Genomic DNA, 72,089 nt, shown 5'->3' with positions numbered 1-72,089 from the left:
TGCTTTCAACCTTCATTCATCGGTTCAACCAACATTACTCGCTCTTATTACCAACTTGTATTGATTTAACTAAGCGTTTAATACTTCCTATCAGGTCTCAAATCGAGATTTGGCAAAATACAATTTCAGCAAATCCAATTTTGCCAGGGAACAAAAATAGATTAAATAAACTAAATAAGTCCTCTTCCCATTAAATAAATCAGAAAAGTCTGTCTTGTAACCAGTCCTCTTCAAACAAGTAAAGTCTGCCCATTTTGTGCCGTAGATTTTGTGTCTATGCCTAGTATTTAAACAAAACCATAATTTAAACGACTTCTTTCCTTCATTCACTTTGGAAATTTGGAATTGCAGCAAATCGAATTTTGGCAGGGAACAAAAATAGATCAATTAAACTAAATAAGTCTTCTTCCCATTAAATAAATTAAAAAAGTCTGTCTTGTAACCAGTCCTTTTCAAACAAGTAAAGTCTGCCCATTTTGTGCCGTCGATTTTGTGTTAATGCCTAGTATTTATACAAAATCATAATTTAAAGGACTTCATTCCTTCATTCACTTTGGAAATTTGGAATTGCAGCACATCAAATTTTGCCTGGGAAGAAAAGTAGATTAAATAAATTTAATAAGTCTTACTACTTCCCATTAAATAAATTAAATACGTCTTACTTGTTCCCACTCCTTTACAAAAAAGTAGTTTAAAACGAGGTCCCTTCACTCAACCTTTAACCCTATTTATTCACCTTCTAGGCTAAGTGTTAAAGGCTAAGTGTTAAAGGCTAAGTGTTAAAGGCTAAGTGTTAGAGGCTAAGTGCCAGAGGCTAGGCGCCAGAGGCGAGTTTTTGTGGGCTGAAGTTTTAGTGGGGTTAGTGTGAATACAATCCAAAAGAATACAACAGAATACAATACAATAGAATATAATACATTAAATAAATTAAATACGTCTTACTTGTTCCCAATCCTTTTCAAAAAAGTAGTTTAAAACGAGGGCCCTTCACTCAACCTTTAACCTCAACCCCGCACGTCACATTGTGTTGTATCTGTGAATGTTGGTTGTGGCCAAATGATAGTTTTCTTTCATTCGTTTAGGTTCCACGGTGTTTGTTGGCTATGTTTTCCACTGTCAGAAGGATGAAAATACAAAGTACAACGCTTGGACGTGGGCGAAGACGTCACCGGTGAGTCCTTCCTTCCTATTTATTTACCTTCTAGATGCTAGAGGCTAAGTGTTAGAGGCTAAGTGTTAGAGGCTAAGTGTTAAACACAATACGAACAACACAACGATACTGCACTGAACAACACGATACCGCACTGAGAAACACGATACCGCACTGAACAACACGATACCGCACTGAACAACACCATGCCGCACTGAACACCATGCCGCACTGAACAACACCATCCCGCACTGAACAACACCATGCCGCACTAAACAACACCATGCCGCACTGAACAACACCATGCCTCACTGAACGACACCATGCCGCACTGAAAGACACCATGCCGCACTGAACGACACCATGCCGCACTGAAAGACACCATCCCGCACTGAACACCATGCCGCACTGAACAACACCATCCTGCACTGAACAACACCATCCCGCACTGAACAACACCATGCCGCACTGAACAACATTATGCCGCACTGAACATTATGCCGCACTGAACAACACCATGCCGCACTGAACAACACCATGCCGCACTGAACAACATTATGCCGCACTGAACAACACCATGCCGCACTGAACAACACCATGCCGCACTGAACAACACCATGCCGCACTGAACAACATTATGCCGCACTGAACAACACCATGCCGCACTGAACAACACCATCCTGCACTGAACAACACCATTCCGCATTGAACACCATGCCGCACTGAACAACACCATCCCGCACTGAACAACACCATCCCGCACTGAACAACACCATGCCGCACTGAACAACATTATGCCGCACTGAACAACATTACGCCGCACTGAACAACACCATGCCGCACTGAACAACACCATGCCGCACTGAACAACACCATGCCGCACTGAACAACATTATAACGCACTGAACAACACCATCCCGCACTGAACAACACCATGCCGCACTAAACAACATTATGCCGCACTGAACAACATTATGCCGAAATGAACAACACCATGCCGCACTGAACAACACCATGCCGCACTGAACAACACCATCCTGCACTGAACAACACCATCCCGCACTGAACAACACCATGCCGCACTGAACAACACCATGCCGCACTGAACAACACCATGCCGCAATGAACAACACCATCCCGCACTGAACAACATTATGCCGCACTGAACAACATTATGCCGCACTGAACAACATTATGCCGCACTGAACAACATTATGCCGCACTGAACAACATTATGCCGCACTGAACAACACCATGCCGCACTGAACAACACCATGCCGCACTGAACAACACCATGCCGCACTGAACAACACCATGCCGCACTGAACAACACGATCCCGCATTGAACAACACCATGCCGCACTGAACAACACCATCCTGCACTGAACAACACCATCCCGCAATGAACAACACCATGCCGCACTGAACAACACCATCCCGCAATGAACAACATTATGCCGCACTGAACAACACCATGCCGCACTGAACAACACCATGCCGCACTGAACAACACCATGCCGCAATGAACAACACCATCCCGCACTGAACAACACCATGCCGCACTGAGCAACACCATGCCGCACTGAACAACACCATCCCGCACTGAACAACACCATGCCGCACTGAACAACACCATTCCGCACTGAACAACACCATGCCGCACTGAACAACATTACGCTGCACTGAACAACACCATGCCGCACTGAACAACATTATAACGCACTGAACAACACCATCCCGCACTGAACAACACCATGCCGCACTAAACAACATTATGCCGCACTGAACAACACCATGCCGCACTGAACAACACCATCCTGCACTGAACAACACCATTCCGCATTGAACACCATGCCGCACTGAACAACACCATCCCGCACTGAACAACACCATCCCGCACTGAACAACACCATGCCGCACTGAACAACATTATGCCGCACTGAACAACACCATGCCGCACTGAACAACACCATGCCGCACTGAACAACACCATGCCGCACTGAACAACATTATAACGCACTGAACAACACCATCCCGCACTGAACAACACCATGCCGCACTAAACAACATTATGCCGCACTGAACAACATTATGCCGAAATGAACAACACCATGCCGCACTGAACAACACCATGCCGCACTGAACAACACCATCCTGCACTGAACAACACCATCCCGCACTGAACAACACCATGCCGCACTGAACAACACCATGCCGCACTGAACAACACCATGCCGCAATGAACAACACCATCCCGCACTGAACAACATTATGCCGCACTGAACAACATTATGCCGCACTGAACAACATTATGCCGCACTGAACAACATTATGCCGCACTGAACAACATTATGCCGCACTGAACAACACCATGCCGCACTGAACAACACCATGCCGCACTGAACAACACCATGCCGCACTGAACAACACCATGCCGCACTGAACAACACGATCCCGCATTGAACAACACCATGCCGCACTGAACAACACCATCCTGCACTGAACAACACCATCCCGCACTGAACAACACCATGCCGCACTGAACAACATTATGGCGCACTGAACAACATTATGCCGCACTGAACAACACCATGCCGCACTGAACAACACCATGCCGCACTGAACAACACCATGCCGCAATGAACAACACCATCCCGCACTGAACAACACCATGCCGCACTGAGCAACACCATGCCGCACTGAACAACACCATGCCGCACTGAACAACACCATGCCGCACTGAACAACACCATGCCGCACTGAACAACATTACGCTGCACTGAACAACACCATGCCGCACTGAACAACACCATGCCGCACTGAACAACACCATGCCGCATTGAACAACACCATGCCGCATTGAACAACACCATGCCGCACTGAACAACACCATCCTGCACTGAACAACACCATGCCGCATTGAACAACACCATGCCGCACTGAACAACACCATCCTGCACTGAACAACACCATCCCGCACTGAACAACACCATCCCGCATTGAACAACACCATCCTGCACTGAACAACACCATGCCGCACTGAACAACACCATGCCGCACTGAACAACACCATTCCGCACTGAACAACACCATGCCGCACTGAACAACACCATCCTGCACTGAACAACACCATCCCGCACTGAACAACACCATGCCGCATTGAACAACACCATCCTGCACTGAACAACACCATCCTGCACTGAACAACACCATGCCGCACTGAACAACACCATGCCGCACTGAACAACACCATGCCGCACTGAACAACACCATGCCGCACTGAACAACATTATGCCGCACTGAACAACATTATGTCGCACTGAACAACACCATGCCGCACTGAACAACACCATGCCGCACTGAACAACATTATGCCGCACTGAAAAACACCATGCCGCACTGAACAACACCATCCCGCACTGAACAACACCAAGCCGCATTGAACAACACCATGCCGCACTGAACAACACCATGCTGCACTGAACAACATTATGCTGCACTGAACAACACGATCCTGCATTGAACAACACCATGCCGCACTGAACAACACCATCCTGCACTGAACAACACCATCCTGCACTGAACAACACCACCCCGCACTGAACAACACGATCCCGCATTGAACAACACCATCCCGCACTGAACAACACCATGCCGCACTGAACAACACCATGCCGCACTGAACAACACCATGCCGCACTGAACAACACCATGCCGCACTGAACAACACCATGCCGCACTGAACAACACCATGCCGCACTGAACAACATTATGCTGCACTGAACAACACCATGCCGCACTGAACAACACCATCCCGCACTGAACAACACCATGCCGCATTGAACAACACCATGCCGCACTGAACAACACCATCCTGCACTGAACAACACCATCCCGCACTAAACAACACCATGCCGCACTGAACAACATTATGGCGCACTGGACAACATTATGCCGCACTGAACAACACCATGCCGCACTGAACAACACCATGCCGCACTGAACAACACCATGCCGCACTGAACAACACCATGCCGCACTGAACAACATTATGCCGCACTGAACAACACCATGCCGCACTGAACAACACCATGCCGCACTGAACAACACGATCCCGCATTGAACAACACCATCCTGCACTGAACAACACCATGCCGCACTGAACAACACCATGCCGCACTGAACAACACCATTCCGCACTGAACAACACCATGCCGCACTGAACAACACCATCCTGCACTGAACAACACCATCCCGCACTGAACAACACCATGCCGCATTAAACAACACCATGCCGCACTGAACAACACCATCCTGCACTGAACAACACCATGCCGCACTGAACAACACCATGCCGCACTGAACAACACCATGCCGCACTGAACAACATTATGCCGCACTGAACAACATTATGCCGCACTAAACAACATTATGTCGCACTGAACAACACCATGCCGCACTGAACAACACCATGCTGCACTGAACAACATTATGCCGCACTGAACAACACGATCCCGCATTGAACAACACCATCCCGCAGTGAACAACACCATGCCGCATTGAACAACACCATGCCGCACTGAACAACACCATGCTGCACTGAACAACATTATGCTGCACTGAACAACACGATCCTGCATTGAACAACACCATGCCGCACTGAACAACACCATCCTGCACTGAACAACACCATGCCGCACTGAACAACACCATGCCGCACTGAACAACATTATGCCGCACTGAACAACACCATGCCGCACTGAACAACACCATGCCGCACTGAACAACACCATGCCGCACTGAACAACACCATGCCGCAATGAACAACACCATCCCGCACTGAACAACACCATGCCGCATTGAACAACACCATGCCGCACTGAACAACACCATCCCGCACTGAACAACACCACCCCGCACTGAACAACACGATCCCGCATTGAACAACACCATCCCGGACTGAACAACACCATGCCGCACTGAACAACACCATTCCGCACTGAACAACACCATGCCGCACTGAACAACACCATGCCGCACTGAACAACACCATGCCGCACTGAACAACACCATGCCGCACTGAACAACACCATCCCGCACTGAACAACACCATGCCGCATTGAACAACACCATGCCGCACTGAACAACACCATCCTGCACTGAACAACACCATCCCGCACTGAACAACACCATGCCGCACTGAACAACATTATGGCGCACTGAACAACATTATGCCGCACTGAACAACACCATGCCGCACTGAACAACACCATGCCGCACTGAACAACACCATGCCGCACTGAACAACATTATGCCGCACTGAACAACATTATGCCGCACTGAACAACACCATGCCGCGCTGAACAACACCATGCCGCACTGAACAACACCATGCCGCACTGAACAACACGACGTCGCACTGAACAACACGACGCCGCACAGAACAACACGACGCCGCACAGAATAACACAATACCGCACAGAACAACACAATACCGCACAAACAGTTTTAGATAATATTACGTCGCAGTCATGTGACGCGGACATGACGTCAATAGGTGGAACTCACGGCAAAATTATAATCCGTGGGCGTGGCTTGCAACAGGAAGTAGGAAAGCGGCAGTTCTGGCAAACAAGACACAGCGGTTAGTAACACGATGACTAACAAGGCAAATATTTTTGTTTTCAGCTTGCAACTTGACCGTCTAGAGCGTACAAGGTAATTACAACTGTTTTTTTTTAGCCCTGAAAAGCGAGGGAGTGTGGCGTTTGGGAGGAATGTCGAACTCGGCGTCTGCTTCCAGCCACAGACGCCAAATTTCGACGATTATTTCGACTGGTCAACGGTTGTAAATTATTGCGTTGACTAAAAACTTTATTTAACTCTACTCTTAACTTTGCCGTTTCAGATATGCGGGTATTACACCGCGGAAATGACGTCAATAGGCTGAACTCTCGCCAAAATTCAAATCTGTGGGCGCAATGGCCTTGAGCGAGACACCGGATACAAACACGACGATTATCAACAGAAATATCTTTATTTTCTGCTTGCAAGTGGACCGTCTAGAGCGTACACGGTAAGTACAACTCATTGTGTTTAAAAAGATTTACGTTTGTGTAGTTTGCGTTGCGTTGTATCTGTGAATGTTGGTTGAGGCTAAATGTTAATGTTTAATTTCATTCCTTTAGGTTCCACGGTGTTTGTTGGCTGTATGTTTTCCACTGCAAGAAGAGGCTCGTATCATTGACCAGCAGGAGCTACAATGGTGAGTACCCCTTTCGTCTTCCATTTATGTTAAACACTTCCTATTTCATGTCTAACAGTACTCGATTTAACAAATAACCATAAATAAATACAGTGTGGGCAGTCACGTTAACATATGTGATTATCCTGCCTAATATGTTTATCACAAATATGTCACTAATCACTAATATGTTTATTTGTTTATCACAACACCTTTGGACCTTCAGCAATCGATTATTTCCCTTCATCTACATAGAGACAGAACGATGGTGTCTTAAACATCTCATTCATTTCACCAAATAACTTCACGCAGGTGGATAACGGCCGTCTCGGTCACGCTATGTTGCGTGATGCAGTTTTGAAGAACCAAATGCATTTATTCAATGAATAAGTCAAGCTAGTTCTATGTTTATGATGTTGTAAGTTACGGTACCGATTGAAGTTGAGTTCGAAGCCAGTGGAAAACAGCGCTGCGTTTGTGCTCTCCAGGTACAAATGTTGTGATCTCTGACTGACGACCGGGCGAGACTCGAGTAAGAGATGTCCAAACGAGCTCCGGCAGGGCGGGCCAAGGCGGAGCGAACGGACGCCCTTCAGGCCGCCAATGACGAGCTGAGAACCAAACTGATGGACGTCCAGTTAGAACTTCAGCAGGAGAAGAACAAGGTGAAAACCTCAACAGACAGACACTGCCTGCCTCCCTGCCTGCCTCCCTGCCTGCCTCCCTGCCTGCCTCCCTCCCTCCCAGTTTTCCCGATGTAGATTAGACATGCGTGTGCCATGACTGTGTCAGCCTACATCAACAAATGCACCGAGGACGTCAGCACCACTAAGAATATCATCACCCGGGGCAACCAACGACCCTGGATGACTGAGGAGGTACGTCAAACGCTACGAGCGCGGAACTCTGCCTTCAAGTCTGGCGACAAGGAGACACTGAGGACAGCGAGAGCCAACTTGAACCGTGCCATCAGGATAGCGAAGCGAGACCGCAGTCGAAAATTTCAGGATCGTTTCCACGACGTCAAAAACATCAGGAGTATGTGGCAAGGCATACGGGCGATTACAGACTACAACTCACCCTCCCCCCCCCCCGGTGGGTGTAGTTGATGCTGACTTTCTAAATGGTCTAAATAACTTCTTTGGGAGGTTCGAGGCACTAAACGGCACTCCAGCAGTTAAAACTGTCCCCCATCAGGAAGAGGAGGTACTCTGCCTTGACTCCGCCGATGTGTTGAAGACCCTGAGGAGAGTCAACCCCTGTAAGGCCCCTGGCCCCGACAACATTCCTGGGCGTGTGTTCAGGGAATGTGCAAGTCATCTGGCTGGGGTCATCACAGACATTTTTAACACCTCGCTGGGCCAAGCCACAGTGCCGGCGTGCTTTAAGACTGCCTCCATCATTCCGGTGCCGAAGAAACCTCAAATCACCTCATTTAATGATTACCGGCCTGTTGCACTGACTCCGGTTATGATGAAGTGCTTCGAAAGGCTGCTTAAAGGTCACATCGTTTCCAGACTCCCCCTATTATTTGACCCGTTCCAGTTTGCCGACCGGCAAAACCGCTCCACTCAGGACGCCATCTCCTCCGTTCTTCACCTGAGCCTGGCTCACCTGGAGGAGAAGAACACCCATGTGCGGAGGCTGTTCCTGGACTTCAGCTCAGCGTTTAACACCATCATCCCACAGCATCTGGTAGGAAAATTGGAACACCTGGGCTTCAACACCCCCCTTCGCAACTGGCTGCTAGACTTCCTCACCAACAGACCTCAGTCAGTCCGGGTCGGACAGAACACCTCTGATGTCATCACCCTCAGCACAGGCTCCCTTCAGGGCTGCGTCCTGAGCCCCCTGCTGTGCACCCTGATGACACACGACTGCGTCCTCAGGTTCACCACCAATCACATCGTGAAGTCAGCAGACGACACAACGGTGGTGGGGCTCATCAGAGACAACAACGACCTGGACTACAGAGAGGAGGTGGAGCAGCTGGTGGGCTGGTGCAGAGAAAACAGCCTGATCCTGAATGAGGAGAAGATGAAGGAAATCATCGTCGACTTCAGGAAAAAACAGCCTCACCACGCTCCACTGATCATCAACAGCTCAGCTGTGGAGGTGGTCAGCACCACCAAATTCCTGGGGGTCCACATCACAGAAGACCTCACCTGGACTATGAACACTACGGCACTGGTCAAGAGGGCACAGAAGCGCTTGTACTTCCTGCGGAGGATGAGGAGAGCCCACCTGCCCCCACCCATCATGAGGACGTTCTACAGGAGCACCATAGAGAGCATTCTGACAAGCTGTCTCTCTGTGTGGTGTGGAGGCTGCACCGCCTCCGATTGGAAGAACGTGAGGAGAGTGGTGAGGACAGCAGAGAGGATCATAGGGGCTCCTCTTCCCTCCATTCAGGACATTTCATCTCAGCGCTGCATGTCCCGTGCCCGTAACATCATCAATGACCCATCACACCCCCACCATGGACTGTTCTCCCTGCTGCCCTCTGGGAAGAGGTTTGCAGCATCCGCTGCAGGTCCACCAGGTTCTGCAACAGCTTTTTCCCTGCTGTCATCAGACTGTTGAACACTAGAACTGTTGAGCTCTAAACTGAACTCTGCATCACACATTCACAGAACTGTACTTTATGACACTACGGACCTCTATCTTGCACTATCTCGCACTACCAACTTTACTGAACTTGTATAAACCCTTTAAATAGAAGTTTAATACATGGTTTAGCATTCCTCTGCACACTCTTGAATACTGTTTTGCCTACTTGCACTATTGCATAATTATCACTGCTGCACTTTATACTTATTTTTAATATATATATATATATATATATATAGTATATATGTATATATATATATTTTCATAGGGTATGTTACTTCTATTCAACTGCAATATCACTACTTTGTTGTAAGACGTATGCAACGGAATTTCGTTTTGTATGCACCATGTGCAGACAAGATGACAATAAAGTTTGTCTAAGTCTAAGTCATGTCAGGTCAGCTGTCTGGAGAGAGAGAGAAGTCAGGACCTGCGGGCGGAGCACCACCGTGCCACCGCCGCCATGACGGAACTCAAAAGCAAACTCCATGAGGAGAAGCAGAAAGAGTTAGCCATTACCAGGGAGACATTACTGCGGCAGCATGAAATGGAGCTGATGAGAGTGATCAAAATCAAAGATGGAGAGATCCAGCGACTGAATGCCTTGGTCCTCAGCCTGAGGGACGGCTCCATGGACAAGGTGATCCGCTCTATCCGTGTCTGACTATCCGCACGCCACGTCGGGCTTCGATGCGGCCGCTACCGTATTGTGTAGCTTGTCCCCAGTAAGCGTCGCGGCGCTCCGTTGCGGTCTCAACGGCCCGGTGTGGCGCAATGTCTGCTCAGGTGAGGAGGGGGGGCGCTTTGCTGGCGGAGGTGGAGGAGACGCAGCGGTGTCGGGAGACCGAGCGGTGTCGCCTCCACCAGGAGCGCGGAAGAAGCCCTGGCAGCGGCCCAGCAGGCCTGGCAGTCCCGAGCGGCCGAGCTCCGATCGGCTCATCACCAGCATCGGGAGGAGCTGAGCCGAACCAAGAGAGACTGCGAGAGGGAGATCCGCCGACTGGTAGGACTGATCAGATGCGCGGTGCGTGGCTATGTTCCCAATTTCGTTGTATACCTGCAGTGCAATGACACCTAAGTCATTCTATTCTATTCTATTTCACAAGAAGAAAATGTCCGGTTGCTCGCTTCGCTTTTGTCACAGCAAAGGTGTTCTAGTCGATTCAAGAAAAAAATTGGCCGGTTGCTCTCTTTGTTTTTGTCACAATTCTGGCAAATGAGTTTGCCCGCCTGCCTGAGCGCTCCCCGTTTGTACATCCAGACGGATGAGATCAAGCTGAAAGACAGAGCGGTTAGTGTTTTGGATGAAGCCCTGGGGCCGGCCACGTCCACCGCCTTCAGCTGCAGACTCAGGCTGCCGAGCAGCAGATCGCTGCCCTGAGGGATTCCCAAAGGGCGGGCCTAAACTACCCTGGAAGTGGGGTCAACGCCGCTACTAGCAATCCTCTTCATTGCGTAAGCCACCTCATCACACACTTGCAGTACGCATGACTTAGTTCGTTGCTGGAGGAAGGTAGCACAAAAACAGTTTTGAACTTTGAACGAGTGCTTGTGTGTGTGTGTTGCGGGGCGTTTTCAGTCTCAGGAGGATCGGGACACGCGACGGTTTCATCTGAAAATCGCTGAGCTCAGCGCAGTCATCAGGAAACTGGAGGATCGAAACGCCCTGCTTTCTGAAGAGCGCAATGAACTGGTAATTTATTGACGGCACGCTTGAAGGTTTGCGCTACGTTTGATGCGCGCCATCCAGCGAGGCACCCATTGCGCTTGCTTATTAGTTGAGCGGCGCGGCGAGTCGGTTGCCTGGTAGATGTCTTTTATTGGGAGCCAAAGCCACGATTCCGTTCAAACCGATGCAAAAGGAATGGATACGTTCTGGCCCGCGTGTTGTGCGTCTTTCACATCCCGCACTTCATGCTTGCAGCTAAAGCGACTGAGAGAAACAGAAAGCCAGTTTCTGCCACTCCTGTACAAAAACAAACGCCTGAGCAGGAAGAATGAAGAACTCTCGCTGGTGCTGTGTCGCCTTGAAAACAAAGTGCGCTTTGTCACCCAGGAGAACGAGGAGATGGCAAGCTTGGTAAGTCGACGCGGACAACGGCGGCGTGCCAACAGAGTCCACTGCATTTGTGTTCCACAGAGAAGGCCTAGTTCGCTCAATGACCTGGACCGCGGTTGCGGCCAGCAGGACGGTGAAATGGAGTTCCTTCAAGTTGTGGAGCAGCGGCACATCATCGACGACTTGTCCAAGGTCTTCAGGCAGGCGACTCGGTGCACGTACGGCAGCGCCGCGCTCGCTCGCTGTCGCCAGGAAACCTTTTCCGTCCAAAGCTTGGCCGGCGGCCGCCATCCAAAAAATTGGCCCCTTAAATTCCGACCTTTCAAGCAGGAGCATTGTGCGCACGCGTTTGAACACGCTTTAGACTTGTTTTGCCGTTTTCAGCAGCTCAAAGCTCCCGTTTTGTCAGCGCCTTTGCCACTCGCTGTGCGCTGAAAACGACGGACTTGCCCGGCTGCTCAGCCCGTCAACCATGAGCCGCGAGCGCGACGTCATTGTCCGTAGGCAGCTAGTGGCAAAATGCACCCTGTTAGAGTTGCGCTCGCTCCAACTTATTTTGCAAGAACCACACGGGAGACAAGTAAGTTCTTTTGGACACCTGCAGGTGGAGAGTCCATCCGTTGTACGAATGAAGTCTGACTCTCGGCTCCTGCACGAGCATTTTAATTAAGAGAAACAGGGTGGGTGTAAGAGTGGATTGAATAGAGGAAGCCCTTGACCTCTAGTCAAAACATAGCAAGGGGTGTTTTACGACTTTGTGTAGGAAGGGATAAGCGATAGGGATAAATAAGGGATAAATAATATTATTTATTACAGGTCGCAGTCAAAGTCAAAGCAACACAATGATACGATAAAGATAATCTGGAAAACCCTGACACACCCTGTAGTTGTCACTTTTGGAAAAGACGAGCGTCCCTCCAATCATCGCCGGTGACGTGTTTTTCAGGCTCTGGAGACAGGAGCTCATGTCAGAAATGTCATTGTGAGTCGCGTTTGTTTCTGCGCCGGAGCCGTTCGTTCCCTTTGCATCCAAAGAATCTCAAAGGCGGATTATTTGTGTCGACAGGAGAGAGATTTGCTGCTACGATACCGACGTCGAGAATCTCTGAGGAGGAACAAAGCGTGAGGTCCTGCAAGGTGAGTCTGTTTGTTTGCGGCTGCTTGGTGTTGCGCAAGATGAAATGGCCTTTTTCTCGCTATCGTTCCTCTCGTCGATTCATCGTGAGGTGTCGCTTCAGTTTGTTCAGAGAGATGTTTGCTTCCGCGCCCGCAGGTCATCGAAACATTTTACGGCTACGACGAAGACGTGTTGGTGGACTCGGACGGATCGTCCTTGTCTTTTCACACCGACAGAACCCCCGACACGGAACCCGAAGAGGTAGCCCGCCATTTCTGCCAGCGTATTGGCACCAAACATTCCTCTTCAGCCTGGAATCGGACTCGTCTTTGCGTCGCGGGTGCTTTGTCGCCGGTCTGACTGATTCTGGTACTAGTGCTGTGTTGCATTGGTGTGTGCATGAAGAGGCGGAGCTTCGCTACCGCCAGCTGACGCAAGAATATCAAGCGCTGCAACGAGCCTACGCTCTGCTAGCCCAGACCAGCGAAGGGGACTACGACGCCGAGAAGGAGATCAAGGTGGCGCCCCTTCCCGCAACCCCCGGCCGGGTCGCAGCCTCCCCGTTCTCACCCAGCCTCGGGTGTTCTCTGGTCTGAAAGGAGGAGGAGGAGCCTCCCTCCTCCTCCTTTCAGACCAGAGAAAAGCTGATGGTAGAAATGGGTCACTATCAAAGCAGAGTAGCAGATCTGGAGTCAGCGCTGAAGCAACAAGGACAGGTAAGCTCATCAATGAGCACACCTTTTTCTCAGACAAAATAGCTACATTCTTCAGTCACTCATCCGTCTGGCATTACTGGACCAACCCCCCCCCCCCCCCCCCCCCCCGAACGTGGCTGGGAAAATGCGGAGAAAAGCAAATGTCATTTTCCAGTCAACCAAAGAATTTGTGGATGAAAATGACACAACATTCCAAAGCTGTCCACGCGTTTGTCTCTTCTAGAATGTCAAGTGGGTGGAGGAGAAGCAGCTGCTGCGTCAGAGCAATCAGCAGTTGGCCGAAAAGGTGACGGAAAGAAAGGCGCTGGGCGGAGTCGCTTGGCGTCACACCTGTCGGGAAGCCCCGCAGATGAGGTCTGACTGTCTTTTCAGGTCAGGCGGATGGAGGCGGAAGAAGCGCGTCTGAAAGAGCACATCCAGGATATCCGAGACCAAAACGAACTGCTTGAGTTCCGCATCCTGGAGCTGGAGGTGGGAAGACTCGCACAAGCGTGTTGAGGCCAGAGATGTGACGGACGGACGGACGGACGGACGGACGGATGCATGCCTCTGCCTTTCAGGAGAGGGAGTGGCGCTCCCCCGTCTTGAAGTTTCTGCAAGTCCGTTTCCCAGACGGCCTCAGCCCTTTGCAGATCTACTGCGAGGCCGAGGGCGTGAGCGTACGTAAGGCGTCCCTCGCAACCCTAACCTTAACCCGAGGTCCCAGAACACCTTACATTGCTCCTTGCGCCTTTCCCCCGGACATCGTCATCAGTGATCTGATGAAGAAGCTGGACATCCTGGGCTATAACGCCGTAAGTGTATGTCGAACTCCTTATGTTCGCACTCCACGAGACTCGGCGGCTCAAATGTGACTTTTGGAAGGCTTTGCGCTGAAAGAAGCTTGTTGACGCTGTGCCTTTGGGCTCTTGCAGAATCTCACCAACGAGGAGCAGGTGGTCGTGATTCACGCCAGGACCCTTCTCACCCTAGCCGAGAAGGTAACGCGCACGTCCACGCACGCTCTCGCATTCTGCTTATGTGACAGCAGCCTTTCCTCAGTGGTTAGAATACATCAAAGTGACCAAGTCAGCACTTCAACAGAAGATGTTGGACATTGAAAGTGAGAAGGTAGACAGACACGCGACATCAGCCAAGGGGAACTCCGGCAATGTGCCCCAACAATTCTGACCTTGAGCTGTGCTAGGATATGTTCTGCAAGCAGAAGGGCTACCTGGATGAAGAGTTGGACTTCAGGAAGTGTTCCATGGACCAGGCTCATAAGGTAAGCCGCCCTCAAATCTCCCGCCGGACCACTGATGGACGAGGATTGCGGCCCAGAGGATCCTGGAGCTGGAGGCCATGTTGTACGAGGCGCTACCGCAGCGGGACTGCCCCGCCACGGACGGCGAAAAAGCCAGCCACGCTGGCGTGAATGACGTGCTGACGGCGGATCAGAGAGAAGAGCTTAGGAGCGCCGTGGACCAATGGAAGCGAGCCCTGATGTGCGAGTTGAGGGAGCGCGACGCTTGCATCCTCCAAGAGAGAATGGATCTGCTGCACAGCGCGCAACAGGTAAGGGCCCAAAGCCAGCCCGGCACTTACTTGCACGCTTACTGGCTTTTGAATGCCACTTTCCATTTGTCCGTCCTAGAGGAACAAAGAGCTGAAAGAATTCATCGAAGCTCAGAAGAGACAAATCAAACAATTGGAGGAGAAGTTTCTGTTTCTCTTTCTATTCTTCTCCTTGGCCTTCATTCTGTGGCCCTAACACCAGCTGGTGAGTGAGCTCCAGCGGCACCGCACTCGACACCTCCGATACACTGCCAGCCGGTCTCAGACGTTGGCAGACGCTCCGATGCCAACGTATACCCCCCGCCACGGTGACAGAGGCACCGCGTCACACCGGCGCTCATCCAATCAGAAGGCAGGAAAAGCAAATTCACATGCAGGGCACTTTTGAACCAGAAGAGAGCGCCACAAAAAACGGTTGTTGCCCCAAACGCGCACTAAAAAGGGTCAGAATAACAAGAGTCCCACTGGCCAGCCGGGGCCACCCGTCCAGCTGTTTCTTCAGGGGGGAAAAAAATTGGAGTCACCGGTGAGTACATTTTGCATTTAGCTCTGCTTTTCTGCTTCTGTCTTCAAGTGTGTGGCATCCTGCGATCAAAGATTCAGCCAACCCCAAAGCGGTTGACCTCAACGTCCCACCACCATGCCTACCAGAGCAGGTGACGTGATGCTTTGGACATCCTTCCGTCTCAGATGCCCAAAAGTACTCTTTGCCACATCTGCGGCAATACGGTGTCTTTTCAAAGGTGCAAATAAATCCAGCGTGGGCGGAACACGCACGTCTTCGGTTTTTCCCGCTTTGTTTGTGTGACAGCTGTTGTGAAAATTTTATACAAATAAAGTTGTATAGTACAGGTTTGGCCAAGCCGCAACTCCCGAACCGCATGCGGCTCTTTTATGTTCATATCAACATTTGTGTGTGTGTGTGTGTGTGTGTGTGTGGGGGGGGGGGTTGTGCGTGTTGGCTTCACTTGAGTTCAATTTGGTATTTTGGTCAAAAGCGCATGTGGTGAAATTCCACAAAGTAGGATGGGCAAACACATTTCTTTAAACTATGAGTGTCAATTGGGCTCTCGAAATGGCAGGGAAAAGATGCACAGCAAAACGAAAATACGTAGATGAACACAGGACGTTTTAATCAGAGTGGGAAAGTTTCTATTTTTTGTTGAACGTGATGGCAAACCATTCTGCCTGATATGTCAGACCTCAGCGCATTTCAAAGATTCAAATCTTCAGCGCCATGCACTTCAGCTCACTCCATGCTAACATTGATCAGGCGTCGAACCCGCATCATCATGCTTAAGAGGTGGCCATGCTAACCAGTGCGCCATTATGTCAACGCATAATAACTAAGTCTACTGGTCAAAACAGCGGTTACTATATGACGTCGCTACGTCGTGGTCACGTGACGCAGACAAGACGTCAATGGACGTGGGCAGAGTTAACTTGTTTAAAAGGGAGTAGGCAGAAGAAATATTTAATTTATTTAAATCTATTTTGAGTGCACACCATTATGCCAATGCATAACAACTGTAAATCTACTAAACAAAACAGCGGTTGCTATATGACATCTGCCACGTCGTGGTCACGTGACATACGTGACGTCGATGGGCGTAACTTTCGCCGGAATTCAAATCCGCGGGGAGAGTTAACTTGTTTAAAAGAGAGTGGGCAGAAGAATTATTTAATTTATTTAAATCTATTTGGTGTGTGCGCCATTATGTCAATGCATAACAACTGTAAGTCTACTAAACAAAACAGCGGTTGCTATATGAGTCTGCCACGTCGTGGTCACGTGACGCGGACGTGACGTCGACGCCTACTTTACATCCCACCGATCACAGGACCCCCTCGGCTGCATAACCGTGCCCCCTTCCCAACCAATCGGATTTGCTATACGCGAAAACGACGCCAATGGAAAGAGCTTCCGCCCAAATTTAAATCCGTGGGCGTGGCTCGCAGCAGGAAGTAGGAAAATGGCGGCGATGTTGACAAAGACACAGCGGATGGTAACATACGACTAACAAGAGAAATAGTTTTATTTTCTGCTTGCAACTGGACCGTCCAGAGCGTACACGGTAAGTACAACTCATCGTTTTTAAAAAGAAGTACTTTTGTTGCCCTGAAAAGCGAGTGAGCGTGGCGTTTGTGGGGGACGTCGAATTTCGACGATTCTTTCTGGTCAACGGTTGTAAATGATTGTGTTGATTAAAAAAGAAAACTTGATGTAACTCTACTTTTAACTGCCGTTTCAGATAGATTTGGAATTGCATCACATCCAATTTTGCCTAGAGCGTACACGGTAAGTAACACTCGTTGTGTTTAAGGAGATTTACGTTTGTAATAGCAGAAGTGTAGCCGCGTTGCGTTGTACGTGTGAATGTTGGTCCGGGCGAAATGTTAATGTTTAATTTCATTCCTTTAGGTTCCACGGTGTTTGTTGGCTGCAAGTTTTCCACTGCAAGAAGAGGCTCATATCATTGACCAGGAGCGAGCTACAATGGTGAGTAGCCATAACATTTATGTTAAACACTTCCTATTTCATGTCTAACAGTACTTGATTTAACAAATAACCATAAATAAATACAGTGTGGGCACTGAAGTTAACATATGTGATTATACTGCCTAATCTGTCACCGAGTAGATTGTTGCAAAGTAATATAAGATCCAAAGTTGTAATTCAGAATAGTTTTCAAAAGAAGGCCATTAGAATTATATACAAGTCTGATTACCCTGAACAAGCTATTAATTAAATCACAAATTCTTCAATTCAAAGATTTGGTAGATTATCAGACAAATAATGTCTAACAGTAATTGATTTAACACATCACGATAAGTAGATTGAGTGTGGGCACTCTCAAGTTAACATATGTGATTATACTGCCTAATCTGTTACAGAGTATGTTGTTGCCAAGTAATGTAGAATAGATCCAAAGTAGTAATCCAGAATAGTTTTGAAGAGGCCATTAGAATGATAAACAAATCTGATTACCTTGAACATAATAACAAGCTAAGTGTTTAATATGTCCTATGAAGTCAAAATTGGGCACCATCATGTGGTGAAATTTGGAATTGCATCACATCCAATTTTGCCTGGGAACAAACAGATTACATAAATCTTAGTTTTGAATAAGCCACTCCTTCTCAAACAAGTAAACTCTGCCCATTTTGCGCAGTAGATGTTCTGTTAATATCTAGTATTTATACAAAGTCATAATTTAAATTGCTTTCAACCTTCATTCATCGGTTCAACCAACATTACTCGCTCTTATTACCAACTTGTATTGATTTAACTAAGCGTTTAATACTTCCTATCAGGTCTCAAATCGAGATTTGGCAAAATACAATTTCAGCAAATCCAATTTTGCCAGGGAACAAAAATAGATTAAATAAACTAAATAAGTCCTCTTCCCATTAAATAAATCAGAAAAGTCTGTCTTGTAACCAGTCCTCTTCAAACAAGTAAAGTCTGCCCATTTTGTGCCGTAGATTTTGTGTCTATGCCTAGTATTTAAACAAAATCATAATTTAAACGACTTCTTTCCTTCATTCACTTTGGAAATTTGGAATTGCAGCAAATCGAATTTTGGCAGGGAACAAAAATAGATCAATTAAACTAAATAAGTCTTCTTCCCATTAAATAAATTAAAAAAGTCTGTCTTGTAACCAGTCCTTTTCAAACAAGTAAAGTCTGCCCATTTTGTGCCGTCGATTTTGTGTTAATGCCTAGTATTTATACAAAATCATAATTTAAAGGACTTCATTCCTTCATTCACTTTGGAAATTTGGAATTGCAGCACATCAAATTTTGCCTGGGAAGAAAAGTAGATTAAATAAATTTAATAAGTCTTACTACTTCCCATTAAATAAATTAAATACGTCTTACTTGTTCCCACTCCTTTTCAAAACAGTAGTTTAAAACGAGGGCCCTTCACTCAATCTTTAACCTCAACCCCGCACGTTGTGTTGTATCTGTGAATGTTGGTTGTGGCCAAATGATAGTTTTCTTTCATTCGTTTAGGTTCCAAGAAAACTTGATGTAACTCTACTTTTAACTGCCGTTTCAGATAAGCGGGTATTACGTCGCAGTCAAATGCCGCGGATATGACGTAATTGCCCGAACCTCCGCCAAAATTCAAATCTGTTGGCGCGATGGCCGTGAGCCACTGAGCAGCGACGATTATCAACAGAAATATCTTTATTTTCTGCTTGCAACTGGACCGTCTAGAGCGTACACGGTAAGTAACACTCATTGTGTTTAAGGAGATTTACGTTTGTAATAGCAGAAGTGTAGCCGCGTTGCGTTGTACGTGTGAAAATTGGTCGAGGCGAAATGTTAATGTTTAATTTCATTCCTTTAGGTTCCACGGTGTTTGTTGGCTGCAAGTTTTCCACTGCAAGAAGAGGCTCGTATCATTGATCAGGAGCGAGCTACAATGGTGAGTAGCCATAACATTTATGTTAAACACTTCCTATTTCATGTCTAACAGTACTTGATTTAACAAATAACCATAAATAAATACAGTGTGGGCACTGAAGTTAACATATGTGATTATACTGCCTAATCTGTCACGGAGTAGATTGTTGCAAAGTAATATAAGATCCAAAGTTGTAATTCAGAATAGTTTTCAAAAGAAGGCCATTAGAATTATATACAAGTCTGATTACCCTGAACAAGCTATTAATTAAATCACAAATTCTTCAATTCAAAGATTTGGTAGATTATCAGACAAATAATGTCTAACAGTAATTGATTTAACACATCACGATAAGTAGATTGAGTGTGGGCACTCTCAAGTTAACATATGTGATTATACTGCCTAATCTGTTACAGAGTATGTTGTTGCCAAGTAATGTAGAATAGATCCAAAGTAGTAATCCAGAATAGTTTTGAAGAGGCCATTAGAATGATAAACAAATCTGATTACCTTGAACATAATAACAAGCTAAGTGTTTAATATGTCCTATGAAGTCAAAATTGGGCACCATCATGTGGTGAAATTTGGAATTGCATCACATCCAATTTTGCCTGGGAACAAACAGATTACATAAATCTTAGTTTTGAATAAGCCACTCCTTCTCAAACAAGTAAACTCTGCCCATTTTGCGCACTAGATGTTCTGTTAATATCTAGTATTTATACAAAGTCATAATTTAAATTGCTTTCAACCTTCATTCATCGGTTCAACCAACATTACTCGCTCTTATTACCAACTTGTATTGATTTAACTAAGCGTTTAATACTTCCTATCAGGTCTCAAATCGAGATTTGGCAAAATACAATTTCAGCAAATCCAATTTTGCCAGGGAACAAAAATAGATTAAATAAACTAAATAAGTCCTCTTCCCATTAAATAAATCAGAAAAGTCTGTCTTGTAACCAGTCCTCTTCAAACAAGTAAAGTCTGCCCATTTTGTGCCGTAGATTTTGTGTCTATGCCTAGTATTTAAACAAAACCATAATTTAAACGACTTCTTTCCTTCATTCACTTTGGAAATTTGGAATTGCAGCAAATCGAATTTTGGCAGGGAACAAAAATAGATCAATTAAACTAAATAAGTCTTCTTCCCATTAAATAAATTAAAAAAGTCTGTCTTGTAACCAGTCCTTTTCAAACAAGTAAAGTCTGCCCATTTTGTGCCGTCGATTTTGTGTTAATGCCTAGTATTTATACAAAATCATAATTTAAAGGACTTCATTCCTTCATTCACTGTGGAAATTTGGAATTGCAGCACATCAAATTTTGCCTGGGAAGAAAAGTAGATTAAATAAATTTAATAAGTCTTACTACTTCCCATTAAATAAATTAAATACGTCTTACTTGTTCCCACTCCTTTTCAAAACAGTAGTTTAAAACGAGGGCCCTTCACTCAATCTTTAACCCCAACCCCGCACGTTGTGTTGTATCTGTGAATGTTGGTTGTGGCCAAATGATAGTTTTCTTTCATTCGTTTAGGTTCCAAGAAAACTTGATGTAACTCTACTTTTAACTGCCGTTTCAGATAAGCGGGTATTACGTCGCAGTCATGTGCCGTGGATATGACGTAATTGCCCGAACCTCCGCCAAAATTCAAATCTGTTGGCGCGATGGCCGTGAGCCACTGAGCAGCGACAATTATCAACAGAAATATCTTTATTTTCTGCTTGCAACTGGACCGTCTAGAGCGTACACGGTAAGTAACACTCATTGTGTTTAAGGAGATTTACGTTTGTAATAGCAGAAGTGTAGCCGCGTTGCGTTGTACGTGTGAAAATTGGTCGAGGCGAAATGTTAATGTTTAATTTCATTCCTTTAGGTTCCACGGTGTTTGTTGGCTGCAAGTTTTCCACTGCAAGAAGAGGCTCGTATCATTGACCAGGAGCGAGCTACAATGGTGAGTAGCCATAACATTTATGTTAAACACTTCCTATTTCATGTCTAACAGTACTTGATTTAACAAATAACCATAAATAAATACAGTGTGGGCACTGAAGTTAACATATGTGATTATACTGCCTAATCTGTCACGGAGTAGATTGTTGCAAAGTAATATAAGATCCAAAGTTGTAATTCAGAATAGTTTTCAAAAGAAGGCCATTAGAATTATATACAAGTCTGATTACCCTTAACATAACAACAAGCTATTAATTAAATCACAAATTCTTCAATTCAAAGATTTGGTAGATTATCAGACAAATAATGTCTAACAGTAATTGATTTAACACATCACGATAAGTAGATTGAGTGTGGGCACTCTCAAGTTAACAGATATGATTATACTGCCTAATCTGTTACAGAGTATGTTGTTGCCAAGTAATGTAGAATAGATCCAAAGTAGTAATCCAGAATAGTTTTGAAGAGGCCATTAGAATAATAAACAAATCTGATTACCTTGAACATAATAACAAGCTAAGTGTTTAATATGTCCTATGAAGTCAAAATTGGGCACCATCATGTGGTGAAATTTGGAATTGCATCACATCCAATTTTGCCTGGGAACAAACAGATTAAATAAATCTTAGTTTTGAACAAGCCACTCCTTCTCAAACAAGTAAACTCTGCCCATTTCGCGCAGTAGATGTTCTGTTAATATCTAGTATTTATACAAAGTCATAATTTAAATTGCTTTCAACCTTCATTCATCGGTTCAACCAACATTACTCGCTCTTATTACCAACTTGTATTGATTTAACTAAGCGTTTAATACTTCCTATCAGGTCTCAAGGCAAGATTTGGCAAAATACAATTTCAGCAAATCCAATTTTGCCAGGGAACAAAAATAGATTAAATAAACTAAATAAGTCTTCTTCCCATTAAATAAATCAGAAAAGTCTGTCTTGTAACCAGTCCTCTTCAAACAAGTAAAGTCTGCCCATTTTGTGCCGTAGATTTTGTGTCTATGCCTAGTATTTAAACAAAATCATAATTTAAACGACTTCTTTCCTTCATTCACTTTGGAAATTTGGAATTGCAGCAAATCGAATTTTGCCAGGGAACAAAAATAGATCAATTAAACTAAATAAGTCTTCTTCCCATTAAATAAATTAAAAAAGTCTGTCTTGTAACCAGTCCTTTTCAAACAAGTAAAGTCTGCCCATTTTGTGCCGTCGATTTTGTGTTAATGCCTAGTATTTATACAAAATCATAATTTAAAGGACTTCATTCCTTCATTCACTTTGGAAATTTGGAATTGCAGCACATCAAATTTTGCCTGGGAAGAAAAGTAGATTAAATAAATTTAATAAGTCTTACTACTTCCCATTAAATAAATTAAATACGTCTTACTTGTTCCCACTCCTTTACAAAAAAGTAGTTTAAAACGAGGTCCCTTCACTCAACCTTTAACCCTATTTATTCACCTTCTAGGCTAAGTGTTAAAGGCTAAGTGTTAAAGGCTAAGTGTTAAAGGCTAAGTGTTAGAGGCTAAGTGCCAGAGGCTAGGCGCCAGAGGCGAGTTTTTGTGGGCTGAAGTTTTAGTGGGGTTAGTGTGAATACAATCCAAAAGAATACAACAGAATACAATACAATAGAATATAATACATAGATTAAATTCAATAGCTCTTACTACTTCCCATTAAATAAATTAAATACGTCTTACTTGTTCCCAATCCTTTTCAAAAAAGTAGTTTAAAACGAGGGCCCTTCACTCAACCTTTAACCTCAACCCCGCACGTCACATTGTGTTGTATCTGTGAATGTTGGTTGTGGCCAAATGATAGTTTTCTTTCATTCGTTTAGGTTCCACGGTGTTTGTTGGCTATGTTTTCCACTGTCAGAAGGATGAAAATACAAAGTACAACGCTTGGACGTGGGCGAAGACGTCACCGGTGAGTCCTTCCTTCCTATTTATTTACCTTCTAGATGCTAGAGGCTAAGTGTTAGAGGCTAAGTGTTAGAGGCTAAGTGTTAAACACAATACGAACAACACAACGATACTGCACTGAACAACACGATACCGCACTGAGAAACACGATACCGCACTGAACAACACGATACCGCACTGAACAACACCATGCCGCACTGAACACCATGCCGCACTGAACAACACCATCCCGCACTGAACAACACCATGCCGCACTAAACAACACCATGCCGCACTGAACAACACCATGCCTCACTGAACGACACCATGCCGCACTGAAAGACACCATGCCGCACTGAACGACACCATGCCGCACTGAAAGACACCATCCCGCACTGAACACCATGCCGCACTGAACAACACCATCCTGCACTGAACAACACCATCCCGCACTGAACAACACCATGCCGCACTGAACAACATTATGCCGCACTGAACATTATGCCGCACTGAACAACACCATGCCGCACTGAACAACACCATGCCGCACTGAACAACATTATGCCGCACTGAACAACACCATGCCGCACTGAACAACACCATGCCGCACTGAACAACACCATGCCGCACTGAACAACATTATGCCGCACTGAACAACACCATGCCGCACTGAACAACACCATCCTGCACTGAACAACACCATTCCGCATTGAACACCATGCCGCACTGAACAACACCATCCCGCACTGAACAACACCATCCCGCACTGAACAACACCATGCCGCACTGAACAACATTATGCCGCACTGAACAACATTACGCCGCACTGAACAACACCATGCCGCACTGAACAACACCATGCCGCACTGAACAACACCATGCCGCACTGAACAACATTATAACGCACTGAACAACACCATCCCGCACTGAACAACACCATGCCGCACTAAACAACATTATGCCGCACTGAACAACATTATGCCGAAATGAACAACACCATGCCGCACTGAACAACACCATGCCGCACTGAACAACACCATCCTGCACTGAACAACACCATCCCGCACTGAACAACACCATGCCGCACTGAACAACACCATGCCGCACTGAACAACACCATGCCGCAATGAACAACACCATCCCGCACTGAACAACATTATGCCGCACTGAACAACATTATGCCGCACTGAACAACATTATGCCGCACTGAACAACATTATGCCGCACTGAACAACATTATGCCGCACTGAACAACACCATGCCGCACTGAACAACACCATGCCGCACTGAACAACACCATGCCGCACTGAACAACACCATGCCGCACTGAACAACACGATCCCGCATTGAACAACACCATGCCGCACTGAACAACACCATCCTGCACTGAACAACACCATCCCGCAATGAACAACACCATGCCGCACTGAACAACACCATCCCGCAATGAACAACATTATGCCGCACTGAACAACACCATGCCGCACTGAACAACACCATGCCGCACTGAACAACACCATGCCGCAATGAACAACACCATCCCGCACTGAACAACACCATGCCGCACTGAGCAACACCATGCCGCACTGAACAACACCATCCCGCACTGAACAACACCATGCCGCACTGAACAACACCATTCCGCACTGAACAACACCATGCCGCACTGAACAACATTACGCTGCACTGAACAACACCATGCCGCACTGAACAACATTATAACGCACTGAACAACACCATCCCGCACTGAACAACACCATGCCGCACTAAACAACATTATGCCGCACTGAACAACACCATGCCGCACTGAACAACACCATCCTGCACTGAACAACACCATTCCGCATTGAACACCATGCCGCACTGAACAACACCATCCCGCACTGAACAACACCATCCCGCACTGAACAACACCATGCCGCACTGAACAACATTATGCCGCACTGAACAACACCATGCCGCACTGAACAACACCATGCCGCACTGAACAACACCATGCCGCACTGAACAACATTATAACGCACTGAACAACACCATCCCGCACTGAACAACACCATGCCGCACTAAACAACATTATGCCGCACTGAACAACATTATGCCGAAATGAACAACACCATGCCGCACTGAACAACACCATGCCGCACTGAACAACACCATCCTGCACTGAACAACACCATCCCGCACTGAACAACACCATGCCGCACTGAACAACACCATGCCGCACTGAACAACACCATGCCGCAATGAACAACACCATCCCGCACTGAACAACATTATGCCGCACTGAACAACATTATGCCGCACTGAACAACATTATGCCGCACTGAACAACATTATGCCGCACTGAACAACATTATGCCGCACTGAACAACACCATGCCGCACTGAACAACACCATGCCGCACTGAACAACACCATGCCGCACTGAACAACACCATGCCGCACTGAACAACACGATCCCGCATTGAACAACACCATGCCGCACTGAACAACACCATCCTGCACTGAACAACACCATCCCGCACTGAACAACACCATGCCGCACTGAACAACATTATGGCGCACTGAACAACATTATGCCGCACTGAACAACACCATGCCGCACTGAACAACACCATGCCGCACTGAACAACACCATGCCGCAATGAACAACACCATCCCGCACTGAACAACACCATGCCGCACTGAGCAACACCATGCCGCACTGAACAACACCATGCCGCACTGAACAACACCATGCCGCACTGAACAACACCATGCCGCACTGAACAACATTACGCTGCACTGAACAACACCATGCCGCACTGAACAACACCATGCCGCACTGAACAACACCATGCCGCATTGAACAACACCATGCCGCATTGAACAACACCATGCCGCACTGAACAACACCATCCTGCACTGAACAACACCATGCCGCATTGAACAACACCATGCCGCACTGAACAACACCATCCTGCACTGAACAACACCATCCCGCACTGAACAACACCATCCCGCATTGAACAACACCATCCTGCACTGAACAACACCATGCCGCACTGAACAACACCATGCCGCACTGAACAACACCATTCCGCACTGAACAACACCATGCCGCACTGAACAACACCATCCTGCACTGAACAACACCATCCCGCACTGAACAACACCATGCCGCATTGAACAACACCATCCTGCACTGAACAACACCATCCTGCACTGAACAACACCATGCCGCACTGAACAACACCATGCCGCACTGAACAACACCATGCCGCACTGAACAACACCATGCCGCACTGAACAACATTATGCCGCACTGAACAACATTATGTCGCACTGAACAACACCATGCCGCACTGAACAACACCATGCCGCACTGAACAACATTATGCCGCACTGAAAAACACCATGCCGCACTGAACAACACCATCCCGCACTGAACAACACCAAGCCGCATTGAACAACACCATGCCGCACTGAACAACACCATGCTGCACTGAACAACATTATGCTGCACTGAACAACACGATCCTGCATTGAACAACACCATGCCGCACTGAACAACACCATCCTGCACTGAACAACACCATCCTGCACTGAACAACACCACCCCGCACTGAACAACACGATCCCGCATTGAACAACACCATCCCGCACTGAACAACACCATGCCGCACTGAACAACACCATGCCGCACTGAACAACACCATGCCGCACTGAACAACACCATGCCGCACTGAACAACACCATGCCGCACTGAACAACACCATGCCGCACTGAACAACATTATGCTGCACTGAACAACACCATGCCGCACTGAACAACACCATCCCGCACTGAACAACACCATGCCGCATTGAACAACACCATGCCGCACTGAACAACACCATCCTGCACTGAACAACACCATCCCGCACTAAACAACACCATGCCGCACTGAACAACATTATGGCGCACTGGACAACATTATGCCGCACTGAACAACACCATGCCGCACTGAACAACACCATGCCGCACTGAACAACACCATGCCGCACTGAACAACACCATGCCGCACTGAACAACATTATGCCGCACTGAACAACACCATGCCGCACTGAACAACACCATGCCGCACTGAACAACACGATCCCGCATTGAACAACACCATCCTGCACTGAACAACACCATGCCGCACTGAACAACACCATGCCGCACTGAACAACACCATTCCGCACTGAACAACACCATGCCGCACTGAACAACACCATCCTGCACTGAACAACACCATCCCGCACTGAACAACACCATGCCGCATTAAACAACACCATGCCGCACTGAACAACACCATCCTGCACTGAACAACACCATGCCGCACTGAACAACACCATGCCGCACTGAACAACACCATGCCGCACTGAACAACATTATGCCGCACTGAACAACATTATGCCGCACTAAACAACATTATGTCGCACTGAACAACACCATGCCGCACTGAACAACACCATGCTGCACTGAACAACATTATGCCGCACTGAACAACACGATCCCGCATTGAACAACACCATCCCGCAGTGAACAACACCATGCCGCATTGAACAACACCATGCCGCACTGAACAACACCATGCTGCACTGAACAACATTATGCTGCACTGAACAACACGATCCTGCATTGAACAACACCATGCCGCACTGAACAACACCATCCTGCACTGAACAACACCATGCCGCACTGAACAACACCATGCCGCACTGAACAACATTATGCCGCACTGAACAACACCATGCCGCACTGAACAACACCATGCCGCACTGAACAACACCATGCCGCACTGAACAACACCATGCCGCAATGAACAACACCATCCCGCACTGAACAACACCATGCCGCATTGAACAACACCATGCCGCACTGAACAACACCATCCCGCACTGAACAACACCACCCCGCACTGAACAACACGATCCCGCATTGAACAACACCATCCCGGACTGAACAACACCATGCCGCACTGAACAACACCATTCCGCACTGAACAACACCATGCCGCACTGAACAACACCATGCCGCACTGAACAACACCATGCCGCACTGAACAACACCATGCCGCACTGAACAACACCATCCCGCACTGAACAACACCATGCCGCATTGAACAACACCATGCCGCACTGAACAACACCATCCTGCACTGAACAACACCATCCCGCACTGAACAACACCATGCCGCACTGAACAACATTATGGCGCACTGAACAACATTATGCCGCACTGAACAACACCATGCCGCACTGAACAACACCATGCCGCACTGAACAACACCATGCCGCACTGAACAACATTATGCCGCACTGAACAACATTATGCCGCACTGAACAACACCATGCCGCGCTGAACAACACCATGCCGCACTGAACAACACCATGCCGCACTGAACAACACGACGTCGCACTGAACAACACGACGCCGCACAGAACAACACGACGCCGCACAGAATAACACAATACCGCACAGAACAACACAATACCGCACAAACAGTTTTAGATAATATTACGTCGCAGTCATGTGACGCGGACATGACGTCAATAGGTGGAACTCACGGCAAAATTATAATCCGTGGGCGTGGCTTGCAACAGGAAGTAGGAAAGCGGCAGTTCTGGCAAACAAGACACAGCGGTTAGTAACACGATGACTAACAAGGCAAATATTTTTGTTTTCAGCTTGCAACTTGACCGTCTAGAGCGTACAAGGTAATTACAACTGTTTTTTTTTAGCCCTGAAAAGCGAGGGAGTGTGGCGTTTGGGAGGAATGTCGAACTCGGCGTCTGCTTCCAGCCACAGACGCCAAATTTCGACGATTATTTCGACTGGTCAACGGTTGTAAATTATTGCGTTGACTAAAAACTTTATTTAACTCTACTCTTAACTTTGCCGTTTCAGATATGCGGGTATTACACCGCGGAAATGACGTCAATAGGCTGAACTCTCGCCAAAATTCAAATCTGTGGGCGCAATGGCCTTGAGCGAGACACCGGATACAAACACGACGATTATCAACAGAAATATCTTTATTTTCTGCTTGCAAGTGGACCGTCTAGAGCGTACACGGTAAGTACAACTCATTGTGTTTAAAAAGATTTACGTTTGTGTAGTTTGCGTTGCGTTGTATCTGTGAATGTTGGTTGAGGCTAAATGTTAATGTTTAATTTCATTCCTTTAGGTTCCACGGTGTTTGTTGGCTGTATGTTTTCCACTGCAAGAAGAGGCTCGTATCATTGACCAGCAGGAGCTACAATGGTGAGTACCCCTTTCGTCTTCCATTTATGTTAAACACTTCCTATTTCATGTCTAACAGTACTCGATTTAACAAATAACCATAAATAAATACAGTGTGGGCAGTCACGTTAACATATGTGATTATCCTGCCTAATATGTTTATCACAAATATGTCACTAATCACTAATATGTTTATTTGTTTATCACAACACCTTTGGACCTTCAGCAATCGATTATTTCCCTTCATCTACATAGAGACAGAACGATGGTGTCTTAAACATCTCATTCATTTCACCAAATAACTTCACGCAGGTGGATAACGGCCGTCTCGGTCACGCTATGTTGCGTGATGCAGTTTTGAAGAACCAAATGCATTTATTCAATGAATAAGTCAAGCTAGTTCTATGTTTATGATGTTGTAAGTTACGGTACCGATTGAAGTTGAGTTCGAAGCCAGTGGAAAACAGCGCTGCGTTTGTGCTCTCCAGGTACAAATGTTGTGATCTCTGACTGACGACCGGGCGAGACTCGAGTAAGAGATGTCCAAACGAGCTCCGGCAGGGCGGGCCAAGGCGGAGCGAACGGACGCCCTTCAGGCCGCCAATGACGAGCTGAGAACCAAACTGATGGACGTCCAGTTAGAACTTCAGCAGGAGAAGAACAAGGTGAAAACCTCAACAGACAGACACTGCCTGCCTCCCTGCCTGCCTCCCTGCCTGCCTCCCTGCCTGCCTCCCTCCCTCCCAGTTTTCCCGATGTAGATTAGACATGCGTGTGCCATGACTGTGTCAGCCTACATCAACAAATGCACCGAGGACGTCAGCACCACTAAGAATATCATCACCCGGGGCAACCAACGACCCTGGATGACTGAGGAGGTACGTCAAACGCTACGAGCGCGGAACTCTGCCTTCAAGTCTGGCGACAAGGAGACACTGAGGACAGCGAGAGCCAACTTGAACCGTGCCATCAGGATAGCGAAGCGAGACCGCAGTCGAAAATTTCAGGATCGTTTCCACGACGTCAAAAACATCAGGAGTATGTGGCAAGGCATACGGGCGATTACAGACTACAACTCACCCTCCCCCCCCCCCGGTGGGTGTAGTTGATGCTGACTTTCTAAATGGTCTAAATAACTTCTTTGGGAGGTTCGAGGCACTAAACGGCACTCCAGCAGTTAAAACTGTCCCCCATCAGGAAGAGGAGGTACTCTGCCTTGACTCCGCCGATGTGTTGAAGACCCTGAGGAGAGTCAACCCCTGTAAGGCCCCTGGCCCCGACAACATTCCTGGGCGTGTGTTCAGGGAATGTGCAAGTCATCTGGCTGGGGTCATCACAGACATTTTTAACACCTCGCTGGGCCAAGCCACAGTGCCGGCGTGCTTTAAGACTGCCTCCATCATTCCGGTGCCGAAGAAACCTCAAATCACCTCATTTAATGATTACCGGCCTGTTGCACTGACTCCGGTTATGATGAAGTGCTTCGAAAGGCTGCTTAAAGGTCACATCGTTTCCAGACTCCCCCTATTATTTGACCCGTTCCAGTTTGCCGACCGGCAAAACCGCTCCACTCAGGACGCCATCTCCTCCGTTCTTCACCTGAGCCTGGCTCACCTGGAGGAGAAGAACACCCATGTGCGGAGGCTGTTCCTGGACTTCAGCTCAGCGTTTAACACCATCATCCCACAGCATCTGGTAGGAAAATTGGAACACCTGGGCTTCAACACCCCCCTTCGCAACTGGCTGCTAGACTTCCTCACCAACAGACCTCAGTCAGTCCGGGTCGGACAGAACACCTCTGATGTCATCACCCTCAGCACAGGCTCCCTTCAGGGCTGCGTCCTGAGCCCCCTGCTGTGCACCCTGATGACACACGACTGCGTCCTCAGGTTCACCACCAATCACATCGTGAAGTCAGCAGACGACACAACGGTGGTGGGGCTCATCAGAGACAACAACGACCTGGACTACAGAGAGGAGGTGGAGCAGCTGGTGGGCTGGTGCAGAGAAAACAGCCTGATCCTGAATGAGGAGAAGATGAAGGAAATCATCGTCGACTTCAGGAAAAAACAGCCTCACCACGCTCCACTGATCATCAACAGCTCAGCTGTGGAGGTGGTCAGCACCACCAAATTCCTGGGGGTCCACATCACAGAAGACCTCACCTGGACTATGAACACTACGGCACTGGTCAAGAGGGCACAGAAGCGCTTGTACTTCCTGCGGAGGATGAGGAGAGCCCACCTGCCCCCACCCATCATGAGGACGTTCTACAGGAGCACCATAGAGAGCATTCTGACAAGCTGTCTCTCTGTGTGGTGTGGAGGCTGCACCGCCTCCGATTGGAAGAACGTGAGGAGAGTGGTGAGGACAGCAGAGAGGATCATAGGGGCTCCTCTTCCCTCCATTCAGGACATTTCATCTCAGCGCTGCATGTCCCGTGCCCGTAACATCATCAATGACCCATCACACCCCCACCATGGACTGTTCTCCCTGCTGCCCTCTGGGAAGAGGTTTGCAGCATCCGCTGCAGGTCCACCAGGTTCTGCAACAGCTTTTTCCCTGCTGTCATCAGACTGTTGAACACTAGAACTGTTGAGCTCTAAACTGAACTCTGCATCACACATTCACAGAACTGTACTTTATGACACTACGGACCTCTATCTTGCACTATCTCGCACTACCAACTTTACTGAACTTGTATAAACCCTTTAAATAGAAGTTTAATACATGGTTTAGCATTCCTCTGCACACTCTTGAATACTGTTTTGCCTACTTGCACTATTGCATAATTATCACTGCTGCACTTTATACTTATTTTTAATATATATATATATATATATATATAGTATATATGTATATATATATATTTTCATAGGGTATGTTACTTCTATTCAACTGCAATATCACTACTTTGTTGTAAGACGTATGCAACGGAATTTCGTTTTGTATGCACCATGTGCAGACAAGATGACAATAAAGTTTGTCTAAGTCTAAGTCATGTCAGGTCAGCTGTCTGGAGAGAGAGAGAAGTCAGGACCTGCGGGCGGAGCACCACCGTGCCACCGCCGCCATGACGGAACTCAAAAGCAAACTCCATGAGGAGAAGCAGAAAGAGTTAGCCATTACCAGGGAGACATTACTGCGGCAGCATGAAATGGAGCTGATGAGAGTGATCAAAATCAAAGATGGAGAGATCCAGCGACTGAATGCCTTGGTCCTCAGCCTGAGGGACGGCTCCATGGACAAGGTGATCCGCTCTATCCGTGTCTGACTATCCGCACGCCACGTCGGGCTTCGATGCGGCCGCTACCGTATTGTGTAGCTTGTCCCCAGTAAGCGTCGCGGCGCTCCGTTGCGGTCTCAACGGCCCGGTGTGGCGCAATGTCTGCTCAGGTGAGGAGGGGGGGCGCTTTGCTGGCGGAGGTGGAGGAGACGCAGCGGTGTCGGGAGACCGAGCGGTGTCGCCTCCACCAGGAGCGCGGAAGAAGCCCTGGCAGCGGCCCAGCAGGCCTGGCAGTCCCGAGCGGCCGAGCTCCGATCGGCTCATCACCAGCATCGGGAGGAGCTGAGCCGAACCAAGAGAGACTGCGAGAGGGAGATCCGCCGACTGGTAGGACTGATCAGATGCGCGGTGCGTGGCTATGTTCCCAATTTCGTTGTATACCTGCAGTGCAATGACACCTAAGTCATTCTATTCTATTCTATTTCACAAGAAGAAAATGTCCGGTTGCTCGCTTCGCTTTTGTCACAGCAAAGGTGTTCTAGTCGATTCAAGAAAAAAATTGGCCGGTTGCTCTCTTTGTTTTTGTCACAATTCTGGCAAATGAGTTTGCCCGCCTGCCTGAGCGCTCCCCGTTTGTACATCCAGACGGATGAGATCAAGCTGAAAGACAGAGCGGTTAGTGTTTTGGATGAAGCCCTGGGGCCGGCCACGTCCACCGCCTTCAGCTGCAGACTCAGGCTGCCGAGCAGCAGATCGCTGCCCTGAGGGATTCCCAAAGGGCGGGCCTAAACTACCCTGGAAGTGGGGTCAACGCCGCTACTAGCAATCCTCTTCATTGCGTAAGCCACCTCATCACACACTTGCAGTACGCATGACTTAGTTCGTTGCTGGAGGAAGGTAGCACAAAAACAGTTTTGAACTTTGAACGAGTGCTTGTGTGTGTGTGTTGCGGGGCGTTTTCAGTCTCAGGAGGATCGGGACACGCGACGGTTTCATCTGAAAATCGCTGAGCTCAGCGCAGTCATCAGGAAACTGGAGGATCGAAACGCCCTGCTTTCTGAAGAGCGCAATGAACTGGTAATTTATTGACGGCACGCTTGAAGGTTTGCGCTACGTTTGATGCGCGCCATCCAGCGAGGCACCCATTGCGCTTGCTTATTAGTTGAGCGGCGCGGCGAGTCGGTTGCCTGGTAGATGTCTTTTATTGGGAGCCAAAGCCACGATTCCGTTCAAACCGATGCAAAAGGAATGGATACGTTCTGGCCCGCGTGTTGTGCGTCTTTCACATCCCGCACTTCATGCTTGCAGCTAAAGCGACTGAGAGAAACAGAAAGCCAGTTTCTGCCACTCCTGTACAAAAACAAACGCCTGAGCAGGAAGAATGAAGAACTCTCGCTGGTGCTGTGTCGCCTTGAAAACAAAGTGCGCTTTGTCACCCAGGAGAACGAGGAGATGGCAAGCTTGGTAAGTCGACGCGGACAACGGCGGCGTGCCAACAGAGTCCACTGCATTTGTGTTCCACAGAGAAGGCCTAGTTCGCTCAATGACCTGGACCGCGGTTGCGGCCAGCAGGACGGTGAAATGGAGTTCCTTCAAGTTGTGGAGCAGCGGCACATCATCGACGACTTGTCCAAGGTCTTCAGGCAGGCGACTCGGTGCACGTACGGCAGCGCCGCGCTCGCTCGCTGTCGCCAGGAAACCTTTTCCGTCCAAAGCTTGGCCGGCGGCCGCCATCCAAAAAATTGGCCCCTTAAATTCCGACCTTTCAAGCAGGAGCATTGTGCGCACGCGTTTGAACACGCTTTAGACTTGTTTTGCCGTTTTCAGCAGCTCAAAGCTCCCGTTTTGTCAGCGCCTTTGCCACTCGCTGTGCGCTGAAAACGACGGACTTGCCCGGCTGCTCAGCCCGTCAACCATGAGCCGCGAGCGCGACGTCATTGTCCGTAGGCAGCTAGTGGCAAAATGCACCCTGTTAGAGTTGCGCTCGCTCCAACTTATTTTGCAAGAACCACACGGGAGACAAGTAAGTTCTTTTGGACACCTGCAGGTGGAGAGTCCATCCGTTGTACGAATGAAGTCTGACTCTCGGCTCCTGCACGAGCATTTTAATTAAGAGAAACAGGGTGGGTGTAAGAGTGGATTGAATAGAGGAAGCCCTTGACCTCTAGTCAAAACATAGCAAGGGGTGTTTTACGACTTTGTGTAGGAAGGGATAAGCGATAGGGATAAATAAGGGATAAATAATATTATTTATTACAGGTCGCAGTCAAAGTCAAAGCAACACAATGATACGATAAAGATAATCTGGAAAACCCTGACACACCCTGTAGTTGTCACTTTTGGAAAAGACGAGCGTCCCTCCAATCATCGCCGGTGACGTGTTTTTCAGGCTCTGGAGACAGGAGCTCATGTCAGAAATGTCATTGTGAGTCGCGTTTGTTTCTGCGCCGGAGCCGTTCGTTCCCTTTGCATCCAAAGAATCTCAAAGGCGGATTATTTGTGTCGACAGGAGAGAGATTTGCTGCTACGATACCGACGTCGAGAATCTCTGAGGAGGAACAAAGCGTGAGGTCCTGCAAGGTGAGTCTGTTTGTTTGCGGCTGCTTGGTGTTGCGCAAGATGAAATGGCCTTTTTCTCGCTATCGTTCCTCTCGTCGATTCATCGTGAGGTGTCGCTTCAGTTTGTTCAGAGAGATGTTTGCTTCCGCGCCCGCAGGTCATCGAAACATTTTACGGCTACGACGAAGACGTGTTGGTGGACTCGGACGGATCGTCCTTGTCTTTTCACACCGACAGAACCCCCGACACGGAACCCGAAGAGGTAGCCCGCCATTTCTGCCAGCGTATTGGCACCAAACATTCCTCTTCAGCCTGGAATCGGACTCGTCTTTGCGTCGCGGGTGCTTTGTCGCCGGTCTGACTGATTCTGGTACTAGTGCTGTGTTGCATTGGTGTGTGCATGAAGAGGCGGAGCTTCGCTACCGCCAGCTGACGCAAGAATATCAAGCGCTGCAACGAGCCTACGCTCTGCTAGCCCAGACCAGCGAAGGGGACTACGACGCCGAGAAGGAGATCAAGGTGGCGCCCCTTCCCGCAACCCCCGGCCGGGTCGCAGCCTCCCCGTTCTCACCCAGCCTCGGGTGTTCTCTGGTCTGAAAGGAGGAGGAGGAGCCTCCCTCCTCCTCCTTTCAGACCAGAGAAAAGCTGATGGTAGAAATGGGTCACTATCAAAGCAGAGTAGCAGATCTGGAGTCAGCGCTGAAGCAACAAGGACAGGTAAGCTCATCAATGAGCACACCTTTTTCTCAGACAAAATAGCTACATTCTTCAGTCACTCATCCGTCTGGCATTACTGGACCAACCCCCCCCCCCCCCCCCCCCCCCGAACGTGGCTGGGAAAATGCGGAGAAAAGCAAATGTCATTTTCCAGTCAACCAAAGAATTTGTGGATGAAAATGACACAACATTCCAAAGCTGTCCACGCGTTTGTCTCTTCTAGAATGTCAAGTGGGTGGAGGAGAAGCAGCTGCTGCGTCAGAGCAATCAGCAGTTGGCCGAAAAGGTGACGGAAAGAAAGGCGCTGGGCGGAGTCGCTTGGCGTCACACCTGTCGGGAAGCCCCGCAGATGAGGTCTGACTGTCTTTTCAGGTCAGGCGGATGGAGGCGGAAGAAGCGCGTCTGAAAGAGCACATCCAGGATATCCGAGACCAAAACGAACTGCTTGAGTTCCGCATCCTGGAGCTGGAGGTGGGAAGACTCGCACAAGCGTGTTGAGGCCAGAGATGTGACGGACGGACGGACGGACGGACGGACGGATGCATGCCTCTGCCTTTCAGGAGAGGGAGTGGCGCTCCCCCGTCTTGAAGTTTCTGCAAGTCCGTTTCCCAGACGGCCTCAGCCCTTTGCAGATCTACTGCGAGGCCGAGGGCGTGAGCGTACGTAAGGCGTCCCTCGCAACCCTAACCTTAACCCGAGGTCCCAGAACACCTTACATTGCTCCTTGCGCCTTTCCCCCGGACATCGTCATCAGTGATCTGATGAAGAAGCTGGACATCCTGGGCTATAACGCCGTAAGTGTATGTCGAACTCCTTATGTTCGCACTCCACGAGACTCGGCGGCTCAAATGTGACTTTTGGAAGGCTTTGCGCTGAAAGAAGCTTGTTGACGCTGTGCCTTTGGGCTCTTGCAGAATCTCACCAACGAGGAGCAGGTGGTCGTGATTCACGCCAGGACCCTTCTCACCCTAGCCGAGAAGGTAACGCGCACGTCCACGCACGCTCTCGCATTCTGCTTATGTGACAGCAGCCTTTCCTCAGTGGTTAGAATACATCAAAGTGACCAAGTCAGCACTTCAACAGAAGATGTTGGACATTGAAAGTGAGAAGGTAGACAGACACGCGACATCAGCCAAGGGGAACTCCGGCAATGTGCCCCAACAATTCTGACCTTGAGCTGTGCTAGGATATGTTCTGCAAGCAGAAGGGCTACCTGGATGAAGAGTTGGACTTCAGGAAGTGTTCCATGGACCAGGCTCATAAGGTAAGCCGCCCTCAAATCTCCCGCCGGACCACTGATGGACGAGGATTGCGGCCCAGAGGATCCTGGAGCTGGAGGCCATGTTGTACGAGGCGCTACCGCAGCGGGACTGCCCCGCCACGGACGGCGAAAAAGCCAGCCACGCTGGCGTGAATGACGTGCTGACGGCGGATCAGAGAGAAGAGCTTAGGAGCGCCGTGGACCAATGGAAGCGAGCCCTGATGTGCGAGTTGAGGGAGCGCGACGCTTGCATCCTCCAAGAGAGAATGGATCTGCTGCACAGCGCGCAACAGGTAAGGGCCCAAAGCCAGCCCGGCACTTACTTGCACGCTTACTGGCTTTTGAATGCCACTTTCCATTTGTCCGTCCTAGAGGAACAAAGAGCTGAAAGAATTCATCGAAGCTCAGAAGAGACAAATCAAACAATTGGAGGAGAAGTTTCTGTTTCTCTTTCTATTCTTCTCCTTGGCCTTCATTCTGTGGCCCTAACACCAGCTGGTGAGTGAGCTCCAGCGGCACCGCACTCGACACCTCCGATACACTGCCAGCCGGTCTCAGACGTTGGCAGACGCTCCGATGCCAACGTATACCCCCCGCCACGGTGACAGAGGCACCGCGTCACACCGGCGCTCATCCAATCAGAAGGCAGGAAAAGCAAATTCACATGCAGGGCACTTTTGAACCAGAAGAGAGCGCCACAAAAAACGGTTGTTGCCCCAAACGCGCACTAAAAAGGGTCAGAATAACAAGAGTCCCACTGGCCAGCCGGGGCCACCCGTCCAGCTGTTTCTTCAGGGGGGAAAAAAATTGGAGTCACCGGTGAGTACATTTTGCATTTAGCTCTGCTTTTCTGCTTCTGTCTTCAAGTGTGTGGCATCCTGCGATCAAAGATTCAGCCAACCCCAAAGCGGTTGACCTCAACGTCCCACCACCATGCCTACCAGAGCAGGTGACGTGATGCTTTGGACATCCTTCCGTCTCAGATGCCCAAAAGTACTCTTTGCCACATCTGCGGCAATACGGTGTCTTTTCAAAGGTGCAAATAAATCCAGCGTGGGCGGAACACGCACGTCTTCGGTTTTTCCCGCTTTGTTTGTGTGACAGCTGTTGTGAAAATTTTATACAAATAAAGTTGTATAGTACAGGTTTGGCCAAGCCGCAACTCCCGAACCGCATGCGGCTCTTTTATGTTCATATCAACATTTGTGTGTGTGTGTGTGTGTGTGTGTGGGGGGGGGGGGGTTGTGCGTGTTGGCTTCACTTGAGTTCAATTTGGTATTTTGGTCAAAAGCGCATGTGGTGAAATTCCACAAAGTAGGATGGGCAAACACATTTCTTTAAACTATGAGTGTCAATTGGGCTCTCGAAATGGCAGGGAAAAGATGCACAGCAAAACGAAAATACGTAGATGAACACAGGACGTTTTAATCAGAGTGGGAAAGTTTCTATTTTTTGTTGAACGTGATGGCAAACCATTCTGCCTGATATGTCAGACCTCAGCGCATTTCAAAGATTCAAATCTTCAGCGCCATGCACTTCAGCTCACTCCATGCTAACATTGATCAGGCGTCGAACCCGCATCATCATGCTTAAGAGGTGGCCATGCTAACCAGTGCGCCATTATGTCAACGCATAATAACTAAGTCTACTGGTCAAAACAGCGGTTACTATATGACGTCGCTACGTCGTGGTCACGTGACGCAGACAAGACGTCAATGGACGTGGGCAGAGTTAACTTGTTTAAAAGGGAGTAGGCAGAAGAAATATTTAATTTATTTAAATCTATTTTGAGTGCACACCATTATGCCAATGCATAACAACTGTAAATCTACTAAACAAAACAGCGGTTGCTATATGACATCTGCCACGTCGTGGTCACGTGACATACGTGACGTCGATGGGCGTAACTTTCGCCGGAATTCAAATCCGCGGGGAGAGTTAACTTGTTTAAAAGAGAGTGGGCAGAAGAATTATTTAATTTATTTAAATCTATTTGGTGTGTGCGCCATTATGTCAATGCATAACAACTGTAAGTCTACTAAACAAAACAGCGGTTGCTATATGAGTCTGCCACGTCGTGGTCACGTGACGCGGACGTGACGTCGACGCCTACTTTACATCCCACCGATCACAGGACCCCCTCGGCTGCATAACCGTGCCCCCTTCCCAACCAATCGGATTTGCTATACGCGAAAACGACGCCAATGGAAAGAGCTTCCGCCCAAATTTAAATCCGTGGGCGTGGCTCGCAGCAGGAAGTAGGAAAATGGCGGCGATGTTGACAAAGACACAGCGGATGGTAACATACGACTAACAAGAGAAATAGTTTTATTTTCTGCTTGCAACTGGACCGTCCAGAGCGTACACGGTAAGTACAACTCATCGTTTTTAAAAAGAAGTACTTTTGTTGCCCTGAAAAGCGAGTGAGCGTGGCGTTTGTGGGGGACGTCGAATTTCGACGATTCTTTCTGGTCAACGGTTGTAAATGATTGTGTTGATTAAAAAAGAAAACTTGATGTAACTCTACTTTTAACTGCCGTTTCAGATAGATTTGGAATTGCATCACATCCAATTTTGCCTAGAGCGTACACGGTAAGTAACACTCGTTGTGTTTAAGGAGATTTACGTTTGTAATAGCAGAAGTGTAGCCGCGTTGCGTTGTACGTGTGAATGTTGGTCCGGGCGAAATGTTAATGTTTAATTTCATTCCTTTAGGTTCCACGGTGTTTGTTGGCTGCAAGTTTTCCACTGCAAGAAGAGGCTCATATCATTGACCAGGAGCGAGCTACAATGGTGAGTAGCCATAACATTTATGTTAAACACTTCCTATTTCATGTCTAACAGTACTTGATTTAACAAATAACCATAAATAAATACAGTGTGGGCACTGAAGTTAACATATGTGATTATACTGCCTAATCTGTCACCGAGTAGATTGTTGCAAAGTAATATAAGATCCAAAGTTGTAATTCAGAATAGTTTTCAAAAGAAGGCCATTAGAATTATATACAAGTCTGATTACCCTGAACAAGCTATTAATTAAATCACAAATTCTTCAATTCAAAGATTTGGTAGATTATCAGACAAATAATGTCTAACAGTAATTGATTTAACACATCACGATAAGTAGATTGAGTGTGGGCACTCTCAAGTTAACATATGTGATTATACTGCCTAATCTGTTACAGAGTATGTTGTTGCCAAGTAATGTAGAATAGATCCAAAGTAGTAATCCAGAATAGTTTTGAAGAGGCCATTAGAATGATAAACAAATCTGATTACCTTGAACATAATAACAAGCTAAGTGTTTAATATGTCCTATGAAGTCAAAATTGGGCACCATCATGTGGTGAAATTTGGAATTGCATCACATCCAATTTTGCCTGGGAACAAACAGATTACATAAATCTTAGTTTTGAATAAGCCACTCCTTCTCAAACAAGTAAACTCTGCCCATTTTGCGCAGTAGATGTTCTGTTAATATCTAGTATTTATACAAAGTCATAATTTAAATTGCTTTCAACCTTCATTCATCGGTTCAACCAACATTACTCGCTCTTATTACCAACTTGTATTGATTTAACTAAGCGTTTAATACTTCCTATCAGGTCTCAAATCGAGATTTGGCAAAATACAATTTCAGCAAATCCAATTTTGCCAGGGAACAAAAATAGATTAAATAAACTAAATAAGTCCTCTTCCCATTAAATAAATCAGAAAAGTCTGTCTTGTAACCAGTCCTCTTCAAACAAGTAAAGTCTGCCCATTTTGTGCCGTAGATTTTGTGTCTATGCCTAGTATTTAAACAAAATCATAATTTAAACGACTTCTTTCCTTCATTCACTTTGGAAATTTGGAATTGCAGCAAATCGAATTTTGGCAGGGAACAAAAATAGATCAATTAAACTAAATAAGTCTTCTTCCCATTAAATAAATTAAAAAAGTCTGTCTTGTAACCAGTCCTTTTCAAACAAGTAAAGTCTGCCCATTTTGTGCCGTCGATTTTGTGTTAATGCCTAGTATTTATACAAAATCATAATTTAAAGGACTTCATTCCTTCATTCACTTTGGAAATTTGGAATTGCAGCACATCAAATTTTGCCTGGGAAGAAAAGTAGATTAAATAAATTTAATAAGTCTTACTACTTCCCATTAAATAAATTAAATACGTCTTACTTGTTCCCACTCCTTTTCAAAACAGTAGTTTAAAACGAGGGCCCTTCACTCAATCTTTAACCTCAACCCCGCACGTTGTGTTGTATCTGTGAATGTTGGTTGTGGCCAAATGATAGTTTTCTTTCATTCGTTTAGGTTCCAAGAAAACTTGATGTAACTCTACTTTTAACTGCCGTTTCAGATAAGCGGGTATTACGTCGCAGTCAAATGCCGCGGATATGACGTAATTGCCCGAACCTCCGCCAAAATTCAAATCTGTTGGCGCGATGGCCGTGAGCCACTGAGCAGCGACGATTATCAACAGAAATATCTTTATTTTCTGCTTGCAACTGGACCGTCTAGAGCGTACACGGTAAGTAACACTCATTGTGTTTAAGGAGATTTACGTTTGTAATAGCAGAAGTGTAGCCGCGTTGCGTTGTACGTGTGAAAATTGGTCGAGGCGAAATGTTAATGTTTAATTTCATTCCTTTAGGTTCCACGGTGTTTGTTGGCTGCAAGTTTTCCACTGCAAGAAGAGGCTCGTATCATTGATCAGGAGCGAGCTACAATGGTGAGTAGCCATAACATTTATGTTAAACACTTCCTATTTCATGTCTAACAGTACTTGATTTAACAAATAACCATAAATAAATACAGTGTGGGCACTGAAGTTAACATATGTGATTATACTGCCTAATCTGTCACGGAGTAGATTGTTGCAAAGTAATATAAGATCCAAAGTTGTAATTCAGAATAGTTTTCAAAAGAAGGCCATTAGAATTATATACAAGTCTGAGTACCCTGAACAAGCTATTAATTAAATCACAAATTCTTCAATTCAAAGATTTGGTAGATTATCAGACAAATAATGTCTAACAGTAATTGATTTAACACATCACGATAAGTAGATTGAGTGTGGGCACTCTCAAGTTAACATATGTGATTATACTGCCTAATCTGTTACAGAGTATGTTGTTGCCAAGTAATGTAGAATAGATCCAAAGTAGTAATCCAGAATAGTTTTGAAGAGGCCATTAGAATGATAAACAAATCTGATTACCTTGAACATAATAACAAGCTAAGTGTTTAATATGTCCTATGAAGTCAAAATTGGGCACCATCATGTGGTGAAATTTGGAATTGCATCACATCCAATTTTGCCTGGGAACAAACAGATTACATAAATCTTAGTTTTGAATAAGCCACTCCTTCTCAAACAAGTAAACTCTGCCCATTTTGCGCAGTAGATGTTCTGTTAATATCTAGTATTTATACAAAGTCATAATTTAAATTGCTTTCAACCTTCATTCATCGGTTCAACCAACATTACTCGCTCTTATTACCAACTTGTATTGATTTAACTAAGCGTTTAATACTTCCTATCAGGTCTCAAATCGAGATTTGGCAAAATACAATTTCAGCAAATCCAATTTTGCCAGGGAACAAAAATAGATTAAATAAACTAAATAAGTCCTCTTCCCATTAAATAAATCAGAAAAGTCTGTCTTGTAACCAGTCCTCTTCAAACAAGTAAAGTCTGCCCATTTTGTGCCGTAGATTTTGTGTCTATGCCTAGTATTTAAACAAAACCATAATTTAAACGACTTCTTTCCTTCATTCACTTTGGAAATTTGGAATTGCAGCAAATCGAATTTTGGCAGGGAACAAAAATAGATCAATTAAACTAAATAAGTCTTCTTCCCATTAAATAAATTAAAAAAGTCTGTCTTGTAACCAGTCCTTTTCAAACAAGTAAAGTCTGCCCATTTTGTGCCGTCGATTTTGTGTTAATGCCTAGTATTTATACAAAATCATAATTTAAAGGACTTCATTCCTTCATTCACTGTGGAAATTTGGAATTGCAGCACATCAAATTTTGCCTGGGAAGAAAAGTAGATTAAATAAATTTAATAAGTCTTACTACTTCCCATTAAATAAATTAAATACGTCTTACTTGTTCCCACTCCTTTTCAAAACAGTAGTTTAAAACGAGGGCCCTTCACTCAATCTTTAACCCCAACCCCGCACGTTGTGTTGTATCTGTGAATGTTGGTTGTGGCCAAATGATAGTTTTCTTTCATTCGTTTAGGTTCCAAGAAAACTTGATGTAACTCTACTTTTAACTGCCGTTTCAGATAAGCGGGTATTACGTCGCAGTCATGTGCCGTGGATATGACGTAATTGCCCGAACCTCCGCCAAAATTCAAATCTGTTGGCGCGATGGCCGTGAGCCACTGAGCAGCGACAATTATCAACAGAAATATCTTTATTTTCTGCTTGCAACTGGACCGTCTAGAGCGTACACGGTAAGTAACACTCATTGTGTTTAAGGAGATTTACGTTTGTAATAGCAGAAGTGTAGCCGCGTTGCGTTGTACGTGTGAAAATTGGTCGAGGCGAAATGTTAATGTTTAATTTCATTCCTTTAGGTTCCACGGTGTTTGTTGGCTGCAAGTTTTCCACTGCAAGAAGAGGCTCGTATCATTGACCAGGAGCGAGCTACAATGGTGAGTAGCCATAACATTTATGTTAAACACTTCCTATTTCATGTCTAACAGTACTTGATTTAACAAATAACCATAAATAAATACAGTGTGGGCACTGAAGTTAACATATGTGATTATACTGCCTAATCTGTCACGGAGTAGATTGTTGCAAAGTAATATAAGATCCAAAGTTGTAATTCAGAATAGTTTTCAAAAGAAGGCCATTAGAATTATATACAAGTCTGATTACCCTTAACATAACAACAAGCTATTAATTAAATCACAAATTCTTCAATTCAAAGATTTGGTAGATTATCAGACAAATAATGTCTAACAGTAATTGATTTAACACATCACGATAAGTAGATTGAGTGTGGGCACTCTCAAGTTAACAGATATGATTATACTGCCTAATCTGTTACAGAGTATGTTGTTGCCAAGTAATGTAGAATAGATCCAAAGTAGTAATCCAGAATAGTTTTGAAGAGGCCATTAGAATAATAAACAAATCTGATTACCTTGAACATAATAACAAGCTAAGTGTTTAATATGTCCTATGAAGTCAAAATTGGGCACCATCATGTGGTGAAATTTGGAATTGCATCACATCCAATTTTGCCTGGGAACAAACAGATTAAATAAATCTTAGTTTTGAACAAGCCACTCCTTCTCAAACAAGTAAACTCTGCCCATTTCGCGCAGTAGATGTTCTGTTAATATCTAGTATTTATACAAAGTCATAATTTAAATTGCTTTCAACCTTCATTCATCGGTTCAACCAACATTACTCGCTCTTATTACCAACTTGTATTGATTTAACTAAGCGTTTAATACTTCCTATCAGGTCTCAAGGCAAGATTTGGCAAAATACAATTTCAGCAAATCCAATTTTGCCAGGGAACAAAAATAGATTAAATAAACTAAATAAGTCTTCTTCCCATTAAATAAATCAGAAAAGTCTGTCTTGTAACCAGTCCTCTTCAAACAAGTAAAGTCTGCCCATTTTGTGCCGTAGATTTTGTGTCTATGCCTAGTATTTAAACAAAATCATAATTTAAACGACTTCTTTCCTTCATTCACTTTGGAAATTTGGAATTGCAGCAAATCGAATTTTGCCAGGGAACAAAAATAGATCAATTAAACTAAATAAGTCTTCTTCCCATTAAATAAATTAAAAAAGTCTGTCTTGTAACCAGTCCTTTTCAAACAAGTAAAGTCTGCCCATTTTGTGCCGTCGATTTTGTGTTAATGCCTAGTATTTATACAAAATCATAATTTAAAGGACTTCATTCCTTCATTCACTTTGGAAATTTGGAATTGCAGCACATCAAATTTTGCCTGGGAAGAAAAGTAGATTAAATAAATTTAATAAGTCTTACTACTTCCCATTAAATAAATTAAATACGTCTTACTTGTTCCCACTCCTTTACAAAAAAGTAGTTTAAAACGAGGTCCCTTCACTCAACCTTTAACCCTATTTATTCACCTTCTAGGCTAAGTGTTAAAGGCTAAGTGTTAAAGGCTAAGTGTTAAAGGCTAAGTGTTAGAGGCTAAGTGCCAGAGGCTAGGCGCCAGAGGCGAGTTTTTGTGGGCTGAAGTTTTAGTGGGGTTAGTGTGAATACAATCCAAAAGAATACAACAGAATACAATACAATAGAATATAATACATAGATTAAATTCAATAGCTCTTACTACTTCCCATTAAATAAATTAAATACGTCTTACTTGTTCCCAATCCTTTTCAAAAAAGTAGTTTAAAACGAGGGCCCTTCACTCAACCTTTAACCTCAACCCCGCACGTCACATTGTGTTGTATCTGTGAATGTTGGTTGTGGCCAAATGATAGTTTTCTTTCATTCGTTTAGGTTCCACGGTGTTTGTTGGCTATGTTTTCCACTGTCAGAAGGATGAAAATACAAAGTACAACGCTTGGACGTGGGCGAAGACGTCACCGGTGAGTCCTTCCTTCCTATTTATTTACCTTCTAGATGCTAGAGGCTAAGTGTTAGAGGCTAAGTGTTAGAGGCTAAGTGTTAAACACAATACGAACAACACAACGATACTGCACTGAACAACACGATACCGCACTGAGAAACACGATACCGCACTGAACAACACGATACCGCACTGAACAACACCATGCCGCACTGAACACCATGCCGCACTGAACAACACCATGCCGCACTGAACACCATGCCGCACTGAACAACACCATCCCGCACTGAACAACACCATGCCGCACTAAACAACACCATGCCGCACTGAACAACACCATGCCTCACTGAACGACACCATGCCGCACTGAAAGACACCATGCCGCACTGAACGACACCATGCCGCACTGAAAGACACCATCCCGCACTGAACACCATGCCGCACTGAACAACACCATCCTGCACTGAACAACACCATCCCGCACTGAACAACACCATGCCGCACTGAACAACATTATGCCGCACTGAACATTATGCCGCACTGAACAACACCATGCCGCACTGAACAACACCATGCCGCACTGAACAACATTATGCCGCACTGAACAACACCATGCCGCACTGAACAACACCATGCCGCACTGAACAACACCATGCCGCACTGAACAACACGACGTCGCACTGAACAACACGACGCCGCACAGAACAACACGACGCCGCACAGAATAACACAATACCGCACAGAACAACACAATACCGCACAAACAGTTTTAGATAATATTACGTCGCAGTCATGTGACGCGGACATGACGTCAATAGGCGGAACTCACGGCAAAATTATAATCCGTGGGCGTGGCTTGCAACAGGAAGTAGGAAAGCGGCAGTTCTGGCAAACAAGACACAGCGGTTAGTAACACGATGACTAACAAGGCAAATATTTTTGTTTTCAGCTTGCAACTTGACCGTCTAGAGCGTACAAGGTAATTACAACTGTTTTTTTTTAGCCCTGAAAAGCGAGGGAGTGTGGCGTTTGGGAGGAATGTCGAACTCGGCGTCTGCTTCCAGCCACAGACGCCAAATTTCGACGATTATTTCGACTGGTCAACGGTTGTAAATTATTGCGTTGACTAAAAACTTTATTTAACTCTACTCTTAACTTTGCCGTTTCAGATATGCGGGTATTACACCGCGGAAATGACGTCAATAGGCTGAACTCTCGCCAAAATTCAAATCTGTGGGCGCAATGGCCTTGAGCGAGACACCGGATACAAACACGACGATTATCAACAGAAATATCTTTATTTTCTGCTTGCAAGTGGACCGTCTAGAGCGTACACGGTAAGTACAACTCATTGTGTTTAAAAAGATTTACGTTTGTGTAGTTTGCGTTGCGTTGTATCTGTGAATGTTGGTTGAGGCTAAATGTTAATGTTTAATTTCATTCCTTTAGGTTCCACGGTGTTTGTTGGCTGTATGTTTTCCACTGCAAGAAGAGGCTCGTATCATTGACCAGCAGGAGCTACAATGGTGAGTACCCCTTTCGTCTTCCATTTATGTTAAACACTTCCTATTTCATGTCTAACAGTACTCGATTTAACAAATAACCATAAATAAATACAGTGTGGGCAGTCACGTTAACATATGTGATTATCCTGCCTAATATGTTTATCACAAATATGTCACTAATCACTAATATGTTTATTTGTTTATCACAACACCTTTGGACCTTCAGCAATCGATTATTTCCCTTCATCTACATAGAGACAGAACGATGGTGTCTTAAACATCTCATTCATTTCACCAAATAACTTCACGCAGGTGGATAACGGCCGTCTCGGTCACGCTATGTTGCGTGATGCAGTTTTGAAGAACCAAATGCATTTATTCAATGAATAAGTCAAGCTAGTTCTATGTTTATGATGTTGTAAGTTACGGTACCGATTGAAGTTGAGTTCGAAGCCAGTGGAAAACAGCGCTGCGTTTGTGCTCTCCAGGTACAAATGTTGTGATCTCTGACTGACGACCGGGCGAGACTCGAGTAAGAGATGTCCAAACGAGCTCCGGCAGGGCGGGCCAAGGCGGAGCGAACGGACGCCCTTCAGGCCGCCAATGACGAGCTGAGAACCAAACTGATGGACGTCCAGTTAGAACTTCAGCAGGAGAAGAACAAGGTGAAAACCTCAACAGACAGACACTGCCTGCCTCCCTGCCTGCCTCCCTGCCTGCCTCCCTGCCTGCCTCCCTCCCTCCCAGTTTTCCCGATGTAGATTAGACATGCGTGTGCCATGACTGTGTCAGCCTACATCAACAAATGCACCGAGGACGTCAGCACCACTAAGAATATCATCACCCGGGGCAACCAACGACCCTGGATGACTGAGGAGGTACGTCAAACGCTACGAGCGCGGAACTCTGCCTTCAAGTCTGGCGACAAGGAGACACTGAGGACAGCGAGAGCCAACTTGAACCGTGCCATCAGGATAGCGAAGCGAGACCGCAGTCGAAAATTTCAGGATCGTTTCCACGACGTCAAAAACATCAGGAGTATGTGGCAAGGCATACGGGCGATTACAGACTACAACTCACCCTCCCCCCCCCCCGGTGGGTGTAGTTGATGCTGACTTTCTAAATGGTCTAAATAACTTCTTTGGGAGGTTCGAGGCACTAAACGGCACTCCAGCAGTTAAAACTGTCCCCCATCAGGAAGAGGAGGTACTCTGCCTTGACTCCGCCGATGTGTTGAAGACCCTGAGGAGAGTCAACCCCTGTAAGGCCCCTGGCCCCGACAACATTCCTGGGCGTGTGTTCAGGGAATGTGCAAGTCATCTGGCTGGGGTCATCACAGACATTTTTAACACCTCGCTGGGCCAAGCCACAGTGCCGGCGTGCTTTAAGACTGCCTCCATCATTCCGGTGCCGAAGAAACCTCAAATCACCTCATTTAATGATTACCGGCCTGTTGCACTGACTCCGGTTATGATGAAGTGCTTCGAAAGGCTGCTTAAAGGTCACATCGTTTCCAGACTCCCCCTATTATTTGACCCGTTCCAGTTTGCCGACCGGCAAAACCGCTCCACTCAGGACGCCATCTCCTCCGTTCTTCACCTGAGCCTGGCTCACCTGGAGGAGAAGAACACCCATGTGCGGAGGCTGTTCCTGGACTTCAGCTCAGCGTTTAACACCATCATCCCACAGCATCTGGTAGGAAAATTGGAACACCTGGGCTTCAACACCCCCCTTCGCAACTGGCTGCTAGACTTCCTCACCAACAGACCTCAGTCAGTCCGGGTCGGACAGAACACCTCTGATGTCATCACCCTCAGCACAGGCTCCCTTCAGGGCTGCGTCCTGAGCCCCCTGCTGTGCACCCTGATGACACACGACTGCGTCCTCAGGTTCACCACCAATCACATCGTGAAGTCAGCAGACGACACAACGGTGGTGGGGCTCATCAGAGACAACAACGACCTGGACTACAGAGAGGAGGTGGAGCAGCTGGTGGGCTGGTGCAGAGAAAACAGCCTGATCCTGAATGAGGAGAAGATGAAGGAAATCATCGTCGACTTCAGGAAAAAACAGCCTCACCACGCTCCACTGATCATCAACAGCTCAGCTGTGGAGGTGGTCAGCACCACCAAATTCCTGGGGGTCCACATCACAGAAGACCTCACCTGGACTATGAACACTACGGCACTGGTCAAGAGGGCACAGAAGCGCTTGTACTTCCTGCGGAGGATGAGGAGAGCCCACCTGCCCCCACCCATCATGAGGACGTTCTACAGGAGCACCATAGAGAGCATTCTGACAAGCTGTCTCTCTGTGTGGTGTGGAGGCTGCACCGCCTCCGATTGGAAGAACGTGAGGAGAGTGGTGAGGACAGCAGAGAGGATCATAGGGGCTCCTCTTCCCTCCATTCAGGACATTTCATCTCAGCGCTGCATGTCCCGTGCCCGTAACATCATCAATGACCCATCACACCCCCACCATGGACTGTTCTCCCTGCTGCCCTCTGGGAAGAGGTTTGCAGCATCCGCTGCAGGTCCACCAGGTTCTGCAACAGCTTTTTCCCTGCTGTCATCAGACTGTTGAACACTAGAACTGTTGAGCTCTAAACTGAACTCTGCATCACACATTCACAGAACTGTACTTTATGACACTACGGACCTCTATCTTGCACTATCTCGCACTACCAACTTTACTGAACTTGTATAAACCCTTTAAATAGAAGTTTAATACATGGTTTAGCATTCCTCTGCACACTCTTGAATACTGTTTTGCCTACTTGCACTATTGCATAATTATCACTGCTGCACTTTATACTTATTTTTAATATATATATATATATATATATATAGTATATATGTATATATATATATTTTCATAGGGTATGTTACTTCTATTCAACTGCAATATCACTACTTTGTTGTAAGACGTATGCAACGGAATTTCGTTTTGTATGCACCATGTGCAGACAAGATGACAATAAAGTTTGTCTAAGTCTAAGTCATGTCAGGTCAGCTGTCTGGAGAGAGAGAGAAGTCAGGACCTGCGGGCGGAGCACCACCGTGCCACCGCCGCCATGACGGAACTCAAAAGCAAACTCCATGAGGAGAAGCAGAAAGAGTTAGCCATTACCAGGGAGACATTACTGCGGCAGCATGAAATGGAGCTGATGAGAGTGATCAAAATCAAAGATGGAGAGATCCAGCGACTGAATGCCTTGGTCCTCAGCCTGAGGGACGGCTCCATGGACAAGGTGATCCGCTCTATCCGTGTCTGACTATCCGCACGCCACGTCGGGCTTCGATGCGGCCGCTACCGTATTGTGTAGCTTGTCCCCAGTAAGCGTCGCGGCGCTCCGTTGCGGTCTCAACGGCCCGGTGTGGCGCAATGTCTGCTCAGGTGAGGAGGGGGGGCGCTTTGCTGGCGGAGGTGGAGGAGACGCAGCGGTGTCGGGAGACCGAGCGGTGTCGCCTCCACCAGGAGCGCGGAAGAAGCCCTGGCAGCGGCCCAGCAGGCCTGGCAGTCCCGAGCGGCCGAGCTCCGATCGGCTCATCACCAGCATCGGGAGGAGCTGAGCCGAACCAAGAGAGACTGCGAGAGGGAGATCCGCCGACTGGTAGGACTGATCAGATGCGCGGTGCGTGGCTATGTTCCCAATTTCGTTGTATACCTGCAGTGCAATGACACCTAAGGCATTCTATTCTATTCTATTTCACAAGAAGAAAATGTCCGGTTGCTCGCTTCGCTTTTGTCACAGCAAAGGTGTTCTAGTCGATTCAAGAAAAAAATTGGCCGGTTGCTCTCTTTGTTTTTGTCACAATTCTGGCAAATGAGTTTGCCCGCCTGCCTGAGCGCTCCCCGTTTGTACATCCAGACGGATGAGATCAAGCTGAAAGACAGAGCGGTTAGTGTTTTGGATGAAGCCCTGGGGCCGGCCACGTCCACCGCCTTCAGCTGCAGACTCAGGCTGCCGAGCAGCAGATCGCTGCCCTGAGGGATTCCCAAAGGGCGGGCCTAAACTACCCTGGAAGTGGGGTCAACGCCGCTACTAGCAATCCTCTTCATTGCGTAAGCCACCTCATCACACACTTGCAGTACGCATGACTTAGTTCGTTGCTGGAGGAAGGTAGCACAAAAACAGTTTTGAACTTTGAACGAGTGCTTGTGTGTGTGTGTTGCGGGGCGTTTTCAGTCTCAGGAGGATCGGGACACGCAACGGTTTCATCTGAAAATCGCTGAGCTCAGCGCAGTCATCAGGAAACTGGAGGATCGAAACGCCCTGCTTTCTGAAGAGCGCAATGAACTGGTAATTTATTGACGGCACGCTTGAAGGTTTGCGCTACGTTTGATGCGCGCCATCCAGCGAGGCACCCATTGCGCTTGCTTATTAGTTGAGCGGCGCGGCGAGTCGGTTGCCTGGTAGATGTCTTTTATTGGGAGCCAAAGCCACGATTCCGTTCAAACCGATGCAAAAGGAATGGATACGTTCTGGCCCGCGTGTTGTGCGTCTTTCACATCCCGCACTTCATGCTTGCAGCTAAAGCGACTGAGAGAAACAGAAAGCCAGTTTCTGCCACTCCTGTACAAAAACAAACGCCTGAGCAGGAAGAATGAAGAACTCTCGCTGGTGCTGTGTCGCCTTGAAAACAAAGTGCGCTTTGTCACCCAGGAGAACGAGGAGATGGCAAGCTTGGTAAGTCGACGCGGACAACGGCGGCGTGCCAACAGAGTCCACTGCATTTGTGTTCCACAGAGAAGGCCTAGTTCGCTCAATGACCTGGACCGCGGTTGCGGCCAGCAGGACAGTGAAATGGAGTTCCTTCAAGTTGTGGAGCAGCGGCACATCATCGACGACTTGTCCAAGGTCTTCAGGCAGGCGACTCGGTGCACGTACGGCAGCGCCGCGCTCGCTCGCTGTCGCCAGGAAACCTTTTCCGTCCAAAGCTTGGCCGGCGGCCGCCATCCAAAAAATTGGCCCCTTAAATTCCGACCTTTCAAGCAGGAGCATTGTGCGCACGCGTTTGAACACGCTTTAGACTTGTTTTGCCGTTTTCAGCAGCTCAAAGCTCCCGTTTTGTCAGCGCCTTTGCCACTCGCTGTGCGCTGAAAACGACGGACTTGCCCGGCTGCTCAGCCCGTCAACCATGAGCCGCGAGCGCGACGTCATTGTCCGTAGGCAGCTAGTGGCAAAATGCACCCTGTTAGAGTTGCGCTCGCTCCAACTTATTTTGCAAGAACCACACGGGAGACAAGTAAGTTCTTTTGGACACCTGCAGGTGGAGAGTCCATCCGTTGTACGAATGAAGTCTGACTCTCGGCTCCTGCACGAGCATTTTAATTAAGAGAAACAGGGTGGGTGTAAGAGTGGATTGAATAGAGGAAGCCCTTGACCTCTAGTCAAAACATAGCAAGGGGTGTTTTACGACTTTGTGTAGGAAGGGATAAGCGATAGGGATAAATAAGGGATAAATAATATTATTTATTACAGGTCGCAGTCAAAGTCAAAGCAACACAATGATACGATAAAGATAATCTGGAAAACCCTGACACACCCTGTAGTTGTCACTTTTGGAAAAGACGAGCGTCCCTCCAATCATCGCCGGTGACGTGTTTTTCAGGCTCTGGAGACAGGAGCTCATGTCAGAAATGTCATTGTGAGTCGCGTTTGTTTCTGCGCCGGAGCCGTTCGTTCCCTTTGCATCCAAAGAATCTCAAAGGCGGATTATTTGTGTCGACAGGAGAGAGATTTGCTGCTACGATACCGACGTCGAGAATCTCTGAGGAGGAACAAAGCGTGAGGTCCTGCAAGGTGAGTCTGTTTGTTTGCGGCTGCTTGGTGTTGCGCAAGATGAAATGGCCTTTTTCTCGCTATCGTTCCTCTCGTCGATTCATCGTGAGGTGTCGCTTCAGTTTGTTCAGAGAGATGTTTGCTTCCGCGCCCGCAGGTCATCGAAACATTTTACGGCTACGACGAAGACGTGTTGGTGGACTCGGACGGATCGTCCTTGTCTTTTCACACCGACAGAACCCCCGACACGGAACCCGAAGAGGTAGCCCGCCATTTCTGCCAGCGTATTGGCACCAAACATTCCTCTTCAGCCTGGAATCGGACTCGTCTTTGCGTCGCGGGTGCTTTGTCGCCGGTCTGACTGATTCTGGTACTAGTGCTGTGTTGCATTGGTGTGTGCATGAAGAGGCGGAGCTTCGCTACCGCCAGCTGACGCAAGAATATCAAGCGCTGCAACGAGCCTACGCTCTGCTAGCCCAGACCAGCGAAGGGGACTACGACGCCGAGAAGGAGATCAAGGTGGCGCCCCTTCCCGCAACCCCCGGCCGGGTCGCAGCCTCCCCGTTCTCACCCAGCCTCGGGTGTTCTCTGGTCTGAAAGGAGGAGGAGGAGCCTCCCTCCTCCTCCTTTCAGACCAGAGAAAAGCTGATGGTAGAAATGGGTCACTATCAAAGCAGAGTAGCAGATCTGGAGTCAGCGCTGAAGCAACAAGGACAGGTAAGCTCATCAATGAGCACACCTTTTTCTCAGACAAAATAGCTACATTCTTCAGTCACTCATCCGTCTGGCATTACTGGACCAACCCCCCCCCCCCCCCCCCCCCCCCGAACGTGGCTGGGAAAATGCGGAGAAAAGCAAATGTCATTTTCCAGTCAACCAAAGAATTTGTGGATGAAAATGACACAACATTCCAAAGCTGTCCACGCGTTTGTCTCTTCTAGAATGTCAAGTGGGTGGAGGAGAAGCAGCTGCTGCGTCAGAGCAATCAGCAGTTGGCCGAAAAGGTGACGGAAAGAAAGGCGCTGGGCGGAGTCGCTTGGCGTCACACCTGTCGGGAAGCCCCGCAGATGAGGTCTGACTGTCTTTTCAGGTCAGGCGGATGGAGGCGGAAGAAGCGCGTCTGAAAGAGCACATCCAGGATATCCGAGACCAAAACGAACTGCTTGAGTTCCGCATCCTGGAGCTGGAGGTGGGAAGACTCGCACAAGCGTGTTGAGGCCAGAGATGTGACGGACGGACGGACGGACGGACGGACGGATGCATGCCTCTGCCTTTCAGGAGAGGGAGTGGCGCTCCCCCGTCTTGAAGTTTCTGCAAGTCCGTTTCCCAGACGGCCTCAGCCCTTTGCAGATCTACTGCGAGGCCGAGGGCGTGAGCGTACGTAAGGCGTCCCTCGCAACCCTAACCTTAACCCGAGGTCCCAGAACACCTTACATTGCTCCTTGCGCCTTTCCCCCGGACATCGTCATCAGTGATCTGATGAAGAAGCTGGACATCCTGGGCTATAACGCCGTAAGTGTATGTCGAACTCCTTATGTTCGCACTCCACGAGACTCGGCGGCTCAAATGTGACTTTTGGAAGGCTTTGCGCTGAAAGAAGCTTGTTGACGCTGTGCCTTTGGGCTCTTGCAGAATCTCACCAACGAGGAGCAGGTGGTCGTGATTCACGCCAGGACCCTTCTCACCCTAGCCGAGAAGGTAACGCGCACGTCCACGCACGCTCTCGCATTCTGCTTATGTGACAGCAGCCTTTCCTCAGTGGTTAGAATACATCAAAGTGACCAAGTCAGCACTTCAACAGAAGATGTTGGACATTGAAAGTGAGAAGGTAGACAGACACGCGACATCAGCCAAGGGGAACTCCGGCAATGTGCCCCAACAATTCTGACCTTGAGCTGTGCTAGGATATGTTCTGCAAGCAGAAGGGCTACCTGGATGAAGAGTTGGACTTCAGGAAGTGTTCCATGGACCAGGCTCATAAGGTAAGCCGCCCTCAAATCTCCCGCCGGACCACTGATGGACGAGGATTGCGGCCCAGAGGATCCTGGAGCTGGAGGCCATGTTGTACGAGGCGCTACCGCAGCGGGACTGCCCCGCCACGGACGGCGAAAAAGCCAGCCACGCTGGCGTGAATGACGTGCTGACGGCGGATCAGAGAGAAGAGCTTAGGAGCGCCGTGGACCAATGGAAGCGAGCCCTGATGTGCGAGTTGAGGGAGCGCGACGCTTGCATCCTCCAAGAGAGAATGGATCTGCTGCACAGCGCGCAACAGGTAAGGGCCCAAAGCCAGCCCGGCACTTACTTGCACGCTTACTGGCTTTTGAATGCCACTTTCCATTTGTCCGTCCTAGAGGAACAAAGAGCTGAAAGAATTCATCGAAGCTCAGAAGAGACAAATCAAACAATTGGAGGAGAAGTTTCTGTTTCTCTTTCTATTCTTCTCCTTGGCCTTCATTCTGTGGCCCTAACACCAGCTGGTGAGTGAGCTCCAGCGGCACCGCACTCGACACCTCCGATACACTGCCAGCCGGTCTCAGACGTTGGCAGACGCTCCGATGCCAACGTATACCCCCCGCCACGGTGACAGAGGCACCGCGTCACACCGGCGCTCATCCAATCAGAAGGCAGGAAAAGCAAATTCACATGCAGGGCACTTTTGAACCAGAAGAGAGCGCCACAAAAAACGGTTGTTGCCCCAAACGCGCACTAAAAAGGGTCAGAATAACAAGAGTCCCACTGGCCAGCCGGGGCCACCCGTCCAGCTGTTTCTTCAGGGGGGAAAAAAATTGGAGTCACCGGTGAGTACATTTTGCATTTAGCTCTGCTTTTCTGCTTCTGTCTTCAAGTGTGTGGCATCCTGCGATCAAAGATTCAGCCAACCCCAAAGCGGTTGACCTCAACGTCCCACCACCATGCCTACCAGAGCAGGTGACGTGATGCTTTGGACATCCTTCCGTCTCAGATGCCCAAAAGTACTCTTTGCCACATCTGCGGCAATACGGTGTCTTTTCAAAGGTGCAAATAAATCCAGCGTGGGCGGAACACGCACGTCTTCGGTTTTTCCCGCTTTGTTTGTGTGACAGCTGTTGTGAAAATTTTATACAAATAAAGTTGTATAGTACAGGTTTGGCCAAGCCGCAACTCCCGAACCGCATGCGGCTCTTTTATGTTCATATCAACATTTGTGTGTGTGTGTGTGTGTGGGGGGGGGGGGGGGGGAGGGGGGGTTGTGCGTGTTGGCTTCACTTGAGTTCAATTTGGTATTTTGGTCAAAAGCGCATGTGGTGAAATTCCACAAAGTAGGATGGGCAAACACATTTCTTTAAACTATGAGTGTCAATTGGGCTCTCGAAATGGCAGGGAAAAGATGCACAGCAAAACGAAAATACGTAGATGAACACAGGACGTTTTAATCAGAGTGGGAAAGTTTCTATTTTTTGTTGAACGTGATGGCAAACCATTCTGCCTGATATGTCAGACCTCAGCGCATTTCAAAGATTCAAATCTTCAGCGCCATGCACTTCAGCTCACTCCATGCTAACATTGATCAGGCGTCGAACCCGCATCATCATGCTTAAGAGGTGGCCATGCTAACCAGTGCGCCATTATGTCAACGCATAATAACTAAGTCTACTGGTCAAAACAGCGGTTACTATATGACGTCGCTACGTCGTGGTCACGTGACGCAGACAAGACGTCAATGGACGTGGGCAGAGTTAACTTGTTTAAAAGGGAGTAGGCAGAAGAAATATTTAATTTATTTAAATCTATTTTGAGTGCACACCATTATGCCAATGCATAACAACTGTAAATCTACTAAACAAAACAGCGGTTGCTATATGACATCTGCCACGTCGTGGTCACGTGACATACGTGACGTCGATGGGCGTAACTTTCGCCGGAATTCAAATCCGCGGGGAGAGTTAACTTGTTTAAAAGAGAGTGGGCAGAAGAATTATTTAATTTATTTAAATCTATTTGGTGTGTGCGCCATTATGTCAATGCATAACAACTGTAAGTCTACTAAACAAAACAGCGGTTGCTATATGAGTCTGCCACGTCGTGGTCACGTGACGCGGACGTGACGTCGACGCCTACTTTACATCCCACCGATCACAGGACCCCCTCGGCTGCATAACCGTGCCCCCTTCCCAACCAATCGGATTTGCTATACGCGAAAACGACGCCAATGGAAAGAGCTTCCGCCCAAATTTAAATCCGTGGGCGTGGCTCGCAGCAGGAAGTAGGAAAATGGCGGCGATGTTGACAAAGACACAGCGGATGGTAACATACGACTAACAAGAGAAATAGTTTTATTTTCTGCTTGCAACTGGACCGTCCAGAGCGTACACGGTAAGTACAACTCATCGTTTTTAAAAAGAAGTACTTTTGTTGCCCTGAAAAGCGAGTGAGCGTGGCGTTTGTGGGGGACGTCGAATTTCGACGATTCTTTCTGGTCAACGGTTGTAAATGATTGTGTTGATTAAAAAAGAAAACTTGATGTAACTCTACTTTTAACTGCCGTTTCAGATAGATTTGGAATTGCATCACATCCAATTTTGCCTAGAGCGTACACGGTAAGTAACACTCGTTGTGTTTAAGGAGATTTACGTTTGTAATAGCAGAAGTGTAGCCGCGTTGCGTTGTACGTGTGAATGTTGGTCCGGGCGAAATGTTAATGTTTAATTTCATTCCTTTAGGTTCCACGGTGTTTGTTGGCTGCAAGTTTTCCACTGCAAGAAGAGGCTCATATCATTGACCAGGAGCGAGCTACAATGGTGAGTAGCCATAACATTTATGTTAAACACTTCCTATTTCATGTCTAACAGTACTTGATTTAACAAATAACCATAAATAAATACAGTGTGGGCACTGAAGTTAACATATGTGATTATACTGCCTAATCTGTCACCGAGTAGATTGTTGCAAAGTAATATAAGATCCAAAGTTGTAATTCAGAATAGTTTTCAAAAGAAGGCCATTAGAATTATATACAAGTCTGATTACCCTGAACAAGCTATTAATTAAATCACAAATTCTTCAATTCAAAGATTTGGTAGATTATCAGACAAATAATGTCTAACAGTAATTGATTTAACACATCACGATAAGTAGATTGAGTGTGGGCACTCTCAAGTTAACATATGTGATTATACTGCCTAATCTGTTACAGAGTATGTTGTTGCCAAGTAATGTAGAATAGATCCAAAGTAGTAATCCAGAATAGTTTTGAAGAGGCCATTAGAATGATAAACAAATCTGATTACCTTGAACATAATAACAAGCTAAGTGTTTAATATGTCCTATGAAGTCAAAATTGGGCACCATCATGTGGTGAAATTTGGAATTGCATCACATCCAATTTTGCCTGGGAACAAACAGATTACATAAATCTTAGTTTTGAATAAGCCACTCCTTCTCAAACAAGTAAACTCTGCCCATTTTGCGCAGTAGATGTTCTGTTAATATCTAGTATTTATACAAAGTCATAATTTAAATTGCTTTCAACCTTCATTCATCGGTTCAACCAACATTACTCGCTCTTATTACCAACTTGTATTGATTTAACTAAGCGTTTAATACTTCCTATCAGGTCTCAAATCGAGATTTGGCAAAATACAATTTCAGCAAATCCAATTTTGCCAGGGAACAAAAATAGATTAAATAAACTAAATAAGTCCTCTTCCCATTAAATAAATCAGAAAAGTCTGTCTTGTAACCAGTCCTCTTCAAACAAGTAAAGTCTGCCCATTTTGTGCCGTAGATTTTGTGTCTATGCCTAGTATTTAAACAAAATCATAATTTAAACGACTTCTTTCCTTCATTCACTTTGGAAATTTGGAATTGCAGCAAATCGAATTTTGGCAGGGAACAAAAATAGATCAATTAAACTAAATAAGTCTTCTTCCCATTAAATAAATTAAAAAAGTCTGTCTTGTAACCAGTCCTTTTCAAACAAGTAAAGTCTGCCCATTTTGTGCCGTCGATTTTGTGTTAATGCCTAGTATTTATACAAAATCATAATTTAAAGGACTTCATTCCTTCATTCACTTTGGAAATTTGGAATTGCAGCACATCAAATTTTGCCTGGGAAGAAAAGTAGATTAAATAAATTTAATAAGTCTTACTACTTCCCATTAAATAAATTAAATACGTCTTACTTGTTCCCACTCCTTTTCAAAACAGTAGTTTAAAACGAGGGCCCTTCACTCAATCTTTAACCTCAACCCCGCACGTTGTGTTGTATCTGTGAATGTTGGTTGTGGCCAAATGATAGTTTTCTTTCATTCGTTTAGGTTCCAAGAAAACTTGATGTAACTCTACTTTTAACTGCCGTTTCAGATAAGCGGGTATTACGTCGCAGTCAAATGCCGCGGATATGACGTAATTGCCCGAACCTCCGCCAAAATTCAAATCTGTTGGCGCGATGGCCGTGAGCCACTGAGCAGCGACGATTATCAACAGAAATATCTTTATTTTCTGCTTGCAACTGGACCGTCTAGAGCGTACACGGTAAGTAACACTCATTGTGTTTAAGGAGATTTACGTTTGTAATAGCAGAAGTGTAGCCGCGTTGCGTTGTACGTGTGAAAATTGGTCGAGGCGAAATGTTAATGTTTAATTTCATTCCTTTAGGTTCCACGGTGTTTGTTGGCTGCAAGTTTTCCACTGCAAGAAGAGGCTCGTATCATTGATCAGGAGCGAGCTACAATGGTGAGTAGCCATAACATTTATGTTAAACACTTCCTATTTCATGTCTAACAGTACTTGATTTAACAAATAACCATAAATAAATACAGTGTGGGCACTGAAGTTAACATATGTGATTATACTGCCTAATCTGTCACGGAGTAGATTGTTGCAAAGTAATATAAGATCCAAAGTTGTAATTCAGAATAGTTTTCAAAAGAAGGCCATTAGAATTATATACAAGTCTGAGTACCCTGAACAAGCTATTAATTAAATCACAAATTCTTCAATTCAAAGATTTGGTAGATTATCAGACAAATAATGTCTAACAGTAATTGATTTAACACATCACGATAAGTAGATTGAGTGTGGGCACTCTCAAGTTAACATATGTGATTATACTGCCTAATCTGTTACAGAGTATGTTGTTGCCAAGTAATGTAGAATAGATCCAAAGTAGTAATCCAGAATAGTTTTGAAGAGGCCATTAGAATGATAAACAAATCTGATTACCTTGAACATAATAACAAGCTAAGTGTTTAATATGTCCTATGAAGTCAAAATTGGGCACCATCATGTGGTGAAATTTGGAATTGCATCACATCCAATTTTGCCTGGGAACAAACAGATTACATAAATCTTAGTTTTGAATAAGCCACTCCTTCTCAAACAAGTAAACTCTGCCCATTTTGCGCAGTAGATGTTCTGTTAATATCTAGTATTTATACAAAGTCATAATTTAAATTGCTTTCAACCTTCATTCATCGGTTCAACCAACATTACTCGCTCTTATTACCAACTTGTATTGATTTAACTAAGCGTTTAATACTTCCTATCAGGTCTCAAATCGAGATTTGGCAAAATACAATTTCAGCAAATCCAATTTTGCCAGGGAACAAAAATAGATTAAATAAACTAAATAAGTCCTCTTCCCATTAAATAAATCAGAAAAGTCTGTCTTGTAACCAGTCCTCTTCAAACAAGTAAAGTCTGCCCATTTTGTGCCGTAGATTTTGTGTCTATGCCTAGTATTTAAACAAAACCATAATTTAAACGACTTCTTTCCTTCATTCACTTTGGAAATTTGGAATTGCAGCAAATCGAATTTTGGCAGGGAACAAAAATAGATCAATTAAACTAAATAAGTCTTCTTCCCATTAAATAAATTAAAAAAGTCTGTCTTGTAACCAGTCCTTTTCAAACAAGTAAAGTCTGCCCATTTTGTGCCGTCGATTTTGTGTTAATGCCTAGTATTTATACAAAATCATAATTTAAAGGACTTCATTCCTTCATTCACTGTGGAAATTTGGAATTGCAGCACATCAAATTTTGCCTGGGAAGAAAAGTAGATTAAATAAATTTAATAAGTCTTACTACTTCCCATTAAATAAATTAAATACGTCTTACTTGTTCCCACTCCTTTTCAAAACAGTAGTTTAAAACGAGGGCCCTTCACTCAATCTTTAACCCCAACCCCGCACGTTGTGTTGTATCTGTGAATGTTGGTTGTGGCCAAATGATAGTTTTCTTTCATTCGTTTAGGTTCCAAGAAAACTTGATGTAACTCTACTTTTAACTGCCGTTTCAGATAAGCGGGTATTACGTCGCAGTCATGTGCCGTGGATATGACGTAATTGCCCGAACCTCCGCCAAAATTCAAATCTGTTGGCGCGATGGCCGTGAGCCACTGAGCAGCGACAATTATCAACAGAAATATCTTTATTTTCTGCTTGCAACTGGACCGTCTAGAGCGTACACGGTAAGTAACACTCATTGTGTTTAAGGAGATTTACGTTTGTAATAGCAGAAGTGTAGCCGCGTTGCGTTGTACGTGTGAAAATTGGTCGAGGCGAAATGTTAATGTTTAATTTCATTCCTTTAGGTTCCACGGTGTTTGTTGGCTGCAAGTTTTCCACTGCAAGAAGAGGCTCGTATCATTGACCAGGAGCGAGCTACAATGGTGAGTAGCCATAACATTTATGTTAAACACTTCCTATTTCATGTCTAACAGTACTTGATTTAACAAATAACCATAAATAAATACAGTGTGGGCACTGAAGTTAACATATGTGATTATACTGCCTAATCTGTCACGGAGTAGATTGTTGCAAAGTAATATAAGATCCAAAGTTGTAATTCAGAATAGTTTTCAAAAGAAGGCCATTAGAATTATATACAAGTCTGATTACCCTTAACATAACAACAAGCTATTAATTAAATCACAAATTCTTCAATTCAAAGATTTGGTAGATTATCAGACAAATAATGTCTAACAGTAATTGATTTAACACATCACGATAAGTAGATTGAGTGTGGGCACTCTCAAGTTAACAAATATGATTATACTGCCTAATCTGTTACAGAGTATGTTGTTGCCAAGTAATGTAGAATAGATCCAAAGTAGTAATCCAGAATAGTTTTGAAGAGGCCATTAGAATAATAAACAAATCTGATTACCTTGAACATAATAACAAGCTAAGTGTTTAATATGTCCTATGAAGTCAAAATTGGGCACCATCATGTGGTGAAATTTGGAATTGCATCACATCCAATTTTGCCTGGGAACAAACAGATTAAATAAATCTTAGTTTTGAACAAGCCACTCCTTCTCAAACAAGTAAACTCTGCCCATTTCGCGCAGTAGATGTTCTGTTAATATCTAGTATTTATACAAAGTCATAATTTAAATTGCTTTCAACCTTCATTCATCGGTTCAACCAACATTACTCGCTCTTATTACCAACTTGTATTGATTTAACTAAGCGTTTAATACTTCCTATCAGGTCTCAAGGCAAGATTTGGCAAAATACAATTTCAGCAAATCCAATTTTGCCAGGGAACAAAAATAGATTAAATAAACTAAATAAGTCTTCTTCCCATTAAATAAATCAGAAAAGTCTGTCTTGTAACCAGTCCTCTTCAAACAAGTAAAGTCTGCCCATTTTGTGCCGTAGATTTTGTGTCTATGCCTAGTATTTAAACAAAATCATAATTTAAACGACTTCTTTCCTTCATTCACTTTGGAAATTTGGAATTGCAGCAAATCGAATTTTGCCAGGGAACAAAAATAGATCAATTAAACTAAATAAGTCTTCTTCCCATTAAATAAATTAAAAAAGTCTGTCTTGTAACCAGTCCTTTTCAAACAAGTAAAGTCTGCCCATTTTGTGCCGTCGATTTTGTGTTAATGCCTAGTATTTATACAAAATCATAATTTAAAGGACTTCATTCCTTCATTCACTTTGGAAATTTGGAATTGCAGCACATCAAATTTTGCCTGGGAAGAAAAGTAGATTAAATAAATTTAATAAGTCTTACTACTTCCCATTAAATAAATTAAATACGTCTTACTTGTTCCCACTCCTTTACAAAAAAGTAGTTTAAAACGAGGTCCCTTCACTCAACCTTTAACCCTATTTATTCACCTTCTAGGCTAAGTGTTAAAGGCTAAGTGTTAAAGGCTAAGTGTTAAAGGCTAAGTGTTAGAGGCTAAGTGCCAGAGGCTAGGCGCCAGAGGCGAGTTTTTGTGGGCTGAAGTTTTAGTGGGGTTAGTGTGAATACAATCCAAAAGAATACAACAGAATACAATACAATAGAATATAATACATTAAATAAATTAAATACGTCTTACTTGTTCCCAATCCTTTTCAAAAAAGTAGTTTAAAACGAGGGCCCTTCACTCAACCTTTAACCTCAACCCCGCACGTCACATTGTGTTGTATCTGTGAATGTTGGTTGTGGCCAAATGATAGTTTTCTTTCATTCGTTTAGGTTCCACGGTGTTTGTTGGCTATGTTTTCCACTGTCAGAAGGATGAAAATACAAAGTACAACGCTTGGACGTGGGCGAAGACGTCACCGGTGAGTCCTTCCTTCCTATTTATTTACCTTCTAGATGCTAGAGGCTAAGTGTTAGAGGCTAAGTGTTAGAGGCTAAGTGTTAAACACAATACGAACAACACAACGATACTGCACTGAACAACACGATACCGCACTGAGAAACACGATACCGCACTGAACAACACGATACCGCACTGAACAACACCATGCCGCACTGAACACCATGCCGCACTGAACAACACCATCCCGCACTGAACAACACCATGCCGCACTAAACAACACCATGCCGCACTGAACAACACCATGCCTCACTGAACGACACCATGCCGCACTGAAAGACACCATGCCGCACTGAACGACACCATGCCGCACTGAAAGACACCATCCCGCACTGAACACCATGCCGCACTGAACAACACCATCCTGCACTGAACAACACCATCCCGCACTGAACAACACCATGCCGCACTGAACAACATTATGCCGCACTGAACATTATGCCGCACTGAACAACACCATGCCGCACTGAACAACACCATGCCGCACTGAACAACATTATGCCGCACTGAACAACACCATGCCGCACTGAACAACACCATGCCGCACTGAACAACACCATGCCGCACTGAACAACATTATGCCGCACTGAACAACACCATGCCGCACTGAACAACACCATCCTGCACTGAACAACACCATTCCGCATTGAACACCATGCCGCACTGAACAACACCATCCCGCACTGAACAACACCATCCCGCACTGAACAACACCATGCCGCACTGAACAACATTATGCCGCACTGAACAACATTATGCCGCACTGAACAACACCATGCCGCACTGAACAACACCATGCCGCACTGAACAACACCATGCCGCACTGAACAACATTATAACGCACTGAACAACACCATCCCGCACTGAACAACACCATGCCGCACTAAACAACATTATGCCGCACTGAACAACATTATGCCGAAATGAACAACACCATGCCGCACTGAACAACACCATGCCGCACTGAACAACACCATCCTGCACTGAACAACACCATCCCGCACTGAACAACACCATGCCGCACTGAACAACACCATGCCGCACTGAACAACACCATGCCGCACTGAACAACACCATGCCGCAATGAACAACACCATCCCGCACTGAACAACATTATGCCGCACTGAACAACATTATGCCGCACTGAACAACATTATGCCGCACTGAACAACATTATGCCGCACTGAACAACATTATGCCGCACTGAACAACACCATGCCGCACTGAACAACACCATGCCGCACTGAACAACACCATGCCGCACTGAACAACACCATGCCGCACTGAACAACACGATCCCGCATTGAACAACACCATGCCGCACTGAACAACACCATCCTGCACTGAACAACACCATCCCGCAATGAACAACACCATGCCGCACTGAACAACATTATGGCGCACTGAACAACATTATGCCGCACTGAACAACACCATGCCGCACTGAACAACACCATGCCGCACTGAACAACACCATGCCGCAATGAACAACACCATCCCGCACTGAACAACACCATGCCGCACTGAGCAACACCATGCCGCACTGAACAACACCATCCCGCACTGAACAACACCATGCCGCACTGAACAACACCATTCCGCACTGAACAACACCATGCCGCACTGAACAACATTACGCTGCACTGAACAACACCATGCCGCACTGAACAACATTATAACGCACTGAACAACACCATCCCGCACTGAACAACACCATGCCGCACTGAACAACACCATCCCGCACTGAACAACACCATGCCGCACTGAACAACACCATTCCGCACTGAACAACACCATGCCGCACTGAACAACATTACGCTGCACTGAACAACACCATGCCGCACTGAACAACATTATAACGCACTGAACAACACCATCCCGCACTGAACAACACCATGCCGCACTGAACAACATTATGCCGCACTGAACAACACCATGCCGCACTGAACAACACCATCCTGCACTGAACAACACCATTCCGCATTGAACACCATGCCGCACTGAACAACACCATCCCGCACTGAACAACACCATCCCGCACTGAACAACACCATGCCGCACTGAACAACATTATGCCGCACTGAACAACATTATGCCGCACTGAACAACACCATAACGCACTGAACAACACCATGCCGCACTGAACAACACCATGCCGCACTGAACAACATTATAACGCACTGAACAACACCATCCCGCACTGAACAACACCATGCCGCACTGAGCAACACCATGCCGCACTGAACAACACCATGCCGCACTGAACAACACCATTCCGCACTGAACAACACCATGCCGCACTGAACAACATTACGCTGCACTGAACAACACCATGCCGCACTGAACAACACCATGCCGCACTGAACAACACCATGCCGCATTGAACAACACCATGCCGCATTGAACAACACCATGCCGCACTGAACAACACCATCCTGCACTGAACAACACCATGCCGCATTGAACAACACCATGCCGCACTGAACAACACCATCCTGCACTGAACAACACCATCCCGCACTGAACAACACCATCCCGCATTGAACAACACCATCCTGCACTGAACAACACCATGCCGCACTGAACAACACCATGCCGCACTGAACAACACCATTCCGCACTGAACAACACCATGCCGCACTGAACAACACCATCCTGCACTGAACAACACCATCCCGCACTGAACAACACCATGCCGCATTGAACAACACCATCCTGCACTGAACAACACCATCCTGCACTGAACAACACCATGCCGCACTGAACAACACCATGCCGCACTGAACAACACCATGCCGCACTGAACAACACCATGCCGCACTGAACAACATTATGCCGCACTGAACAACATTATGTCGCACTGAACAACACCATGCCGCACTGAACAACACCATGCCGCACTGAACAACATTATGCCGCACTGAAAAACACCATGCCGCACTGAACAACACCATCCCGCACTGAACAACACCATGCCGCATTGAACAACACCATGCCGCACTGAACAACACCATGCTGCACTGAACAACATTATGCTGCACTGAACAACACGATCCTGCATTGAACAACACCATGCCGCACTGAACAACACCATCCTGCACTGAACAACACCATCCTGCACTGAACAACACCACCCCGCACTGAACAACACGATCCCGCATTGAACAACACCATCCCGCACTGAACAACACCATGCCGCACTGAACAACACCATGCCGCACTGAACAACACCATGCCGCACTGAACAACACCATGCCGCACTGAACAACACCATGCCGCACTGAACAACACCATGCCGCACTGAACAACATTATGCCGCACTGAACAACACCATGCCGCACTGAACAACACCATCCCGCACTGAACAACACCATGCCGCATTGAACAACACCATGCCGCACTGAACAACACCATCCTGCACTGAACAACACCATCCCGCACTAAACAACACCATGCCGCACTGAACAACATTATGGCGCACTGGACAACATTATGCCGCACTGAACAACACCATGCCGCACTGAACAACACCATGCCGCACTGAACAACACCATGCCGCACTGAACAACACCATGCCGCACTGAACAACATTATGCCGCACTGAACAACACCATGCCGCACTGAACAACACCATGCCGCACTGAACAACACGATCCCGCATTGAACAACACGATCCTGCACTGAACAACACCATGCCGCACTGAACAACACCATGCCGCACTGAACAACACCATTCCGCACTGAACAACACCATGCCGCACTGAACAACACCATCCTGCACTGAACAACACCATCCCGCACTGAACAACACCATGCCGCATTAAACAACACCATGCCGCACTGAACAACACCATCCTGCACTGAACAACACCATGCCGCACTGAACAACACCATGCCGCACTGAACAACACCATGCCGCACTGAACAACATTATGCCGCACTGAACAACATTATGCCGCACTAAACAACATTATGTCGCACTGAACAACACCATGCCGCACTGAACAACACCATGCTGCACTGAACAACATTATGCCGCACTGAACAACACGATCCCGCATTGAACAACACCATCCCGCAGTGAACAACACCATGCCGCATTGAACAACACCATGCCGCACTGAACAACACCATGCTGCACTGAACAACATTATGCTGCACTGAACAACACGATCCTGCATTGAACAACACCATGCCGCACTGAACAACACCATCCTGCACTGAACAACACCATGCCGCACTGAACAACACCATGCCGCACTGAACAACATTATGCCGCACTGAACAACACCATGCCGCACTGAACAACACCATGCCGCACTGAACAACACCATGCCGCACTGAACAACACCATGCCGCAATGAACAACACCATCCCGCACTGAACAACACCATGCCGCATTGAACAACACCATGCCGCACTGAACAACACCATCCCGCACTGAACAACACCACCCCGCACTGAACAACACGATCCCGCATTGAACAACACCATCCCGGACTGAACAACACCATGCCGCACTGAACAACACCATTCCGCACTGAACAACACCATGCCGCACTGAACAACACCATGCCGCACTGAACAACACCATGCCGCACTGAACAACACCATGCCGCACTGAACAACACCATCCCGCACTGAACAACACCATGCCGCATTGAACAACACCATGCCGCACTGAACAACACCATCCTGCACTGAACAACACCATCCCGCACTGAACAACACCATGCCGCACTGAACAACATTATGGCGCACTGAACAACATTATGCCGCACTGAACAACACCATGCCGCACTGAACAACACCATGCCGCACTGAACAACACCATGCCGCACTGAACAACATTATGCCGCACTGAACAACATTATGCCGCACTGAACAACACCATGCCGCACTGAACAACACCATGCCGCACTGAACAACACCATGCCGCACTGAACAACACGACGTCGCACTGAACAACACGACGCCGCACAGAACAACACGACGCCGCACAGAATAACACAATACCGCACAGAACAACACAATACCGCACAAACAGTTTTAGATAATATTACGTCGCAGTCATGTGACGCGGACATGACGTCAATAGGCGGAACTCACGGCAAAATTATAATCCGTGGGCGTGGCTTGCAACAGGAAGTAGGAAAGCGGCAGTTCTGGCAAACAAGACACAGCGGTTAGTAACACGATGACTAACAAGGCAAATATTTTTGTTTTCAGCTTGCAACTTGACCGTCTAGAGCGTACAAGGTAATTACAACTGTTTTTTTTTAGCCCTGAAAAGCGAGGGAGTGTGGCGTTTGGGAGGAATGTCGAACTCGGCGTCTGCTTCCAGCCACAGACGCCAAATTTCGACGATTATTTCGACTGGTCAACGGTTGTAAATTATTGCGTTGACTAAAAACTTTATTTAACTCTACTCTTAACTTTGCCGTTTCAGATATGCGGGTATTACACCGCGGAAATGACGTCAATAGGCTGAACTCTCGCCAAAATTCAAATCTGTGGGCGCAATGGCCTTGAGCGAGACACCGGATACAAACACGACGATTATCAACAGAAATATCTTTATTTTCTGCTTGCAAGTGGACCGTCTAGAGCGTACACGGTAAGTACAACTCATTGTGTTTAAAAAGATTTACGTTTGTGTAGTTTGCGTTGCGTTGTATCTGTGAATGTTGGTTGAGGCTAAATGTTAATGTTTAATTTCATTCCTTTAGGTTCCACGGTGTTTGTTGGCTGTATGTTTTCCACTGCAAGAAGAGGCTCGTATCATTGACCAGCAGGAGCTACAATGGTGAGTACCCCTTTCGTCTTCCATTTATGTTAAACACTTCCTATTTCATGTCTAACAGTACTCGATTTAACAAATAACCATAAATAAATACAGTGTGGGCAGTCACGTTAACATATGTGATTATCCTGCCTAATATGTTTATCACAAATATGTCACTAATCACTAATATGTTTATTTGTTTATCACAACACCTTTGGACCTTCAGCAATCGATTATTTCCCTTCATCTACATAGAGACAGAACGATGGTGTCTTAAACATCTCATTCATTTCACCAAATAACTTCACGCAGGTGGATAACGGCCGTCTCGGTCACGCTATGTTGCGTGATGCAGTTTTGAAGAACCAAATGCATTTATTCAATGAATAAGTCAAGCTAGTTCTATGTTTATGATGTTGTAAGTTACGGTACCGATTGAAGTTGAGTTCGAAGCCAGTGGAAAACAGCGCTGCGTTTGTGCTCTCCAGGTACAAATGTTGTGATCTCTGACTGACGACCGGGCGAGACTCGAGTAAGAGATGTCCAAACGAGCTCCGGCAGGGCGGGCCAAGGCGGAGCGAACGGACGCCCTTCAGGCCGCCAATGACGAGCTGAGAACCAAACTGATGGACGTCCAGTTAGAACTTCAGCAGGAGAAGAACAAGGTGAAAACCTCAACAGACAGACACTGCCTGCCTCCCTGCCTGCCTCCCTGCCTGCCTCCCTGCCTGCCTCCCTCCCTCCCAGTTTTCCCGATGTAGATTAGACATGCGTGTGCCATGACTGTGTCAGCCTACATCAACAAATGCACCGAGGACGTCAGCACCACTAAGAATATCATCACCCGGGGCAACCAACGACCCTGGATGACTGAGGAGGTACGTCAAACGCTACGAGCGCGGAACTCTGCCTTCAAGTCTGGCGACAAGGAGACACTGAGGACAGCGAGAGCCAACTTGAACCGTGCCATCAGGATAGCGAAGCGAGACCGCAGTCGAAAATTTCAGGATCGTTTCCACGACGTCAAAAACATCAGGAGTATGTGGCAAGGCATACGGGCGATTACAGACTACAACTCACCCTCCCCCCCCCCCGGTGGGTGTAGTTGATGCTGACTTTCTAAATGGTCTAAATAACTTCTTTGGGAGGTTCGAGGCACTAAACGGCACTCCAGCAGTTAAAACTGTCCCCCATCAGGAAGAGGAGGTACTCTGCCTTGACTCCGCCGATGTGTTGAAGACCCTGAGGAGAGTCAACCCCTGTAAGGCCCCTGGCCCCGACAACATTCCTGGGCGTGTGTTCAGGGAATGTGCAAGTCATCTGGCTGGGGTCATCACAGACATTTTTAACACCTCGCTGGGCCAAGCCACAGTGCCGGCGTGCTTTAAGACTGCCTCCATCATTCCGGTGCCGAAGAAACCTCAAATCACCTCATTTAATGATTACCGGCCTGTTGCACTGACTCCGGTTATGATGAAGTGCTTCGAAAGGCTGCTTAAAGGTCACATCGTTTCCAGACTCCCCCTATTATTTGACCCGTTCCAGTTTGCCGACCGGCAAAACCGCTCCACTCAGGACGCCATCTCCTCCGTTCTTCACCTGAGCCTGGCTCACCTGGAGGAGAAGAACACCCATGTGCGGAGGCTGTTCCTGGACTTCAGCTCAGCGTTTAACACCATCATCCCACAGCATCTGGTAGGAAAATTGGAACACCTGGGCTTCAACACCCCCCTTCGCAACTGGCTGCTAGACTTCCTCACCAACAGACCTCAGTCAGTCCGGGTCGGACAGAACACCTCTGATGTCATCACCCTCAGCACAGGCTCCCTTCAGGGCTGCGTCCTGAGCCCCCTGCTGTGCACCCTGATGACACACGACTGCGTCCTCAGGTTCACCACCAATCACATCGTGAAGTCAGCAGACGACACAACGGTGGTGGGGCTCATCAGAGACAACAACGACCTGGACTACAGAGAGGAGGTGGAGCAGCTGGTGGGCTGGTGCAGAGAAAACAGCCTGATCCTGAATGAGGAGAAGATGAAGGAAATCATCGTCGACTTCAGGAAAAAACAGCCTCACCACGCTCCACTGATCATCAACAGCTCA

The 72,089-nt window shown here is 46.6% G+C and overlaps 3 protein-coding genes and 6 long non-coding RNA genes across 11 annotated transcripts; all 9 read left to right on the top strand.

The window, feature by feature from the left end:
• The first annotated feature begins 11,943 nt into the window (after positions 1-11,943).
• On the top strand, positions 11,944-13,754 carry LOC148377852 (uncharacterized). 2 transcript variants are annotated; one of them, XR_015856383.1, is made up of 4 exons: positions 11,944-12,084; positions 13,130-13,200; positions 13,337-13,441; positions 13,586-13,754. It is a non-coding gene; the product is annotated as an uncharacterized LOC148377852 (long non-coding RNA). The 2 variants fall into 2 exon arrangements; XR_015856382.1 differs by lacking the exon at positions 11,944-12,084 and adding an exon at positions 12,900-13,045.
• A 24-nt stretch (positions 13,755-13,778) lies between these two features.
• LOC148377851 (janus kinase and microtubule-interacting protein 3-like) lies at positions 13,779-14,394 on the top strand. The gene is made up of 3 exons (XM_088368116.1): positions 13,779-13,896; positions 14,120-14,182; positions 14,269-14,394. The coding sequence occupies exons 1-3, from the start codon at positions 13,828-13,830 to the stop codon at positions 14,392-14,394; spliced, it is 258 nt and encodes an 85-aa protein (XP_088224242.1). The 5' UTR covers positions 13,779-13,827.
• Positions 14,395-19,807: 5,413 nt separating this feature from the next.
• LOC148377850 (uncharacterized) lies at positions 19,808-29,789 on the top strand. Its single transcript, XR_015856389.1, has 6 exons — positions 19,808-19,886; positions 21,451-21,621; positions 21,745-21,822; positions 23,667-23,755; positions 29,423-29,452; positions 29,643-29,789. It is a non-coding gene; the product is annotated as an uncharacterized LOC148377850 (long non-coding RNA).
• A 4,738-nt stretch (positions 29,790-34,527) lies between these two features.
• On the top strand, positions 34,528-36,338 carry LOC148377849 (uncharacterized). Of its 2 annotated transcripts, none has more exons than XR_015856385.1 (4): positions 34,528-34,668; positions 35,714-35,784; positions 35,921-36,025; positions 36,170-36,338. It is a non-coding gene; the product is annotated as an uncharacterized LOC148377849 (long non-coding RNA). The 2 variants fall into 2 exon arrangements; XR_015856384.1 differs by lacking the exon at positions 34,528-34,668 and adding an exon at positions 35,484-35,629.
• A 24-nt stretch (positions 36,339-36,362) lies between these two features.
• Positions 36,363-36,978, top strand: LOC148377848 (janus kinase and microtubule-interacting protein 3-like). The gene is made up of 3 exons (XM_088368115.1): positions 36,363-36,480; positions 36,704-36,766; positions 36,853-36,978. Exons 1-3 carry the CDS (start codon positions 36,412-36,414, stop codon positions 36,976-36,978), a joined length of 258 nt encoding a protein of 85 aa, XP_088224241.1. The 5' UTR covers positions 36,363-36,411.
• Positions 36,979-42,391: 5,413 nt separating this feature from the next.
• On the top strand, positions 42,392-47,636 carry LOC148377847 (uncharacterized). The gene is made up of 6 exons (XR_015856390.1): positions 42,392-42,470; positions 44,035-44,205; positions 44,329-44,406; positions 46,251-46,339; positions 47,270-47,299; positions 47,490-47,636. It is a non-coding gene; the product is annotated as an uncharacterized LOC148377847 (long non-coding RNA).
• Positions 47,637-51,225: 3,589 nt separating this feature from the next.
• LOC148377846 (uncharacterized) lies at positions 51,226-54,185 on the top strand. Its single transcript, XR_015856379.1, has 7 exons — positions 51,226-51,438; positions 51,697-51,890; positions 52,015-52,128; positions 52,360-52,515; positions 53,561-53,631; positions 53,768-53,872; positions 54,017-54,185. It is a non-coding gene; the product is annotated as an uncharacterized LOC148377846 (long non-coding RNA).
• A 24-nt stretch (positions 54,186-54,209) lies between these two features.
• Positions 54,210-54,826, top strand: LOC148377845 (janus kinase and microtubule-interacting protein 3-like). The gene is made up of 3 exons (XM_088368114.1): positions 54,210-54,327; positions 54,552-54,614; positions 54,701-54,826. The coding sequence occupies exons 1-3, from the start codon at positions 54,259-54,261 to the stop codon at positions 54,824-54,826; spliced, it is 258 nt and encodes an 85-aa protein (XP_088224240.1). The 5' UTR covers positions 54,210-54,258.
• A 5,419-nt stretch (positions 54,827-60,245) lies between these two features.
• On the top strand, positions 60,246-69,794 carry LOC148377844 (uncharacterized). Its single transcript, XR_015856391.1, has 6 exons — positions 60,246-60,324; positions 61,889-62,059; positions 62,183-62,260; positions 64,072-64,160; positions 69,428-69,457; positions 69,648-69,794. It is a non-coding gene; the product is annotated as an uncharacterized LOC148377844 (long non-coding RNA).
• Positions 69,795-72,089: the final 2,295 nt, after the last annotated feature.

This window comes from Syngnathus floridae, unplaced genomic scaffold, assembly GCF_059516105.1.
Source record: "Syngnathus floridae isolate MCC-2025c unplaced genomic scaffold, RoL_Sflo_1.0 HiC_scaffold_81, whole genome shotgun sequence".
In the NCBI taxonomy this organism is placed as follows: domain Eukaryota; kingdom Metazoa; phylum Chordata; class Actinopteri; order Syngnathiformes; family Syngnathidae; genus Syngnathus; species Syngnathus floridae.
This window is presented reverse-complemented; position numbering and strand designations above follow the sequence as displayed.

What these genes read in the sequence shown, in the direction of transcription:
- LOC148377848 (XM_088368115.1), top strand. Translation starts at nt 36,412, where the DNA reads ATGGTAGAAATGGGTCACTATCAAAGCAGAGTAGCAGATCTGGAGTCA. An exon ending in CGCTGAAGCAACAAGGACAG is followed by an intron (nt 36,481 to 36,703) that starts GTAAGCTCATCA and finishes TGTCTCTTCTAG; the next exon opens with AATGTCAAGTGGGTGGAGGA. An exon ending in ATCAGCAGTTGGCCGAAAAG is followed by an intron (nt 36,767 to 36,852) that starts GTGACGGAAAGA and finishes CTGTCTTTTCAG; the next exon opens with GTCAGGCGGATGGAGGCGGA.
- LOC148377851 (XM_088368116.1), top strand. Translation starts at nt 13,828, where the DNA reads ATGGTAGAAATGGGTCACTATCAAAGCAGAGTAGCAGATCTGGAGTCA. An exon ending in CGCTGAAGCAACAAGGACAG is followed by an intron (nt 13,897 to 14,119) that starts GTAAGCTCATCA and finishes TGTCTCTTCTAG; the next exon opens with AATGTCAAGTGGGTGGAGGA. An exon ending in ATCAGCAGTTGGCCGAAAAG is followed by an intron (nt 14,183 to 14,268) that starts GTGACGGAAAGA and finishes CTGTCTTTTCAG; the next exon opens with GTCAGGCGGATGGAGGCGGA.
- LOC148377845 (XM_088368114.1), top strand. Translation starts at nt 54,259, where the DNA reads ATGGTAGAAATGGGTCACTATCAAAGCAGAGTAGCAGATCTGGAGTCA. An exon ending in CGCTGAAGCAACAAGGACAG is followed by an intron (nt 54,328 to 54,551) that starts GTAAGCTCATCA and finishes TGTCTCTTCTAG; the next exon opens with AATGTCAAGTGGGTGGAGGA. An exon ending in ATCAGCAGTTGGCCGAAAAG is followed by an intron (nt 54,615 to 54,700) that starts GTGACGGAAAGA and finishes CTGTCTTTTCAG; the next exon opens with GTCAGGCGGATGGAGGCGGA.